Raw genomic sequence first — 70,336 nt, forward strand, 5'->3', positions numbered from 1 at the left:
ACGCCGACTCATGGCCAAAAATACGTGATATTGTGTACAATCTTCTTAGTTAGTTAGTATAATGGTGTATAATTGTGTTTGCAGTGTGTAAAATGGTTTACATGATTAAGTTGCTCAGAATTTCTTCGTTAATTTGGTATATAGCATGTATGGAGCAATAATAAAATTTCTTTATGAAAAGTCCATTCTACGACATTCGGAACCGAGCCTCGGAACCGAACGGAGACCTTTTGGGCGTCTTCGGGTCCAAGAGGTTTTTAACAAGTAGCCGATGAACAGTGGAGCATTAACATATGACATTTTTATAAGAAGGTATTTCTAGTGGCTTCTAAGAAGAACATTTAACAGTGTAAAAATAAGCTTTTCAGTGCTCTCTGGTGGGCAAACTATGTAATGGAGACACTGTTACTAAATGACCGGAAACATATCTTTGATATTTATCAACTGACATTTGTTGCCAGCAGGAGGATATCCATTTAGTTACGAAAATAACATGTGGTAATGTCGGCCTTGCGGGTGTATCTATCAGATTCTAGTAGTTGTTGTTGCTAAACAAGAAGTGCATACATTGGATCTTGTGTAGTCTTCCCCTGCTGGCTACACGTCCTCAGTGGAAGTGCTGGGCATACGGCAAGACTTGGAAGAAGCAGATTCTTCAAAAACATCATCTTCCATGCCTTCTTCTATTGGCTTCATCTTTGAGGAGGTCTTGGTGCCAGGGGATTTTTCTAGAAAAAAATTAATTAAAAAAAAGAAAAGAAAAAGAAAATAACCTGTCTGAGACAAATACCCCTGTATCAGCAAAGAAGAGTTCTAACATGAACACTACTTCAACCTTTGGACAATTAATGGTGATATCCGGATAAATGTTCACCCCAATATTTAAGCATGCTTTCCACTGCTTCATTGTGGTAATGTTTTTTTTTAAACAGATAGTATTGAATTCATGGCCTGTGGAGCAAAATAAAGTCTAGTCCAGGGGTCGGCAACCTTTACTATCCAAAGAGCCATTTTGCCCTATTTTCAACCAAATAAAATTCGTCTGGAGTCGCAAAAGCTATTTGATGTCAAATTTCTCGGCACATATCAAGCATACAGGTAAGCCAGCATCGTTGGCAGTGAAAGCTCATTAATAAGTCACGCAGAATAAAACTCTCCATCTTCCACCGTGACTTTTCTTCTTTTGGATTTATCCATTGATAGTTTACCAAGGGCACGGCCGTTTTTGAATATATTACCATTTTGCTTGACAGGGTTCGAATCCAGGTTGATGCGATCTTTCCATAAATATATTTTCTTCAATGTATTTCTTCATACGTGGCTGTGATGTAGTGCACACTTATACAATCATAATCCCTGCAATATATATGAGATGTGGCTTTTAGATCTCCAGCAATATGTTTGTGAATGTTTGACGAATCTGGCAACAGAGGCAGAAAACAGCTGCTGCTGTTACTCGAACACAACACACGCATGGAAGGGAAACCAGTAGGTTTGAAAACCAGTAGACTTTGTATGTAATCTCGTGGCGCGAATAATTCTACTGATATGAGTTATCATAGAGCTCTGGGTGAACACAGACGGCTACAGTATTTGTTTCCTGATCAACAACGGCAGGAAGTCAGTGATGACAGGAAGGAGAAACATCTCAACGCTGATAGGCTATCGCGCCACAGCGTCACGCGATTTTTTTGGGGCGATTCGGCGTTTGACGCGAATTCGCGCCAAATTTGCGTCACTCCAGTTTCATCGTGTTTGTATGTATGTAATCTCGACGCACAAATAATTCGCGTCGCGTTTGGTGTGAACACGGCAGGCACTCATGGTTACAATAACCTGAAAACACAAACATCTCGTGGAGTGATAATGTGACTTACGGAGTGATGATCCAGCAGAACCTCCTCGTAGGATCTGGTTAAGGACATCATCAGTGTCGCTGCTGCTCGCCATGCTGTTCCTCATCTGCATCATAGACAGCTGAGAGCATAGGCTGGGCTGACGGTCCATCTTCTTCACCGCCTGGAACACATCCACCACCATCATCATCAACACCATCATTTCTGTAGCTGTCATCCATTATGCTGTTGATGTGTTACTTCCAGTGTTCGTGCCACTAAAAGGTTTTTATTATAATTTGACATGAGACCTGGACCTACCTTGTCACTGAGTGTGGGGTCATTCAGAGAGTACAGTTTATTGGTGATGTCTTTGCCAATGAGGTACCTGAACACCTCATTTAGGAAAGTATTCGACTCCAGGAAATAGGTGAGCCTCTCTCGAGACCAACACAGAAATTTACAGTTCTCCTCTGCCATGATGGTCACCTGTCAAACACATAATAATAATTATGTAATTATACAATAATTTATTACATAATTTCAAAAAAGCAGTTAGATCAAGTTCTGATTAGATGTGCAACGGATCGTAAAACTCACGGTTCAGATCGTTACACGGATCAGCACAAAAGAAAAAAAGGGAGCGAATGTAACTTTTACAGATCCCTGATCACGTCTTTTTGCCGCTGATACTAATTGATGATCATTGATTATCTATATCGGCAGATACAGATCCCTTTGTTGTTTAATTATACAGCTGGTTCCAGGCTCCAGACAATTTATTTTTTTTGCAACCATCCAGAAGTCTGTAAACCATTAAAAATTGGAAATGTTACTTTTAGTTTTGTCATCTGTAGTGTTTTTTATCTTCTTAAAAACACACAATTCAAATGATTAGGAAATAAAAGATTGCATTTTCATGGATTAAAACAAATCTTGTCAATAGTAGTTTTAAAGATGTATTATAAGCTGCTTAGAGGTATTGCAAACAGGTCATAATTCATCTCTAATATCTATGTTGTTGTGTAACTGGATTTATTCAAGTTTCTAACCAAAACTACTTTTTGCGAGATAACATGTGAACACATGATTATGTTATAATTTAACTTCGTCTAATACTCATTTTCACTAAACAGAGCCTGAACGCATCATAATGTAACCAAACAGAACCTTCAATCGTTGACCATTAGCGGTGCTGCTAACGTGACTGGCTCTTCTGCTCAATTTAAACAGATTGGTTGTTGACAATGTAATATTATTAGAGTTGGTAACTAGAAAAGTATAAATGCAGATGTCCTGATGGCATATTTTACTGAATATTGGCGGATAACGGTCATCATTAAAACTTTATCTCACACTGTGTGTAACGTTAAACTGGAATGAATCCACGTTTCCCATGCATGCTGAACGGTGAGGGGGGGGATCCGTACGAATCACGGATCGGCAGTGGTCCGTTACTACACCAACTCTGACCCATTATTATTTTTATCACTGCAGCCTTTAAGGCTACATGTAGATGACAAGGCCGATACATTTTTATTTGAGGCAATTAAGCAATGAAGGCACAAAAGGACTTTGTTTATTTCTGTTGTCCATCTGATCTTCTAATTACCTGAAACTTCTCTCCTCTGTGCATCTCAGTAGACCTGAACTCTGGAGAGTCAATGAATGAATTGGTATAGATGTTGTGAAGAAAATGGCCTCGATACGATACCTTCATCCTGTCACAAAGAAACGTCAAAGTCAAAACTCAAATTCATCTTTAAAACAAAAACGCCATCTCTTATAAGTGATTTTAAGCCTTAATCCTCTTGTGTTGACTGGTGAACCCCAAAAAGGCTGTCCCTATTCCTTTAATGGCCATTTAGCCTAAGTCTTCGACTACTCTCAGAATGACTCAAGAAACTAAAACAATTTCAGTCTCAATAATCATTTAATAAGGTTCCAAATTAACCCTCAAACTTCCAGCTTAAGTTCCAAATTACCGTCAAGATTGTTCAAAATGTTAAAGATTCCTTAACAAAATTAATCAGATAGCTCCAAATTCACATTAAAAAATTACTCAAGAAGTTCCAAATACACTGTCAAAGTTAATAAAAGTCACAAGTTCACCATCAAAATTGCTCAAAACGTCCACAACCTTTTATAAAGGAAAGACCTTTAATGTCAGTCTCTCTCTCTCAAGTGAGATCAAGTGTAGTGGGAGAAAATGAAAGGATTTAGGGAATCATTGGAAGCTATGACAAACTGTTTAAAAAATATATTTTTAGGGTGGTTCCATTATGTAAATGATGCCATAATGAACACAAAAAACGTCCTTAGAACAATGACTAGCAAAATGGGCTCCAACTTATTATTGTTGTGAATTGTTTGATTGCATAACATAATTAATATGGTTCATGTTGCTTGTGTAACACTGTTTATATTGTTACGCTGAGATGTGAGAAGCTTAGTTGACAGGAAGTGCTTTTACTTTGAAGAGACAGGAAGTAGCATGGTACGTGTCTTATTGACGCTAACAAAGATGATGATACGAAGAATACAGTTTGTAATACTGCAGTTCAGACAGTAAAGTGTTCCGTTCAAACAAGACTTGTCTTGGTCCTCACTAGAAGCTCCAATTCCAACAATTATAAATGTCAGAACATAGTTCTAAATATCTATCCCAAAGGCCAAGGTGATTTGAATTGTTTGGTTTAACCAGCAATCCAAAGCCTGAAAAACAGCATGTGCATTTTTTATTGAAAATCTATTAAACCATAATTAGCAGCCAGAGCTAACATTCTGCAGATTGTTTTGTCATTTCAGCAGCAAATTATAATATGAATAGCGGGTTAGGGTTAGAATTATTCAGTAAAGTGTGTGTCACAGACAGACAGCCCATTACTTACAAGTTCTACATTAATCAATCACTGAGAAACATCCATCATATAGAGGGTGGACCAAAGCTATAAAACAGTAGATGCAACATTACGTCATAACTAATGGGATACCCGCCTACCATCTTACCCGTGTTATGTTGACAATCACCGTAATGAGTCGCAACTGGTTGTAAGCTGTGTAGCACCTAATTTCTTGACCAAAAGGACCAAAGACACCAGGAAGGCTGACATCTTTCTACAAATCAGTATAGAGTAGATAAGCGATTTATTTTTTTACATATAGGTCAACTAAAACTAAAAAAGTTAGTAAAGGTAGGTAGGTAACTTCACTGTTAAGTTATAATGAGATAATCCTTTATTAGTCCCGCAGCGGGGAAATTTACAGGAATACAGCAGCATAGTGGATAGTGCAAACAAGAGACATAGTAAAAACAAGATCAAAACAAGTATTATAAATAAGTAATAAACAGTAAAGAATATTAACCAAGTAAAACAGTAAAAATCCACAATAACTTACATATAACAAAAAATATTATATATAAAGACAGAATAATGTTTTATTGCACGGTGTATTTATATAGGGCAGATTTTTTGTGTTGTGTTCCAGCTCTGGGAGCAGAGCTGGTTGTGCAGCCTGACAGCAGCAGGAAGGAAGGACCTGCAGTACCTCTCCTTCACACACTGGGGGTGAAGTAGCTGCACAGAGCTGCCAGGGCATCCGACATTTAACGAGCGTGACCTTGCAATTTTATCATTATCTATCCTGCCTTTTTTGCTCCTCTGAGTGGCAATGTCAGTGTGTATAATTTACTTCATGGCTTTAAGTATATTTCTGAGTGCTTATCTTGTTAGTTTGTTGTAAAAAGAAAGACATTGATGACATGTGCAACATGTAACTAATTTAATATGGGTAGATGGCATGCGAATGTATGTTTTGATATTTTATTCATTATTTTGTATCACGTATTGACTTTTAATACGCATTTGCTTAGCTTAAGTAAAATGTATATTATAAATCCAACACAGTACTCAATTTGCTTTATTTTACTCAATTCAATTTACTATGAATGAAAACTCCACGTAAAAGCGCAATTTGGAAACCTTTTTTATCCAATTTCTTTCAAAGTCTTTTTCTGGTGGTGTGCCCATGAACTCTTTCAATAAGTTCAGTGTTTGGGCAGCTGTAATTATAGAATCCTTGCTTACGGACATGGTTATCAGTACGTGGAGCTATGACTATGAGTTATTAATGGCATGCAGAAGTCCTAAAGTCATGACAGTCATCAATCATGTCAAGTTTGGGACAGTTTTGACAAAGTACAGTCGAGTTGCAACAGCTTGATGGATGATGGCGAACCATCTAAAATGGCCTCCACACCACATCCACGTCGTTCCATGAAACCTCAAGCTTTTAGTAACTTTTAATCACTCAGGTCTTTAGATTGTTCTGACTAAATTCTAAACTGATCTGATTAATTCCCAAGGAGGAGTTTGTTAAAGTACAGCACCTGGAAATGGCAAAAACGACACTAGAAATGAATACTAAATTTCGGTAGGGTTTAGAGTGTTAGAAGGATTAGCGAATGAGCCCGGATAGTGAGGACGAGGTTTGATCTTGAGATTAACTATTGTAAACACATTAAGAATAAGCTTAAACAAATATGCTATATATTTGTAAACACTTTTATATATTTGTAAACACTTCTAGCACTTCTATATATTTGTAAACACTTCTATATATTCGTAAACACATTTAGTGAAGCTTAAACCATATGCTATGTGCAGTAATCATAATATGTCTTTAAGTGTAAGTCACAGAGTGAGGCTGCAGTGATTCTCACCCACGCAGAGGCCCATCGTTAACTGACCAATAGCAGAAACCAGGTACTCCCGGTCTTGCCACTGCTTGGTACAAAATAACAGTTTCAACAAAGAAAGCAGTTAAACGACTGAGCCCCCCCTTGGGGAGCGCCTTTTTCTTTGCTGTCACAGATAGCTTTGATTTAGGTCCGAGCTCGTATTGATCTGCTGCGTCAGAATACTCCTGTTATGAATAAACACTTTGTTTGATTTTAAGTCTATTGAGTTCAGTCTAGTCTGTGTCCTCTTTCACTAGCACTATCTCACTGTAATAGGCAGTGCAGACAGACTAGGAGGGTGTTAGGCGTATATTTGTGGCCTACGGATTGCCGGTTGAAGCAGCTCACAATTCGCAAGAGAGGGTGTTGAAAGAGTTGGAGAGTCTGCGAAATTGTGAGTTCCTTCTACCGTAACTTTGACTGACCCCAGGGCTTTGTGGATGATGCAACAAACCTTGAGGCTTTCGTAAGACTGCGCCAGCCGATGTAAAGGCGGCTTGCACACATATAGTTCCGCTTAATGTAAAGAGGACACAGATGCTGTTACTTATTTTTATATTAAAGTTACTTGTCTGGGGGAGAGTTCCTCTTCGTTGGTGACCTGCCACACAAACACACACACCGGCCCATAGGTCAAATACTCGATTAATTAATCATAGGCTGGGCAAAAAGGTTTATAATGGTTGTATAATGTTTTGTATTATGGGTTGCATTATGGTTTGGGTGTTATCCTTTATGATTGATATCGATTAATGTCATTCCCTGAGCACTGTTAAGCATATGTCTGTACAAAAGTCATAATGTGTGAGCACGGGGAAAAACAAGAAATCCTGAGTCAGAGAATCATATGATGAGACCTGATCACAAGGGAAACAAGAAGTCAGGAGTCAGACAAAGGGCAGATGTATGTTGAAACATACGTCCGATCACAAGACGGCTGTCACAGGGCGACTGTCACCAGAAGACCTGGCCATAAGATAAAAAGGAGGGGTCAGAATCCCCCTCTCAAGAGTATAAATAATCTCGATTTTAGACGTTCGAGGCAGTAGTAGGGAAGGAAGACCGTTAGTCTTTTGAAAGCATAGTTTAGAGATTTTTAATTTCTCAGGACTTTGTGTTAACTCTGTGTCTCACTGAGTATCAGAGGTTTTTACATTCTCTTCGATTTGTTCTTTCCGATATATTTGTTATAATTTTTCTATGTAGTGGGACCTAAACAGTAAACTTGTAATTGGCCGAAAAATAAATAAGTAAACTTTTAGCGCTTCTTCAAAGACTCCTTTTTCCTGTCCAATCGGTGACATCCAGCCTCCAAGAGAGGGATCTCCTCGGAGAGGAGAGGTCTCCAGCCCCTGTAGGTAAGCTGTAGGACCAGCACGGCACATGACTGATTGCTCCTTTAGCAAAAACCACATGCATATACTAACATCTGTTTCTAAAAGTGAGAGAGAGATCCGTAGAATGCCTGCGTCGAGCTTTATATCTGTTGAGGGGGGTAATGAATTAAGAACTTCTTGAACGTCATAAGAACTGGGAAAAATATTACGTTGAATATTGGGTTGATAATGATTTCTAAAACTAATTAACTGGTGAGATTAAATTGAGACGTGATCGTGAACTAGATACTAAAAGTGCAATGAGTACGGGGATATATACGGGATATATAAGTACATATTATTAACTTAAGGTAATTAACTGGTGAGATCAAATAAACTTGCAAAAAGGTTAAAATATTAAACACCGAAGGCTGACAGCTATCCGAGCTTATCAGACCAAAAGTCAATGAGCGGTCCTAAAGAGGACAAAACCCGCGAGCAACGACTTGTGTTCATATTGGTGATTTATTACTTTTTGGTGAAAAGCGGCACCCCGTCGGGGATTCTCTTAAGCGGAGTCCGAAATGAGGCAACAGTAATTTAGGCCAGTTGAGTGAAATCACATCGAGGGAGATCGGGTGCTCCAGCCCCCCCCCCCCCCCCCCCCCCCCACTTCTCGCCGCCTCTCCTTGGCATCGGGGCACTCACCGGGGACGACCGGACATCTGGGCAAGAGCCTCGTTGATCCGTGTTCACCCTGATGGCAGACCGCGATCTGTCCATCGCCGCCGAGGATCTGAGTAGCGTGCACGCAGACACGCCGAAGGATCCTTGTTAATTTCCTGTCCGTTTCAGACAGGAGGCCTCTCTTTTTATTTTTGAACGAAATTAAGAAACAAGCATTTAGAATTGGAAATGTCGATTGATTAAGAGTTGATTCCAAGTGGAGGTCAAGATTGAAGTTTGTGTTGGAGCTGATGAATCATTAATTGAGAAATTGTTGGAGGATGTTTGTTTAATTAGTTAATTACTGTTAATTACATGTTCGTGTGATTGGTAAAGTGATTTTAATTGCAAACTTTAATTGATGGATCGGTTGTCGATGGACATTTTAGTTTGATCGTTACTTACGTGGATCGGTAATTTTGATCGATTCTATTTGATTGAAATTGGTTTTGATTGACTCTTATTTTATTTGAAATTAAAATAAAAGAACAAAAAAGGGGAACAATCATTGATTTGTTTGTGTCCAATTACTTTCTGTAAAAGCAGAGGTGATTAATTGTTAAAAACAGAATTGAGAAATATAGAAATTTCGATTGATCAAGAGTTAATTATGATTAAATGATAAAAGTGATATTTGGGTTAGATTGATCTTTGGTTAATTGATTGATTGCTCTTCGTTTGGATTGTATTTAATTGCTTGGTTGCTTTTGATTTGTCGATTTTAATTAATTTTGATTACATTTTAATTTTTAATTAACATTTTTTTTTTTTTAATTTAAATTTTTTTTAAAGAAAGGCACGCGGAAGTACCATTTCGTATCAAACGCGTCACAAGAGCATGGCCCCAAGAGACTTTTTTTTAAGTCCACATGTGATACATGTGCCTATCAAATTGGTAAATCTATGTGAAACGTACTGCTAGGACTGCTTCGTCGAAATTTTGTAGGGGGTGCTGTCAAGCCGATTTGCCACTTTGAAGCAATAAAATCACACTATATAACTAAAATCTGGGGTTTAAATCTGTGTGCCAAGTTTGCTTATGTTTCGAGCATTTTTAGCCCCTCAAAAGCACCTTTTGTTGTTCATGGCGAAGAATGCGTCGTCACGGCAACGGCGTTTGACGAAACATCAAAAGCTTCATGAACTAGCATTATGAACTTCTTACATTTGTGTGGAACTAATTTGATGTTGATCTGATTTACCTACTAAGAGAAACAAGCCAAAGTATAGAGACTTTTCCTGTCACCAGTAGGTGGCGCTATAACTATTATACAATAATTGGCCTTTGGATGTCTTCAGGACTGGAGTCTCATTAAACATGTGAAATCTGGAAAAGATCTGACTATGTGGAGTCGAGTTACATCAGTTTATTCGTTCATGGCGAAGGATCGAAATTTACTGAGCCGCCACGTCACAAATTCTTACAATCTTCACAATGAAGCATTATCAAGGTCTTAAGGCTTTTCTGACAAAATTTGAGAGGGATGTGATTAATCTGTGAGTAGAATGTCTAAGTACACAACCTATAACTTCCTATTGCCACTAGGTGGCGCTATTACTATGATTCTAAATTGTCATATAGATGTGTTCCGATGCATACTTCCAAGAGGATTTTGTGTACGTCCCATCAAGTTACACATACCTACAATATTTCATACAGCTAGGTGAAACCCAATGTTGAGGCTACTCAATAGGGGGCGCTATCGAGCCAATTTTTCATCCCCCAGCTGGACACCCCAATTAGACTGCAATTTTCGCAACGACTGCCTTGCGTGCCAAATTTCTAAATCTTACCAGTATCCCAAGCACCTCCTTTTTGCGACGAAACACGTACGATAATAATAATAAACATTAGAAGAACAATAGGTCCTCCGACTACGTCGGTGCTTGGGCCCTAATAATAATAGATCCTCCGCTCCGACTACATCGGTGCTCGGGCCCTAATGAATGGACGGAACGTTCAAATGGAACACAAATTCTACTTATTCATACATTCAATTATAAACTCCATTCAAACTTTAACATTTTCCACATATATTTAAATCCCATGTATACTTTAAAAAAATATTCAACCTTCTTTGAAGCTTCATAAAAATGCCTTTCTGTATGGGACGGAATCTTCACAGTGGTGGAACCAACTGTCAGAGTGGAAGGGAGCTTTAAAATCTTCACAAAATAATCTCTTCAACCTGCTGTCTTTCCCACAATTTCCACTCTTCATACATCAATTAAGGTCAAAACAAAGATAAAGTTATGGTCTTTCATACACTGTTGCTGAGGAAGCAAACAGACTTAAACATTTGGCTATAGGAGCCTGAAAGTGAGAGGATGTCAATGGTTGCCATGGTGACTGGGATACCAGGGGCTAGAGAGTATTTTCGAGGACTTGGAGAGTTTTAGGAAAAAGGCATTTTCCTATGATATCCTGTTGTTATGGAATAATTTCCCTATGGACATCAGACAGTGTTATTCTGCCTATCTCCCTGTTTTGCCCCCACCAACCCTCTAAACCTTCAAAATAAAAGCCCCATACTCTATGGGGAGGCTAAAGATGAGGCCTAACATACACAGTTCTTATAGGATATCCTCCATATGCGCATCAGACTGAGTCTCCCCATATATATTTCAGCATATAATGATACTTCGGTCTGGATGAAGGGACACTCTAATTCTTCCATTTACGCAGTCCTAACAGTGCCAGAGTATCCATCGTGCAGCATAATGCTGTGTTTACACCAAACGCAGCGCAAATCTTTCACGCGAGTAGATTACATATAAAGTCAATGCAAAGATGCAAATAGAGTAAATGCAAATTTGTGCCAGGTGGCACGATGATGGGAATAACGCATTTGTGTGAGTTGAGATTTTTCAACTCGAGCGAGAAATACGCGTGATGCTGTGTTACGAAAGCCTATTAGTGTTAAGATGCTACTCCTGTCATCACTGACGTCCTGCCATTGTTGAATCAGGAAACAAATACTGTAGCTGTACTGTAGGTGGGCACCCAGAGCTGTACGATACCTCATATTAGTAGAGACTGGACGAAACTATGTGTATAAATGTATGTGTATAAACCATATGGTACAAACAATGGAAAATACGCTGCCGTATTTACGTGTATATGACGTTATTTTGAGTGTTGATGGAGCTGCTACAATGTTAGCAAAGCCTAGCACCGATTGAGCCGAGCTCCATTGAGAAAACAATAATTTTAAAAGTTATTTGCTTGTCGTCTTGCGGAGAGAACTAACAAAACATGAATTCAAACTTTTTACAAATCGGCATCATTACGTAGTTATTTTGGCATCCCTTTTTCCCATTATTGTATTACAGCAAAATCTGTTTATTTTGTGTTCCAGCCGACGTGTGGCTTGCTAGACACAGTGAATACAGCTCAATGAAATCCACCGATCGCCTCCAGATGATGTTATGAACTCAGACAAGAAGGCGTTTAGTTTCCCGGGATATCTGGGACTTCCACATCGGATAGCTGTTTTCAGTTTGTGTGTGTACAGTGTATCTGTCCCGATGGAATACACTACAACTGAATGAAGTGTTAACTGCAGCGATTTTACTCACAGACAATTTATGTAAAACTGAAATTGTACTTGGTGATATATGCACAGTATTACAAGATGGGTCAGAGTTTCCATATAGTTGCACAGATTCTCCCATCAAGTTTGTTTTTATAGATCACAACTTTTGCGTGGGAAATGGCATATGCCTCTTTCACACCCCGTTTTGTTACCCAACAGTTATAAATGAGACCCCTGGGCTTTTGGAGTTCTGTATGGTATTTGTATCACGTTAACAAATGTTTCATTGTTCATGCATGAAAAGGTCCTAACATTTTTTTCCTGAATCCATTGACATTACTAATCTTGGACCTTTTTCAATTTTGGATAGCTCTATCATATGATATAATTCACAGATATTGTTGATTTTGGAGCTCATGGGTCACTGAAGTTATTACTGGTTCCAGTCTAAGGGTTTAGAGAATATTTTAAAATCTACATTGAGAAATGATAGTGGTCTATATAACCCGCATATATTTTCATCCTTAAATGGTTTAAGAAAAACATGAATCTCACCAATTCAAAAGTTGGAGGCAGTTGCCCTCTTTGTGAAGATTCATTAAGCATATCTTAATAGCAGAGCAGATCTAAAATTTCTTAAAAAACTCATGGGAAGCCATCGGGTCCCTGTGTTTGTCCTAGTTGTAGTCGGTCTATTGCCTTAAGGATTTCATTTGTAATAATGTAGTTATTCATCCACTTTCCTTTTAACTCTACTGGTAATCTAGGTTAGGAGATATGTTATTCAGAAATAGCTCACACATGGTTACATTTAATTTCCCCTCGGCTTGAAACAGGTCATAATAAAATGCTTCAAAATATTAATAATTTTTTTCTGGTTTTCTTTTGCAGATTTTATGAAGAGAATCATTCTAGCATTTTCCTTTATCTGTATTTGCCTACTGAGCAGTTTACCCGGATTATCTGTATTCATAGTAGTGATAATATGTTCTTGCCCTGTTTGCGCATGCTTGCCCTGTCTGGGTATTATTGTTATTTCATCTTCTGATATATTAAGATATTTTCTTTGTTTGTTTTGTTTGCTATATATATATTTATTTGTCCTTTCAAAAAACTTTCATCATGCTAGAGCAGGGGTGGCCAACCAGTCAGAGACCAAGAGCCACATTTTTTACTGTGTTACCGCAAAGAGCCACATCATACACATGGGCACACATGAACATCACCCTATCCCTTCCTCACACACACACATACCTTTGCTCAGCCAGATTTATTGTAAATGTCACACACCAATATGATAATGACAGAAATTGACTCCTAAGACCACAGGCCAGTCATTTTCAACAATGAACATTGTGTACACCAGGAACTCATTGTCGCTCTGGGGCCACATCAGCATCATGGTTGCCCCCAAAGGGCCGGTTGTCGGCGGGGGGGGGGGGGCTGCTGCTGCTGCTGTCACATACGCTGGTGGAGGTGTGCGCGGCGCGTGTGGATCGGGGAGGAGCTCCGCCTTGCGCGATACAACGGATATTTGTAAATTGTCCGACTTTTACATTTTTACTTAAAGCGGGGCTTTCAAACAGTCCGTCTCGGCGTTAAATGGGTCGACGAGGAACGTAATCTGTGGCCGCACATGCGCGTTTGACGAAAATACCGTATTTAACTCAAGCGAAGCGAACACGAACATTAAAAAAACACAAATACAAACTTCGATATGAACGTAAGAGCCGCATGAAACCGGGCAAAGAGCCGCATGCGGCTCGCGAGCCGCGGGTTGGCCACCCCTGTGCTAGAGGAAACAGTTTGGTGTCGCCACTGCCACACCAGCCTCCCTGTGTTTTTTTCCTTATGTTTTTCATTGCGTTCATTTCCCCCTTCTCACTTACTCTGCTTTGCCAACATACCTGCCATCCTCATAGCCCAGCTCCTGAACATTAGGTTTGAATAGGCTTTTCTTAGTGCTCAAAATCATTAAATATATTGCTTAATGAAGTGCTAAAGTTAATTTTCACATATAGAGTTCAGACAAATTTGAACAAAATGAAATGCACAATTATGAGATAATATTCATGCTTGAAAGCATGATTTGTAACCTTGAATAAAAACAGTAAAATACAAGCATTACGAAGACCGCATAAGCCTCTTTCACCATAGGTTCCAATTACAGCAAGTTTAAAACTGGACCCAGGCATGATGGCCGCCATATGGTTCCATCACAGAATGGTAAGTCATTAGAACATGTCACATCTACCCAAAATCAAACAAACAGCACATACTTTCCTTTGAGGAGAATGCTGAGGCGTTCGTCCACAGAGGTTTTGTCCTCGGCAGCGTAGGCCTGGCCCTTCTTAAGCGTCTGGATAGTGCAGAACTGCCCTGTGAGCCTCTGAAAAAGAGCCTCGTGCACATGGAGGGGCTCAAACATCCGCTTGTAGACTGACCGCAACTCCCTGTCGATCTTAATCTGGCAGAGCACAGTCACAGCCTTAAGTCATCTTTTAATGAAAATCTAACATAGAAAGCGAACTTCAGTAATTGTTGATAAGGGAGACCTCTGGGACCACTTGTCTGGGTTGGTGATGATTTAATGACAGGGCTCCAATCAAATAGTCAGGGAAAGGACTTCATACTAGATATCACAATGGGCTACAGTTATCTAATTATGAATCACACTGCTTTTCTTGAAAACCTGCCCAGCATAGCTTGTTGAAGTTGGGCAGTGACCTCGAGTGGTAAGAGGTAAGGAGAGCTCATTGGTCAGGGCATAGGACCTGAACCCATTGCGTTGCTGGTACCTCGCGCAAGCATGGACGAATGACCAATCCTAGCTCTTGAATGCTATGCAGGTTAAGTCCTGGCAAGAAAAGCAGTGGGATTCATATTAATGCATTTCAATTCCAATCTGTAGGGGTTGTTTGCATGTGTCTGGTCTGAAATAATCATGGTCTGATTGTCTGAGGAATTACTAAAGTATTGTAATATGCTCATTTAGAAGTATTATGCTCATTTACAACTAATATTCAACAATTTAACAACTGAATTGGCAAATATGTGTGTCCAAGTAATACCGACAAATTAGAATAACTAGTAGGGTGACTTGATAGACAAATTAAATACTTTCAAAGAAAAGTCTTGCATGCTGTAAATCAACTCCAGTAATTAGTAAATGGTGAATTCAATATTGATCTTTACACACTGGTATGCTATTAATGCACAGAATGAGGCAATTCACTGACAATAACACATCACCCCATGCAGAATATCTCTGCTCCTGTGAGCAAAATTGTGGCATGCGAGGAGAAAACCATGCTTTAAGAGTGAGGGTCGTCCGCTTTCCCACGACTTCCATCACTGCTCTCCTGCTCACGAAACATTCACCTGCTCGCTCGCGAGTAGTTTTTCTTTTTGACAGTAAGTGGGCGGACCCAGTTGTAATTGTATCGCTAAATTTAATTGGTTACAATCCTCGTCTTTGGATTGGCCATATATTGCTCCCGACACAGTAGCTCGGTGGCGGTATAAACATGGTTTGCGATCTGCCACTGAAGACTATTCCACGACATCTCAGAGGTAAATATTGTGCTTTTTGCCTATCCAAAGACGAGGATTGGAACTAATTAAATGTAGTGATACAATGACAATGGGTCCGCCCACTTTCTGTCAAAAAGAAAAAACACTCGCGAGCGAGCAGGTGAAGGTTTCGCGAGCAGAAGAGCAGTGATAGAAGTTGTGCGCCAGGCGACACACCTCGCTCTCAAAGCATTGTTTTCTTTTTGTAGGCAATAATTATGCTCACGCATTTAGAGATATTCTGCGTGGAATGATGTGAAATCGCTCGCAAAAGTAATATGCGTGCACCATTGTACACACGACACCTCTACACACACGTGCACGTGGAATCTCATTTGGGCTTACGGATATTGACATTGATTTGCCCTCGTATAGAAGAGCACACACAGATCAGCTGCAGCAACTAACCACTAGGCGTTGCAATGACTGATTGGCTCTGACCTTATTACCCACTGAGGAGTGCTGCAGCACAGGCTTTCCAACAGTTTAGCTGATGAATCAAGTTGATGAATTTCAGTGACTGAGAAGTACAGGTCTCCTGTCTTATTATGAAAAGTACCGTGTGATTCTATCAGCTTGCTGAAGGCCCCTTAATACGGAATTCCTAAGTGGAATTGTATCAATTTTATCTGCATCTCTTTACCATAAAGCAGGACCAAACCCAGGAGGATATGCAGCCTCCTACCTGAGATAGTGTTGGAAATCACTGAGGCCCAACATAAATTAACCTACTGTTCCCCCAACACCTGAAGCCGGTATTTCAATTTTGGTGAAATGTAAAGCGATTGTTATAATGTATATGAGGGCATGCTGATATAGAGTAGAACTCACCGGTCTGCGCTTGTACAGGAGGAAGAACAAGTGCATGAAGTTGACCACCAGAAATACCACATTCCAAACCATCACATCCAGGTTGCACCTGTACAGAGTCGCCCACACAATGAAGAGACCACATCCTGTCAGGGTTAAAGACACAGAAGAAAGATACAAAATGTTAACACTTCAAGGTCTAAATTCAAAGTTCAATCCTTCAGTCTAGTTTATTATCCATTACTAAAGACAACATTGTGTATAACTATTGTGGTTCATTTATTGTGCTTGTCCGAATGAACTAAAAACATCAATAACCAAAACAAAAAATAAAGATTGAATCAATATGGAGCACTGACATGCAAATACCTAGACTAAAATAAAGTAATATAATGAAATAGCATGTTACACAAACAAGATGGAATGCATAAAAACACTACATTGTAACAGTAAAGTGTATGTCCATTTTATCTATCATTTTGTTGGCTTCAAAGTTCTATTAATTAAACATACTTGATCTAGAAATATGTTATTCAGTTCAAGCTTATACCATTTATTTATTTATCATATAAACTGATTTCTTTATTTAATAATTTATTTTAATAATATAATTATGACCCATCTAATATTTGATAATGAACATCCAAGTTTATTTTAAAGTTTTACTCTTTCCTCTGTTTCTCTGTAAAACCCTCTGAGACTAGCTTGTGCCACAGGGCAATACAAATAATTAAACAGTTAAAATGTCCCATAAATCTGGCTGCTTCCTGTCTCCACTCTCCTTCCAAGCATAAGATAAACATGTCGGAAGGGCTTTTTCCATCCGCTGTTCTCTCCTTCCTTTATCTGCCATGTCAGAGCCTTTTAGGGCCTTTGCTCTGTTGAAGAGATCCCTCTTTGTGCAGGACAGCTTTTAAAATATCTAAATCTTCCAAATGTTAAACAAAACTAATCCTCAACTAGCTTGTGTTAATGATTTACAAATACTTTGAGAACTTGTGAATAGAGTATAGATCTGTAGAGGCTGTGATAAATTAGACAATATTCCAAGCTACAGAATTATCGCGATATGAATGCCATCAGCAGGTGGCGCTGTGGATACCTGTCATCAAGAGGAGGCGCAACAGGATCATGTGCACACCAAGGGTGGTGGGGATGACCAGACCCAACAGCAGGGACAGGCTCCCCAGATGGAAAAGGAGGTGGTGGGTCTGCTCCCACTCCTCGCAAGAGGTGGCATTGAGCTCCAGAGCCGGGACTCCTGGAGTGGCCGGGGGGAAGGAGGGCAACGTGGTATAGAGGAGGGAGTGCAGCTCTGGGCTAGAAGACATCTTGCAGTAGGGGCACCTTGAATACTAGGGCAATATGAGAAAAATGTGAGCAGTGAATGATGATTTGCTCAGGACGTATAGGTAATACTTGTCAAATTACTATTTCTGCTCATGTACAGGACTGTCTCAGAAAATTAGAATATTGTGATAAAGTTCTTTATTTTGTGTAATGCAATTAAAAAAACAAAAATGTCATGCATTCTGGATTCATTACAAATCAACTGAAATATTGCAAGCCTTTTATTCTTTTAATATTGCTGATTATGGCTTACAGCTTAAGAAAACTCAAATATCCTATCTCTAAATATTAGAATATCATGAAAAAGTATACTAGTAGGGTATTCAACTAATCACTTGAATCGTCTAATTAACTCGAAACACCTGCAAGGGTTTCCTGAGCCTTGAAAAACACTCAGCTTGGTTCAGTAAACTAAATCACACGTATGGGGATTATCACAATATTCTAATTTTCTGAGACAGTCCTGTATAGTTTGTTTGTTTGTTCTATTATACTACACTATTGTCTTGTTAGCAAAGATGTTTGAAAGAAAATGGTATTTGCTTATCGATTGAGCCCAGAGGTGTTTTTTGCTTTGTATGTTTCAGAGATATCATCACCTTATAAAGGTGTTATGGTAAACATGTTAGCAAACAGTTGTCTATTTACACTTCCAGCCGCATTCATTTATTAATTCATTTGGAGTTGTGTTAGTGTCAACCTGATGAATGTTGAATATTCACTTTTCTTTCAGCTCTGGTTTGGTCTGAACCAAAAACAGAAAGAACAGCAAATCCTCCAATCATCCCAATTTGGGAGTAATCTCGAAATATTCCACTAGACTTGCTGTCACATCATACAAATAACCTTAATTGCCAAAACTTTGCCAACACTTTGAGGCTGTTTACATATTTGTAGAGGTTTGTTCACAAGTTTAACCAGATACAATCAGCCAGTGTATGGATTGCTTTTAATTATCTGAATGTACACAGTACAGTTTGTGTTTGCGAATGTGTGCCAAGTATGTTAGTCAATCTTTCTCATCCAAGACCTAACCATGCTGAAATGAAATAAAACACATGCGTGCTAAATACAAATAAAATGTTGGTTTGGGTAGGATGTAACATTTGAACACATGTTGCAACTATAACAAGAGTCTTGCAGCCATAAACTAGCATACATGACACCTAACAACTAAAACATTAGCACTAAAGACTTGCATGGAAGACATAACATAATAATAATAATTAGAACACATAATAAACATGATTAATGTTTGATACATTTAACTACAAAGCAGGCACTGCTATCACTAAAATAAATGAAGAAAATAAATATAAACTTGCCTGCCACAGAATGTTTCTTCCTCACGAGGAAAAAGGACTAAACTGAGCATGTGCAGAGTTAATCAGGTAATTCGTAGCTTGTTCCCTGCTTGGATAAATCCAAAGTGTTACAACTATCCTTTGTCTACACCAGTCTAACCTTCAAGCTTTTTCACTGGAAATAGCTTCTTTTTTTTTTAGCTTACATACACTTCCAAATGGGTTACCTGTTGTCCCTCATTTTTAATTCTGATATGAGAGAATATTGATTAATGCAGCTTTAAAGGTGAAATATATGAGATTGGGAGCATTTTGATTGCTTAATAATGGCTCTCAACATCGCAAAAGCAAGCTCACAGCTAACGGTGCTAACGGCGCTAACAGTGCAAACAACCGCTACAGTGTTGACAGAGTTAACAGTGTAAGGGGGAACTAGATGGTGGGTCCTACGATTCCGCAAAAGCACTGTCGGTCAGGACAGCGTTATCAGCTGTAACACCTATGTGATCACAGTTCAGAGCAGCTGCCGTGAGCTAGCCAGTGGGGCACTCACGTGCACGAATATGCACTAAAAGCATGCATGGCCTGACAACACAGCAAGATAACAACACACAGAGGGAGAGCAGCTTCATTCTCTGCTCAGGTCGACATTACTCCACTATATCTTTACATAGCAAATAGTTCTTTGCTGGTATATTAATGTTCAGAATGTCAAATAAAGCTAATTTTAAGGAGTCTTCCTGCCAAGTACAATTGCAGTATTTTGGAAATATCCACAAAAAACAACTCAAAATATTGACATTTGCAATCAAATGAAAATGTTATCCCATTTTCTTCAAGAGCACCAGTGTTTTAGTTTAAGTACAGCTCAGGTTTTACCCACTGGACAACTATCTTTCACACAAGCCCAATGCCAAACTTGAAGGTGTTTTGTGTCTCTGTCTGACATATCACACACAAAAACACCTATGTTGGGTTACATTTGTTGTTAAAACAATATTGGCAAAGACCAGTTTATGTAGCAATGTCACATAGCAACCTGAACACACCTCCTATAATTCCACAGTGGCTTGCACAGGAAAGCTACTATATTTGGCTTCATCTGTTCTATTTAAAGATTAGTGTACACATGCTCACAGAATAATATTCACATTTTGTTGAAAAATGAATATATTCCCTTACGACATAATATTCTCCTTGTGTAACAGTATCAGCTGCTGAGCTGTTTCTGTCAGCCTGATGTGCTCCAGCACTGGGAGGGCTCTTATATACAAATAGATGTGGGGATAAACATAGAGGGATTTCTCATACCGACAACTTTCTAACTGCTCGTCAAAGTGCCGAGAGGAAAACGTCCCGTGACTTACCGATTCAGCAGCAGCCGATGTTGCAGCAAAGTAGGAGGAATGATGTCTGTGAAATACTGGAGACACTGCTGGTGACTGCAGGCTGGACCCTTAGATGGGGGCGGCTGCTCAATGTTCGTCGCACATTCCTCACAGCTGACACTGAGAGACTAAAATGGGCAGGAAAGAGATAGCAGCGCGTCTGCACTGACTGAGAGCTCCGAACGGGGGAGACAGAGCACATATTTATCAGATATATTATATATAATAATTATCAGAACTGATTGTAGCCTAGTGTCACAAACACGTCAATGTATTACGATCCATAAATGCTTCTTTTTCGCTAGCGAATATGAAGAAATGGGCCATTTCAATATTCTTAATAATAGGCTTCCTGTACTGACCGATCAGATATTTGTATAGAACAGAGAGGCATGCTCTCGTATTGTAGTGTTTTAATGTGTTTGAGTGAATCAACCCACTTTAATTTTGATCGAATTGGTGATAACGCAATATATGATTACTGAGTCAAATCTTCTAGTCTAGTCTTTGCTTTTTTTGCATTTGAAGTTGTGCTAAATTGTGATTTATTATAAATATTATATATTAGATTTTTTAATGTAAAACCCAATATTTTAGTTTTTAATGTTACCACATATTTACTATATTTTCATATTGTATTAATTCTTAATATTTGTATTCGTATTTTAAAGGACCCGTGGTCGAAAAGGATTTAATAAATTTGACAAAAGAAAATGTTGCACCCTTAAAATGAACTGTCCAAAAACACGTCCATCTTCGTTTTGCAACTTTTATTAACAAATCCCACGGTTAATAAGCACAAGCACATTTTGCCTTCAGCCTGCATACATCACGTTCTGTAAAAACTCTTAAAACGACAGCGCTTTCTTCTAAAGGGTGAGTACAACAACTTTCTTCCCTTTACAGTTAGCAAGCATACAATTAGGTAATGTTATTAACGACTGAAGTAATACAAATATGAATGAACTTAAACATATTTAAAGCTAATGATTTGACATAGACACACTGATATTAAATCAGCAAGAAATATGAAACGAAATGTTTCAGTGCACTACACCAACTCCATCCTGTTGTTGAAAGTCCAAAAAATTAAGAGTTAAGATTATTATTAAATTCAGTGGTGAGCCGTCAGAGCCTGCAAAGCCTTCTCTGCTGGCCTAAACAGAATCACAAAGTTATAGCTATTTTATAATTTAATATTTTTTCTTAAATACATTTATTTTTTCTTATATGTATTATAATTTATAAAAATATGTTTCCCATTATCTTATTTTCTCATTGCACAGCTACTGTGCTCCTCAGTTGCTCTGCTTCCAGTGCAGCTTGTTTTAAGTAGAGCTTTTATCCAATCAGATTTCACCTCTGTGTCTCTAGTAAGAAGAGAGGCCCCAGGCCTGCAGACTCACCCAGTTAATCCATGTGCAGGTTAAGTGAATGGGGACGATATTGTTGATTGGCATAGTGTTCAACCAATCAGATCTTTAGTTTGACATTCTTTGACCACCAGAGCGGTCTGCAGGCCTACAGCTACGTCAGCATTAAGTGCAGCTCAGTGTGCGCTGTGATTGGTCAGTGGGCGAGCACGTGACTATTGTGAAACGAAACTTAACTAGCCAGCAGAGCTTAGTTGGAGGAGTAAGAGTTCAAATTGAAAGATATGGAAGAAATTATAAAATTTTTAGGGTTTTGCTTGGTGTAGTTTTTTTTTTTTTTTACCTAGCTTTGTTTTTTCAACACTCAACAGCTGAATAAGGAGGAGAAACGGATTTAGTGTCGGAGTTACTGACAACGTCTTTCTCAAGAAAGACATTTCAGGAAAAGCTGGACATCTAAGAAATGGTCAGTCAACGCCACAGCTGTCAGCCCTGACTCAGCCAGGAAAAGGATTTGTATAGATCTACAACTCAACGAACACATTCGCAGGGAAACAGCTCCACAACCGAGGCACAGTGTGCGGTCTGCATCGGTCGGCGGGCGCCCCGGCGGAGGTGGGATCCCGGCCCCGCTGCAAACCTGCCGCAGCAGACCGGTGAAATACAACTGGGGTGGCTCGACTGTCATCACTGGCTCCATGAATCTAGAAGGACTTCTTACTGGAAGTGAAACGATGTACTAAGAATAAACTCTTTAAGTTTCGGTAAGTGACAAACTGCGTTTTTTTTTTTACATAGTAACGTTACTACTGTTCATCTGTCTATCGTGTCGTTTTTATGAATAGTATTTGAATGGCTTGTGCTCTTATGTGGTGGAATGCGTGGATCCGCTGCAGGTTTGCTGGATGTGTCATAATGAGGTTATTAGGAGGTAATTCAACTGTAGTAGGACCAGCACAGAAGGCCCAGGTATAAAATGCACGGCCCGCCACTGATTAAATTACTGTTACAATGAACTTCCATGGTCAATGTTATGTATATTAAATTCTACCCCAACCTGTGTTATCTCATTAACATTTTTGTTGTCACACAACACACACACCACTCCAAATAAGAAAAATCGACACTGTAAAGTAAAGTATAATTTATTTTTGAGGCTAAATGTACATCCACATTTACATCTTAACAATGGTACAATACTAGGCTGTCAATCGGTCAATATTACACATTACATCTGCAGCCATCTATTAATTTCACTTAATGTATTTAAAATATACTTATACAGTAAAGTAAGTAGCTGCTTTTAATTGAGGCATGACATTTACAAAGGAATGCTGCTCCAAAAATAATGTTGATCAAGCATAATCTGAGCGTAAAACCATTTAAACACACACACAAACCTTCCTCTGTTATACACTGCCTGGCCAAAAAGAAAGTCGCCACCTGGATTTAACTAAGCAAATAGGTACGAGCCTCCTATTGGATAATTTGAGATGTTGAATAAAGAAGAATGTGAACCACACTGCCTCAACATCTGGAGTAAACTAATCAGGAATTTCTGTCCTGGCCCCACAATGGTGGAATGAACTCCCCACTGACGTCAGGACAGCAGAGTCGCTGCCCATCTTTCATCAGGATGAAAACTCACCTCTTCAGTGCTACCCTGAGCCTTCCACTCAGAGTCCAGACCTTAACCCCATTGAGAATCTATGGGATGTGCTGGAGAAGGCTTTGCGCAGCGGTCAGACTCTACCATCATCAATACAAGATCTTGGTGAGAAATTAATGCAACACTGGATGGAAATAAATCTTGTGACATTGCAGAAGCTTATCGAAACAATGCCACAGCGAATGCGTGTCGTAATCAAAGCTAAAGGCGGTCCAACGAAATATTAGAGTGTGTGACCTTTTTTTTTTGGTGGCGACTTTTTTTTTGGCCAGGCAGTGTATTTCTTACTTCTTCTGTGGATGCATCAGCTCCAACATTTTGGGAAAAACATGTATGATATATTTCTGCTGGCAAACAACTGCCAGTCACTTTTACTGTGCACCAATAATGTATTAAAAGAACTTCAAGATAGTATTTCATTAATTTTGATAAAAGTTGCCGTAGAGGTTTGGGTAGGCATTGGGCCCATAGAGCATGAGCCTTAGAGTGATCCTTCTCAGGCTGAACCCATTGAGAGCATGCGTAGTAGAGACGTCCTGCCTGAGCTGTCTGGACTTCCTGTTCCTGTTGGCTCCCACACACGTGAAAAGCATGAAAATAATGGAACAAACATGCAGCCCGCTATCTTGTGCACCCAGAATGAGGCAGATGCCGTGGCCCACCGGGATTTGTAGCGGTATGCCAGATGACCAGCTAGCAAACTGTAGGCTGTGGTAAATATGTGTTGTAACTTCAGACTGAGCAGCAGAAACACTGATGCTGTTATTGCATATTGTTAGGGGAGGGGTTATGCAAATGCTGGCTGCAGTGTGTCAAGCCATGATTTCAGTCCTGAACAGAAAAACGGTGAAAAACAGTTTGATACTCTAAATCCACAATTCAGTTCTAGATAGTTCAATCTTTTTACATGTTTTCATCAAATATTTTCTAACATGTATAATGTGTTTAGAAACAAATCTAAGATCTTACTTTACCAGAAACATTAGTCGTGAAGGGCAGAGGGAGCAGTCTTTTTTAATTACATCTGTACATGTCAAAGCATTCTTTAGAAAATGATCTGCTTCTTCCTGCTATCTTGAACTGCCCGACAAAATGCTACCATCTAACAGTAGAAGTAACATTGGACTATTTAGTAAGGCAAGTGAAGTGATCAGGGTCTCTTAGTCTATCAGTCACATTACCTCTGGTCTTACATGACGCAGCAATCTCATAATCAGGACATTGTAATTAGAAGGCTGCCATCTTTATGAAAACATCCACATCTTAAAATCATTAACCCTTCCAACCTTCCACTAATCTTGTTCATCAGCAATAAACTGAACACATTTTGCGAATAAGGCAATGAGTACTGAGTACTAGCCAGTCAGAGGCTAGTACTCAGAGTAGTCTTCAGTGAATGCGGGTGGGAACAAAATAAATCAAACTACCATAAATAACAGGTTGCATAAGTGCCTATGGCTGTGAAATAGGTTATTTGGCATGCGGATGAGAGGGCACTTCAACATTTCCAAAAAGCTCTCTTACACACCTGTTGCTAGTGTGCCAACTACCCCCCTGCAGATAATTCCACACTGCCCTACCTAACTGACACTGCAAGGAGTCAGGTGTGTGTGTGTGTGTGCGTGCGTGCGTGCGTGCGTGCGTGCGTGCGTGCGTGCGCGCGTTCAGGCAGTCCTTGCCCCCTGTACTGGCACTTGCAGGAAGACATCTGCCTTTTCTAAATCAGTCCCTGGCATGTGACAGTAACTTGGTAAGCGGAGATCGTATCGGTGCCCCGACTTGTCGAAAGCCTTGTCGTTGAGGGAGTACAGCTTCTCTGCAATGTCATTGCGCACAACCAGGGCAAAGATCTTAGCTATGTAGCGATGCCTCGCAAAAAGCAGATAGAGCTTCTTCCTTCTCCACCCCACATATCGGCAGGGGTTATCAGCACACAGGGTCACCTGTGGAGAATGATAACAAAGAGATCAGGATGAAAGGAAACAAGTTGGCCTTCATGTGTGTCAGTTATGGGATAATTCCAGTTACCACAACATGGGTCAAATATTGTAGTTCAGCCTATAACCAAAGTGATTGCTGTGATCGGGGAAAAGATGGACAAAGTTGTAATAAACTGCAATTGTCCTTCAATGGGGACGATGGAATTGAACCCAAATTAAAATTTAAAACAAATACTCACTTGAAGTTGACATTCTAATAATCTAAGTCTAATAATTGATCAAAAGGACCAATAATACTAATACTCATCAACTGGATTTGTTTCCAAAATCAATCAATCAACTAAATCTACTTTGACAGTTTTGTTGGTAAATGAGGCATGGACCTTTAAGAAATGCTATCTCTCCATTGACAAAAACATAGAAAACATAATGCTGCACTAAAAGGATAAAGCAGGTGCTATTCTATATTTTTCTTATTGTCATCAAAGCCAAACCAACAATGTGTAAGCAGGTCATTGATGCTTTCATACTTTCCTTCACTGTCATTTGCTCTCAACTTTAAGCCCATTGGTTCCTACTGAAGACGTAAATCTTGAAAAAAAACAATTAGTACAGATTCATTGAAAGACATTTTTTGGTAATTCCACTGTAGTTTGTAACAAACCTAACTCACTGCAGAAGGAAATAGTGCATCTGTCGGGAAGTATTTTCAGCGGCAGATTAATTTGGTGCCTTAGTGAGTATTTGTGGCAGCAGCATGTGGGATTGATTCAAAAATAAACTACAGTGTGTGTGTGTGTGTTTGTTCATAGTAAAGATGGAAGAAGCCACCTAGTGCAACAATGTGGCTCATTGATGTGTTTTTAATCATTGTTTTTACAACAGTTGGACTTGTCGCAGCAGGTAAAGCACCCGTTAAACTAATATCATTAAGAATGGCTCAAGTCCATTGAGTCCATTCAGGACCCTGGAAGTGGCTCACATTATTTGAATGCAGTCAACATAAATACTAATAATTTACACCTATTCTGTTCCTTTTCATACCATGACATGCCCAAATTGCTGTTGTGAAAAAAATCTATTCAGATCTATGGCACAAAGAAATAAAATACATCAGGAGTTGAATACACACACAATAATTGTTTTTATGAACAATTCATTGTTTCCATGGCATTTGTTGACACGATAAATAAAGAATATAACTGCACATGAAGTTGAGTAAGACATTTTTGTTGGGGTCATAAAAAGAATTGAACCTTAAATTAGGGACAAGCTAAAATACTTGAGCTTGCTGACAGATGGACTGTACTTGTGTAGTTCTTTTCTAGTCTTTCCCAAAGCACTTTACCACTATGTCAACATTCACCCATTCACACACTGATGGCGGGGCTAGGTGCCACCTACCTATCAGACTAACTCATTCACACACCGTAGGCACAGCTACAGGAGCAATTTCGGGGTTAATTGTCTTGCTCAAGGACACATCAACATGGACTAGCCAGGGATCGTACCGCCAATCCTCTGATTTCAGGACGACCCTGCTCTCCATTTCCATTTCTCAGTTATTAATGGCTGAAATGTTTTTTTGCACATGCACCATGCACATGACTAAGATGGACCTGGAAGACACCCTCTTCTGATGGTCTGAGAGAGTCCCACTCCGGTGAATCCAGAAACTGGAAAGGGTAGATGTAATGCAGAAACTCTCCATTAACTGTCACACGGATTCTGTTGGAGAGGGAAGGGGAAGTTGATATTAACAAATTCACTTTCCACTGGGAAACACATAACATAAAAGGCAAGTCAACATCTCACAGGACACAACAACTTCTGCTAAAACATTTAGCAGTGATACTGTATCACAGCAGGTGTGTCTTTTAAAGCTGGGGAAACACCTGCTGTGACATCAGTGTTTGAGGCTGTGACATTAAGTGCAACAAGCTACAAAGTTTAAATCTTTACATCTAGAGGTGTGGAAATTTCTCGATTCTAAGATGCATGCAAATAGGCAGATATAATTAAGTACTATGAATTCTAATATATCAAAAGGCATTACAACTCATCTAACTCATTCTTTATACTTACAATTTGTATGACTTTTTCTTTTATAGGAAACAATAAATAAACCCAAAGGACAGGAACAATAAATTCAAAGGAGAGTATTATAAATTAAACTAATGATTATATAGGTTAACCTACTAAAATCATGCATTTTGGGCTGAATACAACAAGTCTCATCTGTATTTACAACGTAGTTTGAGTCTGTATGTATCGAGAATGAATGTTGCTGTGGTGACAAGTGGCAGCTGACCAAACAACAGAATCCCTAAACCATGAAATTATAAATTGGCATATTTAAACTAAATACACAACAACTTGCCAACGGAGGGGGGAGCCCCTCCTAAGCTTACCCTACAGTAGGCCTACTATCATCATGAATGCAACACCAGCGCCAGCTATTTAACCTAACCGAAGAAAATCATGTTTAAACTTAACAAAGTTATTCTTCCGCACCCAATGCAAGTTCACCTGTATTTGAAGGTAAAGTGTCTCTTAAAATAGTAATACATGCCTAATAGTAATAGTAATAGCAATGTCCACAGGGTGTACGGAGCAGGCTACAGAAACGATGACGCAAGTTTGAATTGAACGCTCCGCATCTGTTGCAGAGGATCCAAACCTGCCGTGAGCACCGTGGACAGCACCGGGAAACAGGCACCAGTTATACCGACAACAGCAAAGAGAAACCCTGAGATCCAATTGTCAATTTGCTGGAATTCCAAACATTAAAGCCGGTAAAACATCATGCTGTGTTACGTGTTAATCTTCTATTGTGATTAAATGTTTAGCCCTGAGCATGGCAAAATGTGTTCATGCAGTTTGGCACAATATCAGTCAAATGATCACCTGCCAGACAAGAGCACCGACAGCTTATCAATAGCGGTTTTTCCCTCTATGGCGAAACAGTGGTCCCTCTCTATGGTGTGGACTTGTCCGTCACAGCAGGCCACTATCTTTCCAAAATGTGTGAGTGACACTCCCAGTTTTTTAAACATACAGTTGTGAAGCTCCTGGAATTCCTTATCGAAGGAGACGCTCCTCAGCCGATAGGCAACATGCAGGACCTGTCCCAAGCACACGCCGAAGAGGGCGAAACTCCACAGGAAAGAGTCCGTGGTGCAGTAGTCCGACCATGCCCACAGAGTGGAGCAGAAGAAGCCCAGAGTCACACAGGTGAATAGATACAGTAGTCCATAAAAGCCACTGCCGCCCATGAAGCCAAATAACAGGAACATATTGGCGAGGTGGAACACAGAGCCCTCCGAAGTGTTTCTCCATTCCTCACATAACGGGTACGAAGCAGCGGCGGCTTTCACCGTCAAGTTCATGTTTTCCAAATCTAGAGGCTCCATGTCTAACGTTTCTAAGGTGCTCAAAACTACCAGCACATTTCCACAAAGTCATCCAGGGTCCCTCAGAGCATATGGGGCTCAAAATAGACTGCATGTAGACTAGCACGTGCAACCCGTCATCCAGTTTGTGAAGCGGACTGAGTTTACGGAAATATGACCGGGAAAGCCTCAATGGAAAAAAATAGAAAAGGAAAGTTTATTAGTCGAGAAAAGAACAATATAGACGAGCCTAAATACTTCTGTGTTACCATAAATGCTTCTGCTTTGAACATATTATAGTATTTTGGGCAATAAAGACAATTGTAGTCATAATTATCCAGATTCTAAGCTAAATGCATGTTGCCTGTAATTATCCAAATGTTTGCACAGTCAGTTGTTCAATTTGAGACTATGGACTGTTTCAACGGAATTGCATTGCTAGGCAACATGTCAATTTATGTCATTCACATACACTGCAGCAGGAACTAAACCGGGACACATTAGTAGTATTAGTTTAAAACTGTGAACCAGTCTATGCCATGCTCTATTCAAAATAATAATAATTTTATTAAGTTAATTCATTTAACATTAATTGTTATAAAGTTAATTCATGTCTGCACATGTGTGTGGTGAAAAATAAAATTAAAAAACAATATAATAAATGAATATAACCATTATGAATAATAAGTGAGTGAGCAGCAGTGCATCTGAGTCAGAGAGTATCAGAGAGCAACTGCACTGATTTCCCCTCATTAATCAGAACTCTGAAGATTTATAAAAGTAAGTGATCGTTTGGGACCAGAATAGCAGGAGCCATCTCTGTGTGCTGGCTCCAGGTGACTGTGACTACTTGCTAGATGGGAGAAAGTGAGTGTGGATGATATATATCTGGGGCAGCAGAGAAGGACAGACAATCCCTGGGCGTATTTCACATCATGTCAGACATAAGGAGCTAGTGCAGAAACAGTTCCATCGGGTCTGGCCCTATATTGTCAGATGAGGGGTAATAAGCAACCAAAGCATTGTGAGGGTCATCAGATGCCAGTATGGAGCTATTTTGATTGAGGACGAGAGATACAATTGCTCCGTTTATCTCCATGTGTCTGCACGTTTGACAACATGCATACGGTTTATATAAAGGTATTTGTCTCCATACATATCACCAGACACCTCACCAGCCTCATGTCCCTAAACAAAAACTCAAGATTCATCACTTGTTACCAAGTGATGAATCCTCTGTTGGATTACCTATAATCCTTTGCTATTGCTAAATGCAGAAACCAATTTACAACAGCAGGTGGCGTAGTTATTTAGAGGGATTTAAGTTTAACACCTTCAACTATATGACACACACCTTTTTTTAAGTCTAAACAGCCTGAGTGCTGAGAAAGCCATAGATGACAAAGTGCCCATGAGCACTAATGTTGGTTTGTCAGTAGGGAATATGGCTTTATTGTCACTGCTGTCCAATCACACGACACCTTCCCCAAAACACATGCCAGAGAGACAGACAGCCATCATTAGTCTCCATCTCCCATGGTGCTATCTGCCAGTGCTCTCTTATTTTTAGCTGTCCCCAAATAGAACAGAGGGTAGCAGTTGGAGGGATTCATTCTGTTACCAGAAGGTCTCAGGTTCCATCTCACAAATGACAGCTATCAGTGTGTGTTGAATTGTCCTGAACACACTAAAACCAGACTGACTCATTTTGAACACTCAATTACTTACACTAACAGAAGAGTTACCTCTTGAACCCTAGGCCTATTTTTAGCCCTGTGCTCGAAAATGTCCTACCCTTACGCAAAGGGGCATATCTCGCTAACTACAAGGTCTATTTGAATAATTTAAATGGCAAAATAACACAAATAAATGTGAGCTTTGTTAATATGTGTACATATCATTGTATATGTTACTGGTAATTGCTGAAACGAATGTTACACACAGCTCAAATTGAGAATTTTCAGGTTCGTTTTGTTTTTGTGCCTAAAAAGCACTTTTATTGATCTTAAATGATGCACAGGCAGGCCTAAACTCTCCCAAATCATATCACAACATGTCAGCAGTCCTTTTAAAAAAAACAATTGGCTTTGATAGAGTGAAGTATGCCTGAGAAATCAATGCCGGTGTACAGGTCAGCTTTGGTCAGCCAACGTCAATTCTGATTTTGGAAGGCGCATATATCGCTGTCTTATTGTACTTTTAAATACTATATATCTATATATTTCACTTCTTTTATCACTAATAGTGTTCAATCTATCTAATACAGCAGTTTGGCATCATTTTGAGAGCCTGGGCCATATGAAAACTTGTAAAATATGGCTCATTTTCGTCAGAATTTCAGTTTTACGTGATGTATTTGAACCTAACACAGCCTGTGATTGGCCGATTTGCGCAATTCCCACAGATTTGAACCTGGAAGAATCTGGGCAGTGCAGTCATTCGTTCTTTGAGTTGTTTACAGAATTTTAAGCCAATAAAATAATCGAAAACTGTGATCCGCCCCCATGGGTCAAACCCATTGGCCACAACTGAAATTATTATTCATTCGTCATAGTACGTCGTAGAAACTCCGTTGTTTTGATGGAGTAAAGAGAGAGAGCAGCCGCAAATGCAGGAAATGGATTAAAAATGTTTCGGGACGATTTTCTTCCAGAAAAACATCTAAAAGTTACGGAGCGTTTCAATGTTTATGATGATGGGCTGAGTTGATATCTGTGGCAGATCAACAGTAACTTTATAACAGTTTAATAGTCGAATAATTTGGAAGCGATAGTTCGATGCAGTTTGTTGTGCTCGTGCTCCTGGATATGAAGTGTGTGTGTGAAAGTGCCGTAGGTCGTGGCTGGGATCGATAACAGTGAACATTGCTCGCCTTCTCCTGGCGAGAAATAGGTGAAATTGTGGTAGTACTTGTAGTACCTTGAAGTACTTTGTGTATATATATATTTTTGAGTGATTAAAATAGGTTACATGGTCCATTTGATCAGAATCTCTTCGTCATGTACGTTTTTGAAATATTTTAAAATATCATTTCATTCGTTCTCAAAAGTGATTTGTACTACATGTGTACACTCTTCGCCCCCCCCCGCTTATCCCCCATTTGGGGCACTCTCGGGTTCAAGAGTAATGTAACAGTACAATAAATAACTAATACATTTAACACAACCAATCATCTTAACAGGCATATGAGATGTTGATGATATTTTATATTTAATGTAACAAATGTATTTTCAATATGTTGAGGTCACACAAATGGGATTTTCCAAAACAATAAATGTACTTTTCACAGTGGTCTTTAAGTTTGGATGTCTTTCTATGTATTTAACTATATTATTATTATAATTGAGGATATAAGATTGGGCATATTTTAGTTCTTGGATGTCATATTAATTTAAACATTTCTATAAATAAATATGTGAAGATAGCATCATTTCTAAATCATACAACCGTAAATTTAAGAAATTTTAAAACTGAACCAACAGTCCAAACATCACAGCTACATAAACAGGCTACACACGGAGGAAAAGCAACACTGCAAGTTTCCATCAGACAATTGTGCTTTTCTTTTAATACATCTTCTGATGCTTCACAATCGTTAATCGATGGACACATTCAGTGCTCTGACTGAATTTATTTTACATCAAGTTGGATGTAGGCTTTCTCAATAAATGTCTTTATTTACAGATTCTAAATAAATAACTTTATATATTATTATTGTTATTACATTATTATCAGCCACATCATTGCACAAAATGAGACTAATAGCCAACAATCTACCGTTAAGTATTACAGTTACGTTAGGTCTATGTATTGTCTCATGTCTTGCAATAAATACAAATATTAAAAAAAAAGAAAAGAAAAAAGAAAATTAGGATTTTCTACTTATGGTGTTGTTTGTTCTCAATCTAAGAGCCAATCAGCTCTTTGATCCGAGGAGCTGATTGGCTCCCATCATGCCCTGGGGCCATGCAGTCGGTGGAGAGCAACCGCAGCATCTGGCTCTTAAATCTGCGGCCGCCTCGCCTCGTGAGGTTATCGTTGCCCACGTTTTCGTGACGTCAGAGCAAGTCGGACGCAAATCTACCCGGCATGCACTGTGCGCCGATCGCCGGTGATCGATTCTGCGCACCCCTGGTTTATGTCGAACGAGCCTATTAAAACATTATTTATTTTGGCGGCATGTCCAGCGGTGTTAGCAGCCCTACGGAGCGGCTCTGAGTAGGACGGACACAAAACGGAGGACTTTTCTTTTCTTATTGTTTCTTAACTATTGTGAAGTCCACACATATAAACTATAAAGAAACTAAACATTGATTAATCTCCAGAACGACAGAGACTTCAGTCACCAGCAGAGCTACGAGTGAGAGACGTGCGTTGACCTCATTTATGGACCCATAATCTAGTAAACCTTTATGCAATCATTTACTTTACACTATATATTTTTAATTAATTGACTTCTGTAAAAATCTGTTTTCACTTTGATATTGCAAATTCTTGTCAAATATTATATTGACCATGATTTCATGTATAAAAGCAAGAAAAGGGTGAAACATCCAAGGGGGTGAATACTTTTTATAGGCATTGTATGCTTCATGACACAGCCAGGTTTCAGTAAGACAAAATAAATAATCGTAAATCATTCACGATCAAGACTTTAGATGAGAAAGATCTTATATTTAAGAGTCCACATTAAATGATCCCATTATCTTGCACTGTTGTGGTGGTGTTATTTTATATAACTCGTCTTCTGTTTACCTTTGATCTGATTCATTTAAGGGGCAGACACAGTCCCTATGGGGTTTTGAGTGGGGAACTGCTCTAATGGAAGTAAGACTGCATCTCTGCCTTCTGGTCTGTCATGTTTTAATTCCACAATAAACTCAGTCAGATTTCTAGATATGAGATCCGCACCATCCAAAGTGGGATAATGGATTTTCTCTTAATCGGACCAGGTCTTCCCCAGAAAGTCTACCAAGTATCTACAAAGCCCACATCCACCATTATTAAATTTCCTCTGACAACAGCCAAGCACTTTCCGTCCAACCTTTTCAATACAACAGTAAATATGACAGTCAATCAGTATCAAAAGTATCCTAAAAAGTATTGCAAGTGTATGGTTTGTATCCAACAGATTCATTTATTACTTCTCGTTACACAATCAAGTGTGCATCGCCACACTAAAAAGCCTCATTACAGACAGCCCGACTGTCAGATCTCTGTGATCCAGCTAGTGTTAAGAACCAGACTGTGGCTGCGTACAGTCATTTCTTCCTGTACTGCGGCTGGAGTTCTAACACACAATGTCTACTGAGAGCCCCAACAAAGCAAATTCATTTCCAAACAAGAAAAAACTAAAACATGACCAAAACCTAAAAAAGTTTTATACAATCATACAAACCAGAAATAATTGGAAAATATAAACAATTGAATTTTGAATTACTTTGATGTAATTCCTACATTAAAATATGTTCCATTCCATGTCGATTCTGATTAGATTGCATTTAAGGTGCTCCACCAATTAATATTGATGTACTAAAAAGTGGATTTATAAGACTCACGGGTTCATGGGTAGAGCCAATAGAAGGAAAACCCCCCCACTGTGCTTCAATCTTCAGACTTCATCCACAAAAGCAGAACATGAATGTCCCAGGAGAGTTTACAGGCCGGCAGGAAGAAGGGATGAAAAGGATTTACCATCGCACAAACTCAAAATAGGAAAACAAATATTCATGATTGAATGTGTTTGATGTAAATGTCTGCTATACAACTATTATCCATCTCACATCATTATAGGTTGACTTCATGTCACATTACTCAAATTACAGTTAAGGGGTAAAAAAACCTGTGCTGCAACCTAAAAATCAGAACATAAGAAAATAGAAATCAAAGCGTGAAGGTTCAGAGGAAACAAACCTCAAAATAAAACAGAAACTGTAAAGGGTCAACCCTGAAATGGGCACAATGAGGAGGAGCAGCGATGGAATGGAACCATTACTGCATATCAGACAGAAAGCATGATTACATTTCACACCCTCCCATAGCCACTTACTTTTTTTTTTACACTTTCTCATATGTATATACGATATATAAAGTCTACCAATCCCCTCAAATCAGGATAATTGCAGGCCGAAAAAATAATTTAAAATAAGTGTCAAACTAGAAAACTCAAAAATCTCATTTAACTAGCAAGATTGTTGCACACACCAACATTGACAGCACATGATTTTCCCTGATACTGCTTCTGAAATAAAGAACATTTAAAATAAGGAGCATGAACAATAGTGAACAGCTAACACTGTTTCAAATAAAAACTAACTTGGGCCAGTTGGCCGCTTACATAATCCAGGAAGCCGCTGCCTTCAGTCAGAGCTGAGGGTGGAGAAGACAAAGTAGAGCTCCTCCACAGTTGGGGCTTTCCTTTCCTTCCTTCCTTGTTTCCTTTTTTCTGAGAAGGGGTAGTTTGCACATTTAAAAAGGGATATGGATGCTTAATTGCAGATACCATTTTATAAGTGTAACAGAAATATAATTAACATAATTTAGAACGATAAAAATAACATCACAGGAAGTCAAAGGAACATCATACTGTAGCACTAAAGAAAAAAGGAGACTCCTTCAAAATGACTTGGCTTTCTACGGCATAGACATGGAAGCAGCAAAGCTGAGCCCTCCATTCAGACTCCCACAGCCAAAATCTGCTCTTACTTTTGATCTCCATATTCACAAGTCTCTCTCTGTCTCTCAAGATAAGGTGTTGTTGTGTGGGCTTAGTAGAAGTGAAGGTCTGGGGAGGAGTTGATCTAGCAGAGACATGGTTTGTCCCAGAAGAGTTCGCAAGCCAGCAGGCCGCTGTCTCTATCAGAGGCTTAGACACCAGGGAGAAGAAAGTGCAGTGGGGGTGAGGTGGGGTTAGAGCTGAAAACTCTCCATGGGTCCCTCCTGTTGCTGGAAGACGAACTGGCCTTGACTTTGGTCCACCTGTGGAGCCAGGCTGGCATCCTCCTCCTCCACACCAAAGTAGTGTTCAATCAGGTCAAAGGCCTTTTGGTAGATCTCCAGGTTCTCGTGGCTCTGCAGGAACTCAATCTTGTCCAGGCCTGAAGAAGTGCACCCACACATACACAGCTCATTCTATTTCTATATTACACTTAACACAACTAAGTGGCAAAGGTACGACAGGATTGACTGAACTGTAAAGTGAGTAATGCCACAACTGTCACAACATCATTACCTTTAATAAGACTAATGATCCCTAATCTTCATTATGTCCTTACGGCTAAATGGATAACAGGCAGAAATATCCATGCCATTGTATAAATGCAGTGGGTATATAGCCAGTATGAGCTGCTGAAGGCAAAGATACTGTCCATTTAAATTAACTTGTCTAGTTGTTTTAAGCGGGTTGTTGCATTTGTATTCTTGTAGCAAGCAGATGGTTCTGTTGGTCAGCTGGTAGATAGTAGTTACCGGTAATTGGTGTAAATGTTTAGTAACTACTAATATGCCATAAGAACATTAGAGGTGGTTGTCTGGTGCAACCAGCTTTAATTTATTTAAGCATACTTTAGTAAACTCTTCCTTTATAACTAAGTTTGAACTTTCAAACAGCTAGTGCAACTGGCTCCTGAAATGCAACTATCAAACTTTCACTAACATGAAAGGATGTGTTAATAAATATTTCTTAATGATGAATGACAGCTGTCACCATTGTGTAAGGAGTTTCATTTTATGTGAGAAGAATGTGGGTGGTGACACAGGTTCCTTAAATTCAATTCAATTTAAATGTATTTATATAACGTAAAGTCTTACCAATCATAATCAGAAAGTATCTGGAGACACTTCTCATACAGAGCAGGTCAAGGCCGTACTACTTTACAGAGAGCCAACATACCCTCATGAGCAGTGGAAAAAGGACAGAACCGAGCTCTGGGTAGACCGTTATCTGTCTCCACCGTTTGGGTTGGGAGGGAGAGACGGACAATAACACTACAGCTACAATATTAATAGATAAATGACAATTACCAATGATAAGTAAATAAGTCTTGTATAAATACATTAAGTGAGTCAGGTTGGCTTTAAATTAAATGAATGCATTTATGGTGCATTAACAGTAGGGGTGTCAATTTGATTCGATTTTCTATTGAAACTTCTTTTAAGCGCTGTCAGTTTGAGACTACGACTTCGCCATATGGTCAAAATGAAATCCTCGATTTAATGTGCAATAACAATATATTTCACCAGACAACTGTGAAACAACATAAAGAAGATCCATTGGTTGGCAGGAGGGTACTTTACAACAGCTTGAGTTTCTCTGAGCTTACGACGTACACTTGAATGCACCACGAAATCCTGCTGGTCGCCCACATTCTTTACCATACAAAACGATGTAGAGACAATCAATTTTAAGTGGAAATAACACGACCATGGTCGAAATCCTCAATCATGAGCGTTTGGTGAAGGGGGGATTAGAGACTGGTTGATGCAGCATACAAACAGCTTTATTGATTACATGTCTCACTCGGAAGGCAAAATGTTGCCACACCGTTTGCCTTCAGGGAAGCAGGAGGGTCTTACAGTTCTGTTGCTTCTACATCATCTCTGACTCAGCCAGTGGCCTTGGTGTCTGGAAAAGTGCAGCTAGGCAGGCAACCGGTAAGCCAGCTGTCGTTTTTCAAGTGTTTTTACACAAGTAAGCAGGGGGGAGAGAATTAAAAACTGGGACAATCGCCAATCCTGCTTTTGAAATAAAAACCTAATAAATAACATAACGTCCAAGTGGAAATCATTTGAAGACATCAAACCTCAGACCTTTATGTACTGAAGGTGCTTGGGAGCATTTTTGGTTCTGTTTAAATGTTTATTATGTGAAATAGTCAGCCATTTCCTTAAAAATTATTTTTAACAATGATTCAACTTTTCTTAATGATGAAAGAACTTAAAACATTAAATTCAGGAGACACTCTATCTGTTCAATTATGTTGTCAATTCATACTTTCAATCAATTTGTGTGATATGTGTAAAAGTAAAAACTTTATCAGTTACTGTATTATTTATTTAGTTATCAGTACATGTTTCAACCAGAGACAAGATAGCTGTATTTAGCAAGACAACACTTAATTCATGCTAGTGTAATATTGGGCTCTTAGATTGTTTATTTTCTGTGACTTCATTTCAGATGTGAGTGGGTACGTTTGCTAAAAAGAGTTGTGCTTTTTCTCTTAGTGGAGCTTCACATTACTGCTTTTAATGATCACATGTGAGACATCCTGGTTTTAAACTGCCTGTAGGAAGAATTCACCTCTTAGTAATGGTTAAAGACTCTGGTCTCCCTGACCACTCTTCTCTTTTGGAGAACGTCATGTGAAATAACTTCTCTGATTCACGTATTCTTTGAGCTCTTTCCTCGTCTCCCCCGTGTGTGTAAATCTCACTCGAGTCGGGAAACTTATCAGAATACACATGTTTGATTGGCTGAGCAGCATCACGTGATGTGATTTACAACGCATGTGATTGGTCGGTGTGTTTCCTGGACCGCTGAGCGAGTGCCGTAAAGGCTGGAAAGGCTGCGGCGGTTAAAATAGAAGCACTCCGTCAAAATGTTATAATCCTCAGTTATCTATCTGTTTTAGGTCCAGGGTCCGGATACAACGGCGTCTGGGTCCAGCCTGCCTATTAGTGACCCCTGGTGTAGGGTGTTTGCATGTTAGTTGTGTGATGTGTGGCTGAGCTGTACCATAAGCCTCCTCTATGTGAGCACAGTATGGGTTGATGCCTGTTCCATTCTGTTTGGCCTCCTGTTCTCCCAGTTTGAGTATGTTCTCCAGACCATTCAGAGACACCTGCACGATCTTTGAGTCCATCACTGTCAGCAGGTCACACATGGGTTTGATGGCATTCAGAGACACCAAATACCTGTCCACACAAAGGGAAATGTTAATCAAATAAACTATTTTAAATTCATATTCAATATATATGTAATGAACTGATTGTTTTATGTTTTGGTTCGTGAAACTATTTTAAAGAACTGTGAGGAACTTTAAACTGGTTTTGAAACAGTCTCAGTTTAATACTGACGACTATATGACCATCAAAGACAAGATTATTTATTTCTACATAGTTATTCTTAATGCTTGTCTTGGGGCCACCAACATCAGATGAAATCATTCACCGGAAACTCCTTCAGCTCAGACTCCTGTAGGGCCTCCAGCAAAGACCAGTCCACCAGGGACAGACCCAGAGTGTTAGTCTGGTTAACATACCTTATCTGTGCAGGAGTGCCCCCAGAGGTGGTGTTAGTAATCGTCCACGCTGCCTCTCTCCTTGTGCGGAACTCAGCCTTCTGAAGGATCTCAATCAGTACTGGGAAGATGTTGGCGTCAATGACATTCTGACAAGACAAGAACCGTCAGCTCCACTGACACAGAACAGCAGCCATTCTTCAGACAACACACTTAACCCAAGTGAAGCAGCCTTTACCTGAATTTGAGCTCTGTTTCCTGCTGTGATGTTTGACACAGTCCAGCACGCCTCTTTCTTGATGGACTCTTTGGGACTGCTGAGGAGGTGGAGTAAACACGGCAGTACTGAGCAGTTCAAGATAACCTGAGATGACAAACATACATAAGATGGCTACATTTAATAATGTATTTGATCTCTTACAAATGAATCATTGAAGAAATAAAGTGAGGGAACCAGTGTCTACAGTAATTGTAGTAATTGAGCCTCTACCTGAGTCTGGATGTCATCTCCTGTTACAATGTTGCCCACCGCACGTAGAGCAGGAGAAACAACTTTATAATCACTGTGCCTATGCCAAACACAAAGAAACATTCACACAGCGTAGTGTTGAGATTATAGCAAAAGCTACCGATGGTGAGAATTTTGTCCTGATATAAAATTTCTTAGAAGTCGACAGTTTTCAGGCCAACACATTGATGAACTGAAACTATTCAAATAAAGATGTTCAGTTTTGTCCAATAATAAACACCTGTACTCTGCAAGAATCTGCTCAAAACAGTGCTTTAAATAATTCAGGTTCGGGGCTTTCCACTAACAAGAAGAACAGGAGCAATCAATTGACAAAAATCAGCACACCATCAATTTCAACTTACAACCATCGCACGGTGGCCACAAAACTGATGTAAAGGACAGACCACACTAATCGAGCACTAATCTCCTTTGCTGCTTGGTTGGGTAGCCAGAAGAAAATCCTAACGATGCACATGGATGTTATTTATTTATGTATGTATTTATAGAAATTATTATAGATGTTATAAAATGTTATTGATATTGTAAAAGGTCATCGTCACATCATTTAAATTCATGTCATTTCCCGTGTAAGTTTATTTGAAACGGATATCTCTCCTTGTTGCTCTGTCCCCTTTGCTGCTGTAAGACTGCAAATGTCCTCATCGTGGGACCAAAGAAGGATTATCTCATCTTCAACTTGGACATCCGGGGGAAAAGATTACTTCTTTGGTTTATCTGATAAATATTAAGTTATTTGACTTATGGAGTAGTGGTATATGTGCGTATTTCTTCCTACTCCTTTTTAATATTTATTTATGTTGATTATTTATGTTGTGTATGATGATTTGTTTATTGATAGTTTGCTATATTTACTCATTTGTTACATGTTTGAAATAAATAAATAAATACATACAAATTAAATGAAATGGTTGTCACTGTCCACTCATATTTATCAACATGAATCCCATTAGTATATGATTGTATGGAAATGAATGTTAAACCTGTGCAAAATAGGCACATCGTTAGTTTTAATGAACGGCTGAATGGTGTGTCGCTTTAAGTGTTGCTGCCTCAAGGAATTGTGGGTCGGCATCATCTCCATACTTTTGGTAAAGGATGGTTCATTGTATCCTATGCTAAAGGAGATAAGAAAGGAAGCATTGCAGCTCCTTTCCTTAGCATGGAGAGAATTGGACCAGCTCTTATCTCGTCTGCGACTTTGATACTTCTGGGTCATTTCACTCAGTTAGGAACCTTCCTAAGCTAAAAAGACTTTTTGACCGCAGCCCCAGAGTTTATCTCCTTCTCCTCCCCCTTACAGCTCCAGACATGATATTTTATTTCCTCAAAGATTCCGTCTGTATCAAACAAATATCGAAGCACATAGTTAGTGGAGGTTTACTGTACGACTCTTAATTTTGGTTGGAAACTATTGTTACTCGGGACTGTCTAAAGGTACTGCTTTTCATGTCCCATTAGTCATTTCTTTGAACAGCAGTTTTTGCCCTCGGCCCATCACATTTAAATATTACAGAGCATCAAGTCCCTCTCAGTTCAGAATAAAATCTCTGCATGTCCTTTATAATGAACAATAGAATAAACTCACAATAAAATCAAATAAAAATCAAATGGCCGTATACCATCTACAACATTAATAACGTTCTATAAAATCAATATCTACAAGGTTGACACGAACACCGACCCCATAGGCTTTCAATAGCTAAATGCTTAGCGCCACTGCTAACAATATAACTAAATGCATGAACTATTATTTATGTCCATCCTAACTCCTGAATCACTATTTTAGCATTGGAGACTTGCCTACTATGGTCTTGAACAGGACACAATCTGCTTGGGACTCTCGGCTTGGTCTCGACTGCCTTTGGACTTTGTCTTGACTCGGGCTTGAGTAGAACTCGTCTTTGACTTGACCTCGATTCAATTTGTCTTGACTACAGCCCTTGTATAAGACACTCTATAAACATACAAACAAATACAATGCAATATTCACTCACCCACTCATTCACAATCACATGCAATCATGTCTAAAAATATTAATAACCATTCTTAGCTGGAGAAGGAAATGCCTCTACCCTGCCATAAGCTGCTTTTCTCAGGTCTTTCTGTGCTTATCCTAGTGGGATGAACTCCCATTTCACAGACGAAATGTTACCAAATCCATTTTCTTCAACAGTAACAGATGTGAACACTACCTAGCAGTCCTGCTTTTGCTAGTATCATTTGGGGTTCAAGCCCCGATTTTTTATTTCTCAGGCTTAATAAGGGTTCAGCCTGAAGACATTTACATGCCAATACTGACTCATAACCATAGCGCCAACTACTGGCAACAAGAAGTTGTTGTCAATATTGGTCACCAACGAGGAGTGGTATTATGAATGTTCTTTAGGACTGTAAGCAATATTGTGCACTGATTTAGGTTTTTTATCTAAAGCATGCTCTAAAGCCCCCAACGAGTACAGGCAGGCTGTGTAAAGTAAGTGGCTTTCCACAAAAATATGGAGATGACAGACTGTTCACTCCATGGGTTCACTGAAATATGCAAAACAACTGCTGGTCCATTTTCATGGCAGCCTGTAGCGGATCTCACGTCTCTGAAAACGATTTCCAAACAGGCGCTATTTGAATAAGTTGACCAAATATTGGGAATCTAAACTGCTGCTTTCTCACATTAAAACATGTTAAAACTTTCCAAGGTGACATATTATTAACTGAAATAGAAGTACACAGTAAGTAATATACAGTTAAGTTGCATATGTTGTATATGCTCTGGGGTCTTTTCTTACGATATGTCAGGTACACTGACTTAGAATATTAATACTTTTTATATCTAAACATCATAATAAATCTATAGCCGTTTGGGGACCTTTTAGCTGGGGCCTTCAGGCAGTTGCCTACTATGTCTAATGGTAAAGTCTGCCCCTGGTGGTTTTCCTCATAACCAAACTGTAGGCCTATTTCACTGTTGTTTCTGATGTGAGGACCAAAGGAAGCTCAGTGTTGAGTGTGAAGTTGTTTGTATGAGCGGTTCTCCAGAAAGCTGCAAGCAGCAACACCATGGGAAAAACATTTGGGCCCTTATGAACGGGCAATATTTGAACAGGCAATGCACTAGTGGTGTGACAAATGCAGTGGTGAGCCGTCAGGGCCAGCAATGCCTTCCCTGCTGGCCTAGACAGAATCACAAAGTTATAGCCATTTTATAATTTAATAATTTTTCATAAATACACTACATGTATTATCATTTTTTTTCCCATTAGCTTATTTTCTCATTGCACAGCTACTGTCTTCCTCAGTTGCTCTGCTTCCAGTGCAGCTTGTTTTAAGTAGAGCTTTTATCCAATCAGATTTCCACTCTGTGTCTCTAGGTAAGAAGAGAGGCCCGAGGCCTGCAGAATTACAAGTGAATCCCTTTGCAGTTTAAGTGAATGGGGACAATATTGTTGATTGTCATAGTGTTCAACCAATCAGATCTTTAGTTTGACATGTTGGGCGTATTCTTTGACATGCCAGAGCCTGCTAGCTGGCCTAGCCATACGTGATTGGTCAGTGGGCTAGCGTGACATGTTGGGCGGTGACAATCCCAATATCTGCTGCCTCTGTCGAGCGGACATTTTCAGCCCTCAAACGCATTAAAACGTATTTAAGAAATACAACTGGGGAGGCTCGACTGTCTTCACTGGCGTCCATGAATCGAGAAGGACTTCTTACTGGAACTAAAACGCACAGATGTACTGAACAACCGTGGTGTTAAACTCTTTATTAACAAAGAAAGGAGGATGGACTTTGTCTTTAAATAGTGAACAGCAGCTTTGGTAAGTGAACTGCTTTTGCTTTTACATCTGCAGTAGCTTTAATATGCTTGTTTATATATTATTATTTGTACAAATTGTTTGTATGAAGATGGATTTTTGTTTGGTTTTATATGTGATAGGAACTATTGTTACGTCCAATGTTGCGCTGGGGGCATATTTAGCCGGTGCCAGTGTTGCCAACTTGGCGACTTTCCAAACCGTCATGGCGACTTTTTTTGTCAAAAGCTACTAGCGACAAATCTAGCAACTTTTCTGGTGTTTTGACTCTGACGTGAAAGCACGTACGTTCTGCACTGTCGTGAACGAGCAGCGGGTGCTGCCGTGAGCCCCTCCGCCGCCCCAAAGCACTCACAGGCGATCAGTCTCACAGAAGCCTCAGAGCAGAGAGGAGACAAACTCTCTGCGTATTCATATATCTGCACTCTGCAGTTAGTGTATTTATAGATGTTGAGCTTCATTTTTACACAAAACACATAACCTTAGCTGTGTTTCAGCTGCAGGACAGCAGTGAAGGACCAAGTATAAAAATGCACGGCCCGCCACTGGACAAATGTAAGAATCAATCTGTCACCCTAGCACACCAATTCAGGACATCACCCAACCTCCACTCATTCTGGACTTATTTTCACTCAAAAGCACTTGATAAGAAATGGGAGCCGAACCCCCTTTTCGCCATTCTGGGGTCTACAAGTGACACTTTTTTGACCCGCGGCAGTGACAAATGGCTTGCGTATCTGGATACTATTCTGGCAAAAAACGTATTTTGCATTATGGAATTCTGATGTTGTGCCTTCATTTTAAATGTATACCGGTACTAATTTCCCATACAATATACATTTTCATGTACTGCCAAACCGAAGAATACCCGTAATGGTCATGACTTTATAACACAATAATTAATATCCACAACTAACTCTCTTTACCCGGTAAAACACCATGGCAAATAACAATTTGTGACACATAAACAGTTTTTAAAAACGTATTAGTGTACATTTGCAAATTTACAACGCCGAACCGCATGCTAGGTAACATTATAGCTGACAGCTAGCAGAAAACGGTCTGTTAATACACATGACAGGAAAAGGAAGCGGTGGAGCGACAGTATGAACGCAACAACAATCCACCCCTGAAGGACACGGTCCTGCTACAGACAGTCGAGAAGGAAGTCACATCCATGATTAAACCACGGGACTAGAGGTCACCTTATGTCTTGATGGGGCGAGAACACTTCAGCCAAACTGCAATCCCGACATTATACCAACAACTCTGACGTACAGACGCCCACTTTTCTACAGCAACAGACCTGTGGTCAGTTTATAGTGCTTATACAACCACCTTTAAATATTTGCTTTTGAAAACGAAGTAGTTGGCATGTCTTACTAATATATATATATATATATATATTTTAAAGATATTGTTTCTCTTTTCACACATTTTCTCCATATTGTATAATTTTGTGTGGCCAAGCAAACCCGAGAGTAATTAAAGCCTTCAGTCTACATAATTACATTAAAATGTTTTATTTATTCAGTGTGGCTTTGTGGCACAAAGGCAGTAAAACTGCCAGTGCCAAAGCACACTGACTGTAATCCTGCGGGCTTAATAATATTTCTTTCTTTATCCAGAAAAGTTTGGCATGCTTCTCCTCACACAGCGTTGCCAACAGCGTTGCCAACAGTGGCGCAAAAAGTATATCCAAACGTGCGGCCCGATCGGGAATGGTGTGCTATGACTTTTATAAGAGATTCGCCCAGCGGTTTTCCCGAAAATCCCAAAAAACTGAGCAAAATCGCACCATTGACTTGAATGGGGTTTCGACGTGAAGAGAGCAAAAAAAACACTGAACTTTGGACCCATATTGACAAGCCGTACTTTAACGTAGAAAATTGATTTAAAGTCTAAAGCGTAGACAAAACGCTGGACGTTATTGAGCCAAACGGACAAACGGAAAGCTAGCACAGTTTTCATGAAGTCCTAGATTAAGTTTCAGGAAAATTTGGGTCTGTTTCTGACTTTATAATGGGTGTGTATTGCGCAGCTTAGAGTGCGTGATTTCACTGCTAGAGTGAAGAGGAGCTTGAGATTCTTGTGAAAAAAATATTTGTCTTTTGCCATTGACTCCACAATTTTCACTATTCATGCATAATTTTGGATGTAAAAGTAGCTAATCTTGTCCTTGTCGTAGAAAAATTACCACAGATTTACACATTTGGCAGAAAATCACTTAATTGAGAGGAAAACCAACGTTCTGCTCCATTAGACTCCATGTTAAATCTGACCACTCATTTCTCAAAGAAAGCAGACGGTACCACTTTTGTATATTGCTCTGGAGCTCATATTTTGAACACCACAAACATAAAAAACACATCAGCGCGTTCGGCAGAGTCTTATCTTTCTCAGGGTATCCATATTTTGGCACTCAGACTCCTGCTTTTTGTTAAAAGGAGGCAGGAGTTTTGTCCAAAATCACTGTAACGTTTCTTAATCAGTCTGCCTCTAACACCAGGTGCGTCCTCACCATGGCAACCAGTTACACACAAATGCACGCAGGCTCTCTCTCTGTCTCTCTACACACACTGTCTGTCTGTCTGTCTGTCTGTCTGTCTGTCTCACTCACTCACTCAGTCTCTCTATCTTTCTGTGTCTCTCTCTATCATACAGTCATTCGAACCCCCCCCCCTCCCATTTCAAAATAAAAGCCCCACAGAGTGAATCCTAACTGGAATACTTGTGATGAAGCCTGCCATTTAATAACCTCTGTGTTTGTGTCAAACATTATGAATATGTCTCCTCTCCCCCTCTCTCACCCACCCAGTCCCACCCTTTCAAAATAAAAGCCCCATAGAGTAACTGTATCTTAACATGAAGCTCAGAATAAGGTTCGTACAGAAATGATGGGAGCGTTAGCTCCCATCATTTCCAAAGGCTTCTCAAACAAATGTATTTATCTCAAATACAGAAATGATGAGAGCTCCACTGTATATGTCCAGTACAGAAATGACGGGAGCCATTTGTGGACTGTCAATCCAAGAGTATGAATCTAAAATGCAGAAAAGAGAGTAGCACTATCTCAATTGAACCTGAACGACACTACCGGTAACATCGGCGTGTGTATATATTGCGACGCCTTCGGGCAGTAGAAGCCACACTGTCAAAATTTCTTGTGAAATTTTCTAGTATTCTATTTACTATTGACTGTAGAATAAGCCACCATAAATCTATATAGTTTAAGCTTAAATTCAAGAGAATGTGAGAATGAAGAGTGTTTGATTATGCATGGGTACCAGTGTGGAAATACATAGGAGGTCTGAGGGAAGGTGAAGGTGTGGGATGAATGATTGACAATAATAACCCTGTAATAGTGTCAGCTGTATATATGTCTAGTTATTTGTTTTATCATTTATTTTGTATTGCTCTCTTTGTTTGTGCTATTATTGCCTTATAGGAGCTTTTAGACTACCCCACCCATTGATGTGTATAAACTAGCACACATACTTGTATTTGTTAGTTCACCGAGTGGGCGACTGTGGCTCAGTGGTAGAGCAGGGTTGTCCTTCAATCAGAGGATCGGCGGTTCGATCGCTAGTCCATATCGATGTGTCCTCGGGCAAGACACTTAACCCCAAATTGCTCCCCCAGGCTGTTCCTACGGTGTGTGAATGTTGTATGAATGTTAGATAGTCCTAATGGGCAGGTGGCACCTTGCATGGTAGCCCTGTCATCAGTGTATGAAATGGGTGTGAATGGGTGAATGATGACATGTAGTGGTAAAGAGCTTTGAGAGGTCGGAAGACTAGAACAGAGATATACAAGTACAGTCCATTTACCATTGATGCTGCTATAAAGTTGTTGTTTTAAGAAAAAGTGAAAAATAAGATTGCGTTAATGGTCAAATGTAGACTGCATTCAACAATAACCTGCAATAACAACATTATTTAATGTTTACTTTGAAAGCTGATGGAGGCTTGCTCAGCTTGTCCATAAATTAATAAAAAAACGTATTACCTTTATAGCCACATTTTTGGGAAATGTAACAGGTTGTTACAAGAATTTCCCTTTAAATATAGTTGTAGTGTATAGATCAATCACCATTGATATATACCATATATCGGTGTAAAAAGCACATTAAACTGCAGTTTCCCACAGCATCAACACTCTGCTTCACTCTACAGTAAGAGATAACTCACCATAGAAATGAACACAACCAGCGTATTACACAGACGATTCAAATTGGGTGACTACTTTGACATAGCTTTCTTTTCAGTATAAATATGATAATGCCCAGGAAGTGTTCCAATAAAAAAATAATGGACTCAACTCTACATTGTCCATCATTTTATTGTAACGGAACACCTGGTCATGCATTGTCACATATATATATCACCCTTATATTTTGACAATACAGCTCAGCCCATTCTTCCTATAGTGAATCAAAAAATGACTACTCTCCTATGTTGTGGACCTGACTTACATGAGTAGCTCCACCAATCTGCGGCAAACTCCAGAGTCAATGACCGTTTGGATCTTTTCATTGAGGCCATCAGACAGGTAGGACAGAGCCCAACAAGAGTCAGCCAGCACATCTGGATCACTGCTGAACAGAAGCCTGGACAGAACACTGAGGCAAAGAGAGACCTGACACACAGCGGAGAAACGGACATCAAACAGTAGAGGCCAGATTAATACCAGCGCTGGACGAACAATTAACACTGCAAGCAGAAATAAGGCACATGGGCTCTAGTATTTAAATTTAGTTATGACGCTTAGACTTACCTTGGCAAAATCAGGTGGTGGGTTTTTCCCTCGGCACAAGTTGGACAGAGCCCATACTGCATTGCGGGTTGTTGTGAGACGGTTGGATTTAGCAAGTAGCCTGGACATGACAACACAGGATCCTGTTGCTATTGCATAATGTTTTGCATATTAAGACAGACAAAGGAAGAACACTTACTGTTGTAGAAACGGCAGGATGCCACAGTTAAGTACATAGTCTCTGCACTCAGCATTATCTCCTGCAATGTTCCCCAACGCCCACACCGCCTGAAACACATCACACAATCAACATGCTTCAGTGCTGGACCAATCAGTGAACTATGAGGGCTTTGATTATGATGGGACTTGCTACCTCTCTAATCTCCTAAACCTGAAATGAAGAAAAGAAAACTAAACTTAAAAAAAAAAAACTGGACATTGTAGATAAACAATTACTCACTTTTCCGGCAACTGCGTGACCCTGTTGCTCACCTTAACATGTTTGCAACAGTCACTATGTTTTCACTTCAGGAATTTGACAAATGACAGCCTAATTAGGGGTGCAAGGTAATATGGATAAAGTCCTCTATCAAGTTATGTGTCATTATATATTGTGATACATCAATATGTATATGATTTCTGTTTTTGCTTTCCCTGTACCCCCATTTTACAGACTGGCAAGCCTTTCCAGATTATGTCCAATCAACTGAATTTACCAAAGGTGAAATTCAATCAAGGTGTAGAAACATCTCTAAGATACACTGTATAACACTAAACAGTTTACCAAAAGGCAAAAAAAACTGAGAAGCATCTCTTATGTGCTCGCCATAGAATGACTGACATGCACACCAATCCACTTGTTTTGCTAACCTCAGTTTATGTTGCCAATGGCGTACAGGCAGGATATCACGCTTGTGAACCAATGTGAATCAATCTACACACAGTGTATTCTGCATATGACTGTGTTGGGCCCAGGTGCTTCCTAGTCCTCACCATGTGCTTTGAAACAAAGAGATCTGGGCCTGCCGATTCTGCAGGCAAGGGTTCAACCTGATTTGGTTTGATAACCACCAAACCCCCCACTTGGAAGAAGTTCACATTAAGGTGTGAACTCGTCATCCAATTGCAACACTGCTCTCATTGGACGAGCCCAGGGATGCTGAGGCAGGACTTCCGGTTTTACAACTGGATACCCGCAAAACTATAAAAACCCTGAGCCCCCCTGAACGCACCGCTATTTCCCTGACCTTGCGTTGGTGCATGAAAGTACGCATGCAACGTTTGCTATTTAAAAGAAAATCCTAGGTTTAACAGTTTTAGATTTGCTGGACGTATCTACTGGACTGTTTGTTTGTTTTGTTTACATCCTGGACGAGGAAGCGAACCATTTTCCTGCAGACAGAAGTGAAGAGATCGACTCTTCAGAGAGAGAAGCACATTTCTCCTCTCCACCCTTTGTGCCAGCTGTAAGGACGGGGATTCCCTTACTGAGCCGAAGAAAATCTCTGCTACAGAGAGAATCTATTGCACCGCACGAAGCCGCGCTGCCTGAGTTCCACCGACAAACTCAGAAGGACCGCAATCTCTAACCACGAAATCACCTCCTAGTAAGCTACTTACGGTGTCTGGGCTAGTTAGGTTATTGTGTTTATTATCTTGTTTGTGTTGCTTAAGTTACTGTCCTTTTTATAACGGGGTGTATGCGCAATAATCGCCGAGATTAACGACCGAGATCGTTAATGCTGTATATTTCAATATTGCTACAATCCAGTGGCGGGCTGTGCATTTTATACCTGGGCCTTCACTGCTGTCCTCATTATGACGCCACAGCTACGGTTATTATTTGATTCGTGTAAAAATGAAGCTCAACACCTATAAATACACTAACTGCAGAGTGCAGATACATGAGTACGCCGAGAGTGTGTCTCCTCTCTTCCCTGACTGCAGCTGGGACTGCTGCGCGAGGCTGCTGTGAGAGTAACTGCCTGTGAGTGCTTTGGGGCGGTGGAGGGGCTCACGACAGAACCCGCTGCTCGTTCACGACAGTAACTGTAGAAGGGTACGTGCTTTCACGTCAGAGTCAAACCACCAGAAAAGTCTCCAACAATACCAGAAAAAGTCGCTAGATTTGTCGCTAGTAGCTTTTGACAAAAAAAGTCGCCAAGAGGGTTTGGAAAATCGCCAGATTTAGCGAGAAAGTCGCCAAGTTGGCAACACTGGCACCGACTAAATGTGTCCCCAGCGCAACATTGGACGTAACAATAGTTCCTATAACATATAAAACCAACCATCTTCATAAAAACAAGTTGTACAAATAATATACAAACAAGCATATTAAAGCTACTGCAGATGTAAAAACAAAAGCAGTTCACTTACCAAAGCTGCTGTTCACTATTTAAAGACAAAGTCCATCCTCCTTTCTTTGTTAATAAAGAGTTTAACGCCACGGTTGTTCAGTACATCTGTGCGTTTTAGTTCCAGTAAGAAGTCCTTCTCGATTCATGGACGCCAATGAAGACAGTCGAGCCTCCCCAGTTGTATTTCTTAAATACGTTTTAATGCGTTTAAGGGCTGAAAATGTCCGCTCGACAGAGACAGCACAATCATGTATGGCTAGGCCAGCTAGAAGGCTCTGACATGTCAAAGAATACGCCCAACATGTCAAACTAAAGATCTGATTGGTTGAACACTATGACAATCAACAATATTGTCCCCATTCACTTAAACTGCAAAGGGATTCACTTGTAATTCTGCAGGCCTCGGGCCTCTCTTCTTACCTAGAGACACAGAGGTGAAATCTGATTGGATAAAAGCTCTACTTAAAACAAGCTGCACTGGAAGCAGAGCAACTGAGGAAGACAGTAGCTGTGCAATGAGAAAATAAGCTAATGGGAACAAAATTATAATACATGTAGTGTATTTATGACAAATTATTAAATTATAAAATAGCTATAACTTTGTGATTCTGTCTAGGCCAGCAGGGAAGGCATTGCTGACCCTGATGGCCCACCACTGCTACAATCGTGTTGAGATGATTCACCGCTGGCGAGACCGGAAGTTGTTTGTCTTTAGTTCAGAGGTCAGAACTGCGGCAGTACTAATCAAAGAGTCGTCAGCTGTGCTTCTGTAGCTGGGAGAACAATCTTCACACGCACACACACACACACACACACCTTTAAGCTAATGTGGATAAGGGGTTGTGCTAATGGCTTCAGACACGTGTCGATACGAGATCTCTAGTGTCTACCGCCATTGTAGAGTCTCGTGTCATCTTGTGGTGCAATAGTACTCAGACTATTGACATTGTGAATGAACACTAATTATGAGACTTAGTTTATCGTTTGGTTATTGGTCCCTGTTCGCAGGGTGTTTGCCCCATTATTATTAATAATTCTATTGATGTCAGTAATTTAGTTTTCTTAAATGCTGATAACTCAAACACGCTCCTTTTTGTTCCCAACAACTGCCTGCACTGAACCGTGACCCTCGAACTGTGATAGTTCGGTATGAATACACGAACCGTTAAATCCCTAACAATGACATTTACAGCCGTGTCTAATTTGTTGTGTTGTAGGCTCTCACCTGTTCCTGGACATCCTCGTAGTCAGAGTTCAGCAACTCAATGAAAGTGGGAACAGCTCCTGTTTCAATCACCACCTTGGTGTGCAAGAAGGTACCTGAGACGATGTTGGTTAGCGCCCAGGCTGCCTCAAACTATTGGAAAGAAAGCAATGGATCAAGCAATATGGAACATTGTAAATTTGTTACTGCTGAAGTCACAATGAGAGATAAAAAAAGATTTTTTCACTGGTGAAAGTTATTTTTAGCACGTGACTACTGTGAAACGAAACTTACAGCAGACGCTTAGTCGGAGTAGTAAGAGTTCAAATTGAAAGATATGGAAGAAATTATGATATTTTTTAAATTTTGCTTGGCGTAGATCATTTATTTTTTTTACCTAGCTTTGTTTTTTAACACTCAATGGCTGAAATTGGAAGATAAACGGATTTGTGAGTTGGGATTTAACCGTGTGATTAAACTCTTTGTCAACAAAGAAAGGAGGATGCGATCAGCATTTGGTAAGTCAACTGGTTCGTTTTTTTACATCCAATATCTGAATGGCCCTTGAGTGTGTAGCAGAATGTATGTTGCTGCTGTTGTGTTTCCGTTAAGCTAGTTAGCCTAGCCTCCCAGAACACTTGCGGAGCCCCAGCTGTTTTTGTTCCGGTTCAGAGGTCACACAGACCATTGTCTCCTAGTGAGCGCAGAAAACATTATATTTCCTACAATTTAAGCTTCTGCATTTTCCAAATGCACTAGTATTATTCAAACATATTGTTCGGTTTGTAAGCCTCGTACCGAATGGTTTAATACAAATACGTATATAGTTACAGCCCAAGAAACGAATAATAACCCTAGCTGTGTTGCCATCATATGGTTATAAGGTGGTATTTCAGCAGTGAAGGCCCAGGTATAAAATACATGGCCCGCCACTGGTCACCCAGATATTCTCGAAATGTTGTACACACATCAGCCTCATGATTTCAAACACATTTGCCATCGGCATTAATTAGCTCCGCCCAACAAGAAGTCGGCCATTTTGAATTTTTGATTGGTATAACCCTCCTCCTAATGGGACACTTAAATGCAAAGGATTAGTCCATACCTCTGACGATAATGGGATTTTTTTAGGTATAGAACCTTTCGAAACTTCTCCTGGAGCAAAATCTCAAGATGTTCAATATGCTAAATTGCAGAGCTTTTTTCATTAAACAGCGTTGCTGTGGAATGGCAGGAAATTTCATGTTTTGCCATGACACTGATTTGCTGATTTCCAAATGTTCTAAACTTTGGTCTGGTGCTCGAATCCTGCATGGCCCTGCAGTCTCATGCCCTTTTATGGGGATTGATAGGGCGTTTACCTATGCAGATTAGGACAGACTGGCACACACACCTTCAATTTACGAGGACAATGGAATTCACTATTATAAGAACACGGGTACGAACAATTCTGCAGTTAAAAAGCACGTCGTAAATGAATTGAAATGCACAATATAAATAAAGCTGCCTTCAGGAGGTATTGCTTGCAGAGCTTGGCACTCATGAGCACACAGCTTCTTTTTTTTTCTCAGTATGGCTGCCTCCTGTTCGGAAGCTTTCTGGTTCCCCCAACCCCCTTATGTGCGGAAATGTTACTGAACCTCTACAAGGAGAAGGGAGGGAGAATCCTGACCTACATATAAAACTGGCTGATTTCAGCTCATCAAACAAAAGGCCTTGTGCTGTGAAGCTCTCACCTGCAGTGTGCAGTTTTCACTCCTCTTTAGGAACTCCACAAAACGAATCACAACACCAGGAGTGGAAATTACCTCATCTATGGGTGGATTGGGCTCTGCACAGAAAAACAGAACAGATCTAATTTGTCATCGACTGTAACCAGACTCAAAGGATGGCAGGTTTGAAAGAAGGCAGTATTTCTCATCAACTAATGTACAAAAAGAGATTAGAAGTCAGTGTACCCTTGTGTTCGGTAGAAAGTGTACATTTAAGTGGATTTAACATCAAATTGCAATATAATATTGACACAATTAGATTTATATAGCCCAATATCACAAATTTGCCTCAAGGGGCTTTAGTTAGTCACCCAATCTTTGTGTAGTCCTCAAAAATATCAATATCCCTTACATTGCATCTGTTTCATTACTTTCATTTAAAAGATTCATATTTAGTGTTTAATGTCGTGGTGTTTTTGCAGAGTTTCTTTGTCAAACAGTCTGTTCAGTGGTGATGAAGTGAGAATCTCAAAAGTTGGCTCAGTTTAATCGCTATTATATTAATCAGTGACAGAGTGGTATGCTTAAATAAAGCTGTGAGATGATTAGTTAAACTTCAGATCAAATAAATGATGTAAATAAATCTAAATTCAGGAGATGCAACACAAACCTTTGGAGAGCAATTTCCTAAATTTTTGTGTAGCAATTAGCTGCTGGTCTGGGTCTCCGGAGAAGATCATCTGAATCATATCTGGAGTTATGACCTCATCCTGCATAAATATCAAAACCTGATAAATATTCAAGATCATAATCATGTTCAGATTGTAGCCAAGTACAGAAAAAGAGCCAAGATTGATAAGTTTGATATTGGGACTTAAGCTATGAATAGCAGGTCACAACACAATAGTAAACACTTACACCTGCAACAGCTACCGTGGAGCTGATGTCTGGATCCTGGATTGGATATTCCAGCATTGACTCATTATTTAAAGGTGCACATACATTTCTCCTTTTGAACAGCTGTGGGCACAGAGTCAAGGTCACATGATTAAACAGCTGTTTTTATTTAGGACCTTGGCTTGATGAACAGACCAGTGAACACAACAGCACATAATAAACAAATGGCAGAAAAGTTTAATCTTAATTGAGACCATTTAAGGCCCTGAATTACAAAAACACAATGTAAAGCATTTTAAGATTTTTCACAGACTTTTAGACACTTGAATGAATACAAGTAGTTTGATTTACACAAGGCCAATCCACTGATGTCACTTCCCAAGCAGAAAACTAAAGACAGCAGTAATCTGTCTGACATGCTATTTGTAACTTTTCAAGCACACACACACTAAATATAAACTCACTAGCATGGTGGGGAACCAAATGCCCCAAATCTGAAATACCCCACTGTTGATGTTTTGAGTCATAGCTGTGAAAGTTGTTGATTTTCAAAAATATTACATTTGGGCATTTAAGGTTCTTTAAGAAATTTGGGAAGCCTTTCTTTAATGCACTGTTTCAAACTTCAAATGTAATGTACAAGTGGTTTTAATCAAGTAATTCAAGATGAGAGAGAAAAAAGAAAGTAATCAGATGATGATGATGATGATGATGATGATGATGATTTCTAGCTGATGCGCATTCGGTTTTGCCCACAGTGAAGAAGAGGACCTTTATCTGTGCCGGTGTTTTGTTTCTTTATTCGTTTACCTGCTCTTCTCTTTTCTGTTTGCGTAGCTGGATTCCTTCCTCCTCTCTCCTTCGACGCATCTCCTGAGGATTCAACGCTTTGTTCTTATAGCTTTTCATCCTGTAGTTGTCTTTTCCTGGACTCGCCATTGTGTCTGTGTCAGGGTGAAGAACACTCACTCACCATACCAAGTAGCTATGTTCCATCCGCAGTCAATGGGTAGGTAGACTAAATACAAACAAATACAAAATGCAATACTAACTGTAATGTGTACCAATCCCATAGTCATATCTCTGTCATTCAACCAGCCCTACGCATTATAAGACCACGACAAGCCGTCTTTTCTGGATCAGGTCCGATACAGGGTTTGTGAAGCATCAGCCAATCACTGGAGCGAGTCCAGAGAAAAACAAATCAGACATCCAGAGCAGCAAAGATGGCAATTTTCTAACAACGGACCGTTCTTAAATACATACGTTTGTCTGGCAGGAAAGATCAATGTTATATAAAATGCAGTGGAGAGTATGTGAAATCATATTGTATCAGTATAATATTGTCAATGTTTTACAAAGTTATATAGTGAAGTTAATGATTCATTAAATACAAACACAATCCCATCCTAATTATTCAAGACGGAGCAAATACTACTACAGTGGTCAGCAGAACTGGCACACACTATCTGATAAATATACTGATTCAAACTGACCGAGGATTGGGAAAGTCTGATGTGAATTTCACTAACACTATATTATGACTATTTAAAGAGCATGTCTGGATTTTAGTTGCGCAGTACAGCTTGGAAATTGGACAAAAAAAGTCACTTTTATGGCATCCTCCTAGACATTTGAAGAGATAATGTACATAATGACAGCTAAACGTTGGTCCTGTCGTATTTGGGAGATCTCCGTTGCACGTTCTGTTAAGCAGCACAGGTAACGTTAGCTAGGTCATGCCAAACTCCTTTCCAAAAACTAGCTCATGTTAGCTGTAACGTTACAAGCTAAGTATGACCTGGATATCGAAGCTGTTGATGAAGCAGCTGGTGTTAATCCATGCACTTTGCATGACTGAGTTTTAGTTACATATCTCCGTGCAACTGAACAAAATGTATCGGAGTAATTTCTGGTCAATAACTAAAATAGTTTTGCGGCTAACTATTTAGCTAATGCTGGAATGTGTCAGATATCTCGGAAGTAATGTTAACTGTATTTAACGTTAACTGCAATGACAACAACTGGTTCTTACCCACTGAAGATCTAACGTTAGTGGACCTGAAAATGCGTACGGGTGCTTCGTAGCCACTAACAGTTAGCTACTACCACTGATGTAGATGAAGAAAGCTACAATCTCTAACTTTCCCATCTAACGCCTCGCGTCAACAACACCTACGCCACTTCCGTCACCTGTCGGCAGCTTCTTCTTTCTTCTTCTTCTTTTTTTAGGTTTCTTGGCGGTTGGCAAACAATGAATTGGTGCATTACCGCCACCAACTGGTTTGGAGTGTGGATCAAGCTGTCTAGTACTTATATGACAATTAAAATTACAAAAGAAAAGAAACAAAACAAAACAAAAACAAAACAACGGGCTCATACTTTCTTAATAATATTAATTAATCTAAGATATTGAAATAATACTTGATAACACTCACTTTTTGAGTTCTTTTGCAGAATATCCACTATATCCAACCGTACCTTCATCTTGCCGAGGTCTCCAATCAGCTGCCCTCTTTCTTGCTCATATTTCTGACATTGCACAATAACATGTTCTATTGTTTCCTCTTGCCCACAACAGTCGCATTTTCCTGTTTCGTGTTTACCTATTTTTTGAAGCATACCGTTTAGGCCTGTGTGTCCAAATCTAAGCCTTGATATCACCGTTTTCCTCTCTCCTGTTCCTTCCTGCACATCTGATTTCTCCCACTTTCCTCTGCACTCGGTAAAACCATCGTCCTTTCCTATCTTCTTCCCATTGCTTCTGCCATCTTTCCTTCAACCTCTGTTTAATGATACTTTTTGTTTCTGATTTACTGAAGCTGACTGCAGCATCAGTACAGCTATTTTCTGTGGCCTCTTTTGCAGCTTTATCTGCCATTTCATTTCCTATGACCTCAATATGTGCTGGTACCCATAGGAATATCACAACAAACATTATACATAATTCAAATGATGGGTCTGACACCCATCATTTGAATTCTGTATAATGTTTGTTGTATTTCTATAAGGATGTCTGGTCTACTGTCTGATTGGCTGCTCTGTAAACTGGCTAATGATGAACTTGAGTCTGAATAAATGATTGCCCTCAATGGTCTTGTGTCCTCTATCTACTCTAGTGCTAACATTATTGCAGCATTTCCCGTGTACACTGATACTCCCTCAGTGATCATTTCACCTATTTCAATATTAAATTCTGGAACAATAAATACCACTGTTTCCTAACTTCTTTGATGCATCTGTGAAAACCTGGATATAACTGTGGTAACTCGATATGTGCCTGTTTTGTATGCTAACTGAAATTATCCGCTCTACCGTTGTTCTTCTTTTTAATATTGTAAAATCTACTGTTGCATCAGGAAGTCTCCATGTTGCTATTGTTGGTAATGGGACTGTTGGACTGAAGTTTAATTTAGCTGTGTCAAGTTCTGTTGCTTTCTGTGCTACTTTCCATCCAAAGCTTCTTGTCTCCCTCTTCTTCTTTTCCCAGCAAGGTTTTAACGTTTCCTGTGTTGGATGTTCTTCACTGTGTCCCTGTAGATTTGCCCAATAACTCAATGCTAACTGTGTTCTTCTTAGTTCTAGTGGCATTTCACCCATTTCCACCTGTCATTTCCACCCCAGCCGTTGGGGTTGTTTTAAAGGCACCGGTGCATATTCTCATTGCCTGATATTGAATAATGTCCATTTTTTTGAGAGATGTGCTTGCTGCTGATCCATACACCACACAACCATAATCTAATATAGATCTAATTAATCCACTCTATATGGCTTTCAAAGCAGTTCTATCTGACCCCCATTCACTTCCCATCAAACACCTCATTATATTTAATGTTTTTTACATTTATTCTCCACTTTATTAATATTAACCATGTGATCCTTTCATCAAACCACAAACCTAACTATTTAATAAAGTGTTTTATTCTCCAATTCATGATTATATAGTTTTAGTTTTACTTCACTACCAATTTGTCTCCTTGTAAAGAACGTTTTCTTTGTCTTATCTACTGAAAATTATTCTACCTTCAAAATATCTCTCTGCAGTTTGTTTACTATGAATTCCACATTTCTCCCCCTCTCCCAAATTGACCCATCATCTGCAAATAGTGGCAATCCCATCCCATTTTCATTTTCACTGAACACATGATTTATCATTATGGAGAATAGTAGACTATAATAATAATAATAATAATAGACTGACAATACTACCTTCCGGTGTTCCATTTTCAATATCAAACTTTCCCGAATAGCTCTTTTCTACTCTGACTTCTATTCATCTTTTTAATAAAAAATCCTTTATCTATCTATACATTCGACCCTTAATACCCAACTTGCAAAGTCTAATTAGTAACCCTTCTCTCCACATCACATCATATGCTTTCTCTATGTCAAAGAAGACAGCCACTACACTTTCCTAATTTCATGTTCTAAACTTAAAGCTGGATCTAATCTTCTTCCTTTCCTGAAACCACTCTGGTATTTGGATATATATCCTTTACTTTCTAAATAATATATTAATCTTTCATTTATCATTTTCTCCATTATTTTGCAGATATTAAAGCTATTGGTCTATAGTTCCCTGGGTTCGTACAATCTTTACCGGGTTTGCGTATCGGGACTACAATGGCCTCCTTCCAGCATTGAGGCAATTTCCCACCCTCCCAAACTTTATTATATAATTCGATTAATCTATAATATCTAATATATAAGATTCACTTAGATTGTTTAACATGGTATAACAAATCTGATCCTTGCCTGGTGCTGACGTTTTGGTTTTCTTGAGACATCGGCTAAGTTCTGTTTTTGTAAAAGGCTTGTTGAGCAGATCATTGGTATCTTCCTCTTGCTGTAATACATATTCATTCTCCACTATTGTAGTTTCCGCTTTTACCCTCTTCACTAATATTATCTGAACTATGTATTTTAACAAAGGTTTTTGCCAACATCTCTGCTTTCTCTGCATCTCTCACTGCTGTTGTTTCACCTTCCTTTAGGACTGGATACCCAAGCTCTCTTTTAATCCCATTCATTCTTTTTATCATTTTCCATACCTGATACATTTTCGTCTCCCTTCCTATTGAGTTACAAAATTTCCTCCAAAATTCCTTCTTTGTATTTTTTATGATCCTTCTTACATTTGCTTGCAACGTTTTATTTCCAATAAGATTCTGAAAACTATGATTCTTTTTCCTGTGGACAGAGGATGTCGTATGTATGTAAAGCCCTCTGAGGCAAATTTGTAATTTGTGATTTTGGGCTACACTAAAATAAATTGAATTGAATTGAATCTCAATTCTTCTGATTCTTCAGTCTGCAGTTCATCTGCTCACATGATTTCCTTCATCACAGCTTTGGCTTAAAGAGCTGTTCCACAACACACCACTGCTCTGTACAAAAATGATTGTTGAGTGATTAAGTGATGATTGTTAACTGAATGATCAGTGAAGTTTCTGTGGTCAGAGAGAGGACTGAATCCATCCTCAGTTTGAGTAGATTTCATTTTCTTTCATAAACTGTCACAGGTCACAAAGACAACTGTTGAGGTATCCACCAAAAACGTCCGAGACACACCACACCCAAAACAGATCTCTCTATTTGTCTAGTTAAATAATAGATTCACCAATTGATTAATCACCCTATTAAATAGAAGATTAAGAAAGGTGACAGTGTGTGCATAGTGAGTGTGTGGTTAACAAGAAAGAGAGAGAGAGACAGGTGTGGCAATCAGAGCAGAGAGAAAGGTTATCAGTGAAGTTGTCTAGTGGCAGTAAATGTATATTATAGATTACAATTTGTCCATGAAGAAACACTGCAAAAATACAAGTCAATACCCAAGAAGTATCTGTGTCTCGCTTCCCAGCTACTCTGCAAAAGTGAAGGGAGAGTCTGTGGGTTTTCAAACCGGAGCAAAGGTTGATGTACTTCCTTTGTCCCTTCATTTTCCTCGTAGATCAAACAACAGATTGGAAAACTTGGAAACTCCTGGCATAAAATGTTTACCTCTTCTGTCCTATTCTCTCTTCACTTTCGTTTATTGTTCAACTTAATTATATCCTTGAGTATCAGTGACAATAGATTACACAACTCTGGAATGTCAGCTGACTTATATCCAATTACTCGGAACAGGTTGGAGTTTACAATCCTCGAGTTTCTGTTGAGCTCTTATTCTGCCTGCAGTCATCAAATATTGGTCTTGGTGGGGATTTTCAGTGTGGAGGATGAAACTTGATAACGAGCAGCACCTGAGGCTGTTTATCCTCTCACCCTAACAGGCTGACAACAGTTATATATATATATATATATATATATATATACGAGATATAAAAATATGTGATTGTATATATATACAGTATATATGACGGTATGGTCAGGCACAGGCATCTGCATGTGTGACCATTACGCATGCACACACACACATACAGACGCACACAAACACAGTAGCATTACATTATGAAGCCTTGGCCATACTCCTGAACGACAGGAAACTAGCACTCATTTGCTAAGCTAGATGAAATAGCAAAGCTTAGCTTTAATTCTACCGTAACACAAATAAACATCTAGCAGCCTACAGCATAGACAACATACATGACATACATCACATTTCTTGATGTGTGTGAATGTGTTTTGCACCATATTCACTGTAGTAACTGTAGCAAAAATGTGAGTTTCTTAATTTGTGATTTATAGAATAGGATTTGTGCACCTGCAATAACAAATGTGCGAAGGTGTAACTTTTGTGTGGTTTTGTGGGAGAGAAAAAAACAAGTACAAGCATGCAACTCCGAAAACATTTGAAAAGAAATGTACATAGGTGAAACTACACGCATGCTGAAACAGAGGATTAGTGAGCACAAGAGCTCCAACAGGCACAAACCATGTGATCTATTCTGTTGCTGGTTATTTAGAAGAATTTTCACACCCAATCTCTTTTCTACAACTCCAGGCCTTAAACACATGACTTGCCAAGAGGGGGAGATATGTAAAGAATAAGGGTTTCCTTTGAAAGCGCAAAATATGTTTCAACTAGTGCTGTAGTCCTACCAAATATTTTGAAGCTCCATTCATAATGTTGACATTGAAATTATCATTGATAACTTATTGCGTGCAATAGTTGGGGGTGGGATGGGTGCACTCTTACCACCTCTCCATCAACCAATCAACAGTAGCCAGACAAAACTTTCCTCAATCCTCACAAAGGGTTTTTATACAGTGGGTGTGGACACCAAAAATGTGAAAAATTAAATTGCCACATAGAATTTGAATGTTAGATTTTTTTCTGTCTAGTTCTTTGACTTTTTTTCATTATGATTGGATTCTCCCAGCCCCCTTTTGTGAAATCTGTCAAAGTTAAAGCCATTGGGAGTGATATTAAATGAGATTTGCTAGAAATAAACCAATTAGAGGATCAATAATCCAGCTGCTATGTTTTCGGACTAGTTTTTTCCCAAGATTTCCGAGTACATTTTGGCTTGTTTTTTTGTAGCATATCCATATTTATTAGGACAAATGAAACATTAGAAGAAAAACGTCTGACATACTTTGGAATACACAGAAATGGAGGCTCAGATCTCTAAATATATATTCTTTACAATAAAAAATGTATAGTTCAATATTAATAATTTCTGTCAACCCTTAATAATGGTAGTTTATATGCTGGTGCTTCTTCTGAGGCAGTGTTTGATTGAACCTCTGTGCAAACTGGTGCAGCTAGTCCCATCTCTGCAGTTTGTTACCACAGACACAGAGACGGAGTCTGTGGTTTTGCTGGAGTATTCATACAGATTCTTCCTAAAAGCACTCTTGGTGTTGTGTTCCTTTTTTAAAAGGATTATATAGCACTTTGGGAAGAAATGACAGCTGAGGATGCCGTAGTTGGAGATGAGAATGACCACCATCTCCACAGCCGGCAGGTACACTCCTGAAGTGGTGACGTAGACGGGAACAAAAAGCAGCCAGGAGATGAGGTAAAGCAGCATGCTGAAGGTGATGAACTTTGCCTCGTTGTACTGCTGTGGCAATTTTCGTCCTTTGAAGGCGCAGATGAAACACACTAAAGCCAGGACAGCTATGTAGCCCAGCATCAACCCGAAGGCCAAATATGAGCCCTCATGACAGTCCTCCAGCAGAGTGGTTGGATGCCTGATGACGTGATTAAATGGGCTTTTTAGCACCAGCCAGCAGACGCAGGTAGCTGCCTGTACGGCCACACAGGTGCAGACAATGAGGTAAGGCTGGTAGAGCCTTCGCAGAACCTCCTGCATCTCAGGGTCCACCTGGAAGGCAAGCAGGATCTGCAGGGTCTTGACCAGGATGCAGGAGACACACAGAGTGAAGCTGATGCCAAAGAGCACCTGTCGAGCCTTACACTGGAAACTGTTGGGACGGCCTACAAACAGCATGGCACTTATGTCACTGATGACCAGAGAGAACAGGATGACCTGGCTTAGTAGCCCTCCGGCAGCCTTTACAACAGGAGTGTCCCGGTGATGTAGAAACAGAGCAGACACCAGCAGAGCCAGGAAGATGCCCAGGGCAGAAAAGGTTAGGAGCACCACAGCAAAGCCATCCTGCCAGGAGAAGTAGAGTAGGGCTTTGGGGATGCAGCTGGAACTGCCATCAGTAGACCACTCTGTGTTTGTGTCACAGCTCAGACACTGGTCCATATCTGCAGGGATGAAGGAGCACAAGCAGGTACACAACAAAACAATCACACACAGGAAATGATTTGACTCTGTGCAAAGAGAATGCCAAGCCAGCTAACCTCGTTTTTGACATAAGCATCATAATGTGATGAGAATAGCTAGGGAAACTGGAAGTTAAAGGCAACTAGATTCATTGTTTTAGTCTTTAGGACGTTTCTTCTCTCATCGAGAGGCTCCATCAGTTCCACTAACTCTTGTGGACTTCTCAGGGATTCAAACATGCTTGGGTCATTCACATGCTGATGTCAGATGAGGGTTGTGAGGTCACATTTGAGTTGTTGTCATGTGAGAGTTATTATCACAGTTACAGAAAGTGTCAACTGTCTTCACAGACAACTACAGTAGCACAGGCTTATCCCGATTCATTGATTTCAATTAATTTACTATGCATGCAACAGGCAGAGGATGATTTTTACCTTTCACCACAGGAACTTTCTTCTTTTTTGGAACTCAGGAGCTCAACTTGTGTTTTCACCAGAATAATTACATTTCAGATTTCTAAATGTAATTCCTGATCTCTGCTGCGTCAGTCTCTCTCCATGTCCAATTAGACATCACAGTCACACAATAGTAGACTACATAGAACAGCACTGTGACTGTTTTGTTGTCTCATCCATGCAAAATGCAACGTAAACACAGCTGTCATTTTTAACTACTTAGTGGACAGATTTGTGCATCAAGAATGCACCATGGGAACTTTTGGCTCTTGAGTTTAGTTTCAGCTCTTTAGTTCCTTGTTTAAAACATATGTAAGGCTAGAAGTGTGATCTGGATTTCTGGTCATGTACTGTAAGCAAAAATAGTTAATATTATAAAAAATATAATTATATGATCACCTAAAACACACCAGGTGAAAATGAGGTTCATTAACAAATTAATCTGATTCAGACTCTTAACCAGAGCATGGCTATAAGTCTGTGTGTGTGTGTGTGTGTGTGTGCGCGTTCGGCCTTAATAACACCACCTCATTCCTCGGAGAGTTATCGGTTCAGAATCAGTGGGGACTGAGATCTCTCTCTTCCCTCGGGGAGGCTTTTGTCCTCCAAAGACTCGCTCTCCTCCCCGAGATTGCAATGATGAACAACAACACATAACAGCTAGAAAGTAGGCCAAAAGCATGTCTAATCAGTCCTCCTTCCAGCCAACTTTTGTTGAGAACGAATGGGAGGACGGAGAGGGGAAGAGTTGTTTTTGACAAAAACAATGTCTTAAACTACTAATTGAAGCACCTGCTTTCTTGCAACCATCGCGGTAAATACAACTAGAAGAAAAACTGCCCCAGGACCCTCACATTGGGACAAAAAGTCCTAAAAAAATAACCCGTTAACGGGGAGAAACGAGGAAGAAACCTCAGAGAGAGCAACAGAGAAGGATCCTGTGACAGATGTCATGTGTACAGAATGAACAGCATTACAGAGTTATAACACATTACATGCATATGACATAAATGATTCACATGAGAGTAAAGCAGTAATATAGCACTAATAGAATAATACTAGAAAAAAGATGACTACTACTAATAATGTGCGTAATGGATGTGTGTGTATGTGTGTGTTGTGGCATGAGGATACAGCAGACCTGCCTCGTCTCCTAGCAGAACTTTTAATGTTGAGTATCATTAAACTCTTAATCTTTGATTACAGAGTTGCACCTTATTTCATTAAATGTTTCACATTTTAGGAGGAAGTGCATCTGTCTCCACCTCACCTGTCCAACAGTGACCACTGTCACTCTGTTTTCTTTTGGTTACCATGGTTTCTAGTGTCTTCCTGTTTGCTAGTGTCACATGTACTTGGTGAGGATCTGTGTCTTTCTGTCTGTGACAGTGGACAGATATTCAGACTATGCAACTGATATACTACGTCACCAGCTCTGAACATAAAGTATCTGTGGTTTGCAGAAACATACAATGCCAACATGTGTTCTTGATGACTGGGCTGGAACAGTCATCTGTCATATGTTACAACAGTTTGTTTCCTGCTCTTACTATCTAATATTAAAGATGAGTTTTTTCTCCACTGACCACAGGGGTGTGTGTGTGTGTGTGTGTGTGTGTGGGACAGTCTTGCCTGTGTTATTAGAGTAGTAGTTTGCAGTACAGTTGATGCACTCATAACAACAAGTGTGTTGGCCCTCGGCTGTTTTCTTGAACTGTCCAGGGACGCAGCTACTGGAGCATTTGGAGATGATGTGCTGAGGAGAGCAGGGAGAGACCGTGAGATCACTTTATTGTTTGTGGCTTATTTCTCTTGTATAGTAAATCAGATTGATTTAATTTTTACTGCATTCTGTGCAACTTATTGTTGGTTATACTGAATGTTAAAACTGAAATACAGTGTTTCAGTATTGCCTAAGTCAGCTTGAATGGTCTTAATGTTTTGAGTAAACACACACACTGCAGAATGTGTGTGTGGGTCTCTGTGTGTGTGTACACAAAATGCCAGCTGAAGGAGGGCCAACCTTCAGGTCCTGGAGCTGTTGTGTGGAGCTGTGGTTTGTGTGGGTAAAGTTGTTGTTGTGTGGGTGATACTCAGCCACAACATTATGAACATGGATGTTCCCTCCATCTGACCTCCACATTGTCACATCATAGCCCAGGTTGATGTCTCCTCTGCTGTCAAACTTATAGCTCTTTTTTCTAAGTTTAAACTCCTTCATCCACAAAGCTTTCAGGACCTGCAAGACAAGAAACCTTTCATTAACAAGTCAGTACCTTAGATAAGTCAATAAAACCACACTATTTGCAGGGACATCCTGTTGTGTATTTACTGTATGCATGACTATACTTGAGAAGACCATGAATTAATTGCATCCAGTCCATTTCCTTAGTTCTTAACCTCAAAGGACTGCATAGTATTCTATCATCAATGAATTATTCCCACAATTTACCTAATTGTTATAACCAAACAACACCGTCAATGAGACGATGTCAGCACTGGTTTGACTCAGTCTGAATGATTGATTTACATCAAACAACAGGAAGAAGAAGCTGCTCTTAGAGGAAGCAGAGGGCACCTTCAGCAGAGTTTTAATTACAAATATCTCTGAATGAACAGACAATCCGTGTTTTGCTGTGCTCTCTGATTAAACATGACAAGTCTGTTTTACCTCATGACCACATCCAGCTTCACTTATTCCAACATCTCCACGGGTGTGTGAACGAGACCAACATTCAATGCCAACTGTCTCAAACCTGTGGTGATGGTAAATATACCAAGGTACCATATTTAATGTGTCAACAGCCAAAACCTAATCCTCAACTGTTATCTCAACCTAACCTTACCCTAACTCTTAACTCACCCTTAAATGTACCCATATGGACCATAGATATACAACACAAGAGCATACACACACAAACACGCACACTCATGTATGTGAATACCTCCCAGGGTTGCACTTTGCCTGGTGTTTTGCAGTCTCTGTTCCTGCAGATAGACGCCACAGCTTGAGCAATGGCGCTCACAGCCATCTCAACACTAAAGATAGTGCCGGCATAAGTGTGTTCTCTAAGTCTGTTCACAGCTTTAGACACCAGTTCAGTCTCTCCAGAATATTTACTGGCTTTTAGCTGCATGTAGAACTCCTGCATGAAAGTGTTATTCCTTATGTAGTCATGTCCAGCTGCCTCCAGTCTGCTCAAGTACTCACTGAATGATGACAGGTCTCCACTTTTGAAGGTGAAGCCCATAATGTGTCCTATGTCCTCCAGAGTTATGTTTCCTTTCACAAAGCTGGAGGAGGACCAGTTGTCACTGGCCAACCAGACTCTTCTCATTGTCGTCATGTTCTGTCCTGCTGTCAGTGTCTGATTCTTAAGCTCTTGGTAAAGGTACATCATGTGAGTCGGCTTGGCAAAAGACACAATGACCTGTACTTTGGGATTCTTGCAGATGGTTCTGGCCGTCTGCATGATAGCAGAGCAGACATCCTGACTGGTTACAGATTGAGGTAGGATTGATTTGAAGGCCACACAGATCCCCTTTTCAGAGGCCTGGGACACAAAGTGGTCAAGAGCTGATTGGCCGTAATTTCCATCTGTTGTAACTATTCCCACCCAGTTCCAGCCATAGGTGCTGAGCAGACTGACCATGGCAGCTGTCTGATGCTCATCATTGGGAATGGTCCTCATGAAGGCAGGGAAGCGGCTCTTATCACTCAGAATAACCGCAGTTGATGAATAGCTGATCTGGAGAGAAGAAAGGCAGTTATGTCTTTACCAGTTAAAATAAGTAGTAAGTAAGTAATAATCATGAAAACATATGGACCTGGTGGCCAAGGGGTTAGGGCGCCAACTATGAGCCACAGCATCCCCAGGTGTATAATAATTGTCAGCCTGATTGTATGTATTGTATATAAAAATGTATTACAGAAAACTGATCCGAGATCTGCCATAAATGATACAATCACATCTCTGCTTAGGTCTTGAGATGCAACTTAAGTCTAGTAAACTCATTGTTACTGTTTTTTAGGGGTCAAACTGTTGTTTTGTCTTGTTTTAACCTATAATGTCTATGGCTTAGACGTTAGGACGCATATTGTTCCTTGTAGCCTAATCATCTGTAACATCTGTAAAAATGTCTTCTTGTGTAATCTGTACATAGATCTGTGAATGTATGTATGCTCTGGTTTGGTTGATGTATCTCTCAAATGTAATATTAGGACACCTTGGGACTCACCACTCAAAATAGCGGCAGAGCCATGTTGACTCAGTTTCCCAGGATAGTTCAGTTTTCACGCTGAGGTGTGAACTACTACTATCAAATAATGATCAGAAATATAGCCTGAACAACTTGTAGTCTCCTATTGCATTCTAGATTTATAGAATGGTGTATTTTCAAAGCATGTTTCAGTGACTCAGTGGCCACCCTGAACACACAGGCTGATGAAGGTCATACTTGTATCTGTATGAATAGTAATAACGCATTTTCTATATGTTAAGTGTCTATATGTTAATACGAAAATAAATACGTACAGTAAATGTAAACTTCATCACATTGCCAGAAAACCATTTAAATACAGTAAAATGTTAATGTGCAGGCCATTTCCAATCAGACAATAAATGGGATAATTCTGTGATCACTGTCCCAAATAAACTTCCACTCTGAGAGTATGCAACTGGTTATGTTCCTGTTCATCTGTGGTGCAAGTTCTACGTAACGGCCAACACTGTCTCATTTAAGCTGTCCTCCTACCGGCACCTTCACAGAGTCAACAGCATTTTCATGTTACTCACTACTTACTTGAGGAATCATCTTCAGACTCAGTTGCCTGGCAATGGCGATGGATGTTTCAGAGGAAGAGGCACCTACAACAGCCATGATTGGCTGACCAAAAGTGTTGCTTCGGATGTAGCCGTCAGTCCGCTGGGTGAAGTCTGCAGTGGCTTTCAGGGCTGTGCTGACATCAGAGCAGGAGTCCATGATCCGGTAGCCCAGAGTGATGTTAACATCAGCCAGCAGAGGGGATTTATTCACGATCTCTATAGCATTGATCATAGCCAGCACCCTCACCAGGCTTCTTTCTTGAAACCTGTGCAAACAAGTAATGAATACAGTACAGATGTGTAAAGATGTGATACACTGGAGAACTGATAGGAGACAGGATGGAAGAGGGTGAAATACTATTTCCATTTCAAGACTTTCTGATCAAAATCAAGTTACTAAAAAGATACTATGTAACACCAGGTGCCTCAGTGTGTTCTCATCATTAGTCTACTGGTTTTGTTCTGTGTGGAAATATTACCAATAGTTTCCTTTTGTTAAGTATACTTTAGAATGATGTTGTAGTATTTTAGACTGCTAAATCATGTTATTTCTTTTTTTTACTTTTGAACATTTTTGGAGTGAAATATTGTAATTTTACTCTAATTGTAATAGTTATATGCAGATTATGACTTTACAAACAAACATATCACCAGTTTGGGAAAAAAAAGCAATACATGATAAGCATTGCCACAAATACATACAAGTTTAATTCAATTTTGAGTGCAGGATTCTACTTTTATTTATAATTATTATTATTATTTAATTGTACTATTTCTACTTTTACCAAAGTAAAGGCTCTGATAACTTCTTCCACCATTGAAGAATATTTGATATCTTATGAGTTTATCTCCTGGTTTCTCAAGACTAAACTCTCTGAAGTGAAAAAGATGGTCTGTTTATCATTTATTGCATTGGATTGAATGATCTCACCTGATACATGGCTGTAGTTGCGGTGCAAATGAGTTGTTCTCTTTGGCTACGTCTTCATGAATGGGAAAGATTCCTCCGATGATGATATCTCCAGGGGCTGTAGCTCCCAGAACCCTGGTATCCTTCTCAGTGGCATGTCCTGTTTCCAGAATGATAAGGTTAAGTGGCATGTGCAAATAGATTACACGAGTGACCCAGTCCATACTGTCTTCTCTGCTGTCTGTCTGTGTTTAGTGTCTGAACTCCTTTTCCTCTCTCCTCTCTCCTAACTGGCCTCTCTGTGGTTTTCACCTCAAGCAGAGTGATACTCTCCTTTTTCAGCTTTTGTCACTAGGCTAAAAAAAAATTCCCTCTTTCTTCCTCCTTCACAGTTCACTATTCTCATATTCTCCCCTGCAGCCCTGCCCACTTCCTTATGAGTGACAGCAGGGTGAGTCCCTGTTTCTGCTGAACCACCTTTCATAATATGTGTTGTTGTGCATGAACAACAATTTAGCTGAGTGAGAATATGATTATGGGTCACCTCACCTTTCAAAAACTGCACGAACACACCTTGTATACCTGCAAACACACATGTCAACCACTTTTAAGACTTTGATGACAATAATAGATTATCTATGTACTAGTTAACACTTTATTGGATAGTATTTGCATTGACTATACAATTGTTGAAACTTAACTATGAACAATTCAAGTTTTTTTAATATGAAATATTATGTGAATGATATGATGATGGAACAGAAACACATGTTACAGAAGCATGCACAGTCTGCACATAACCAAAGCACTATAGGTCAAACCCTGAAGGCTTTTACTGACTATGGTGACAGCTACTAGATGTGATGACAAATATCACATTGTGGACTACCTGAACAACATGTCTGTGTAAACAAGCTGGACCATTTCTTCTGAGCCAGGCCTTCGATCATATTATCTCTGTTTTAGTCATTGTTACTTGTAATTTGAGGTGTGTGTTTTATTCT

General features: G+C 39.6%; 4 protein-coding genes across 5 annotated transcripts; all 4 read right to left on the reverse strand.

Moving 5' to 3' along the window:
* Positions 1-17: 17 nt before the first annotated feature.
* On the reverse strand, positions 18-20,628 carry popdc1 (popeye domain cAMP effector 1). The gene is made up of 8 exons (XM_079164816.1): positions 20,559-20,628; positions 17,640-17,892; positions 16,559-16,683; positions 14,434-14,621; positions 3,448-3,556; positions 2,157-2,324; positions 1,878-2,019; positions 18-728 (listed from the first exon to the last, which is right to left on the reverse strand). The coding sequence occupies exons 2-8, from the start codon at positions 17,866-17,868 to the stop codon at positions 598-600; spliced, it is 1,092 nt and encodes a 363-aa protein (XP_079020942.1). The 5' UTR covers positions 17,869-17,892; positions 20,559-20,628; the 3' UTR covers positions 18-597.
* A 2,467-nt stretch (positions 20,629-23,095) lies between these two features.
* popdc3 (popeye domain cAMP effector 3) lies at positions 23,096-29,016 on the reverse strand. The gene is made up of 3 exons (XM_079164128.1): positions 28,469-29,016; positions 27,181-27,289; positions 23,096-25,564 (listed from the first exon to the last, which is right to left on the reverse strand). The coding sequence occupies exons 1-3, from the start codon at positions 28,972-28,974 to the stop codon at positions 25,286-25,288; spliced, it is 894 nt and encodes a 297-aa protein (XP_079020254.1). The 5' UTR covers positions 28,975-29,016; the 3' UTR covers positions 23,096-25,285.
* Positions 29,017-34,069: 5,053 nt separating this feature from the next.
* kpna5 (karyopherin alpha 5 (importin alpha 6)) lies at positions 34,070-56,608 on the reverse strand. 2 transcript variants are annotated; one of them, XM_079164788.1, is made up of 14 exons: positions 56,493-56,608; positions 55,268-55,401; positions 54,479-54,580; positions 54,231-54,330; positions 53,585-53,679; positions 51,870-52,001; positions 48,487-48,575; positions 48,309-48,408; positions 48,007-48,170; positions 39,682-39,760; positions 39,430-39,555; positions 39,213-39,340; positions 38,687-38,865; positions 34,070-36,050 (listed from the first exon to the last, which is right to left on the reverse strand). In XM_079164788.1, the coding sequence occupies exons 2-14, from the start codon at positions 55,394-55,396 to the stop codon at positions 35,863-35,865; spliced, it is 1,611 nt and encodes a 536-aa protein (XP_079020914.1). In that variant the 5' UTR covers positions 55,397-55,401; positions 56,493-56,608; the 3' UTR covers positions 34,070-35,862. The 2 variants fall into 2 exon arrangements, with proteins under 2 accessions (XP_079020914.1, XP_079020913.1); XM_079164787.1 differs by lacking the exon at positions 56,493-56,608 and having other exon boundaries at positions 55,268-55,800.
* Positions 56,609-62,103: 5,495 nt separating this feature from the next.
* gprc6a (G protein-coupled receptor, class C, group 6, member A) lies at positions 62,104-69,523 on the reverse strand (the record flags this gene model as incomplete). The annotated part of the gene is made up of 6 exons (XM_079165386.1): positions 62,104-63,122; positions 65,229-65,352; positions 65,620-65,835; positions 66,542-67,345; positions 68,400-68,688; positions 69,354-69,523. 6 exons carry the CDS (start codon positions 69,521-69,523, stop codon positions 62,104-62,106), a joined length of 2,622 nt encoding a protein of 873 aa, XP_079021512.1.
* Positions 69,524-70,336: the final 813 nt, after the last annotated feature.

Source organism: Pholis gunnellus (genome assembly GCF_910591455.1).
Source record: "Pholis gunnellus genome assembly, chromosome: 8".
In the NCBI taxonomy this organism is placed as follows: domain Eukaryota; kingdom Metazoa; phylum Chordata; class Actinopteri; order Perciformes; family Pholidae; genus Pholis; species Pholis gunnellus.

Coding starts and splice junctions, on each gene's coding strand:
- popdc1 (XM_079164816.1), bottom strand. CDS start 17,868: ATGTCTTCTAGCCCAGAGCTGCACTCCCTCCTCTATACCACGTTGCCC. Junction 3,557..14,433: donor AGCATTCTCCTCAAAGGAAA/GTATGTGCTGTT, acceptor TCTTTGTGACAG/GATGAAGGTATCGTATCGAG. Junction 729..1,877: donor TTCTGCTGGATCATCACTCC/GTAAGTCACATT, acceptor ATTTTTTTCTAG/AAAAATCCCCTGGCACCAAG.
- popdc3 (XM_079164128.1), bottom strand. CDS start 28,974: ATGGAGCCTCTAGATTTGGAAAACATGAACTTGACGGTGAAAGCCGCC. Junction 27,290..28,468: donor TCGGTGCTCTTGTCTGGCAG/GTGATCATTTGA, acceptor CCTCTCCAACAG/AATCCGTGTGACAGTTAATG. Junction 25,565..27,180: donor CAGAAGAGGGTGTCTTCCAG/GTCCATCTTAGT, acceptor CATTCTCCACAG/GTGACCCTGTGTGCTGATAA.
- kpna5 (XM_079164788.1), bottom strand. CDS start 55,396: ATGGCGAGTCCAGGAAAAGACAACTACAGGATGAAAAGCTATAAGAAC. Junction 39,556..39,681: donor GAGATGACATCCAGACTCAG/GTAGAGGCTCAA, acceptor TTGTCATCTCAG/GTTATCTTGAACTGCTCAGT. Junction 38,866..39,212: donor GGCACTCCTGCACAGATAAG/GTATGTTAACCA, acceptor TTGTGTGGACAG/GTATTTGGTGTCTCTGAATG.